This window comes from Phocoena phocoena, chromosome X (genome assembly GCF_963924675.1).
Source record: "Phocoena phocoena chromosome X, mPhoPho1.1, whole genome shotgun sequence".
Classification (NCBI taxonomy): domain Eukaryota; kingdom Metazoa; phylum Chordata; class Mammalia; order Artiodactyla; family Phocoenidae; genus Phocoena; species Phocoena phocoena.
This window is the reverse complement of record NC_089240.1, coordinates 127898644-127959638: the sequence shown is the minus strand read 5'-3', so window position 1 is coordinate 127959638 and position 60995 is coordinate 127898644. Positions and strand designations below refer to the sequence as shown.

General features: G+C 56.2%; 3 protein-coding genes across 3 annotated transcripts; 2 read left to right on the top strand and 1 right to left on the bottom strand.

Annotated features, from left to right (window-relative positions):
- The first annotated feature begins 1264 nt into the window (after positions 1-1264).
- Positions 1265-15759, top strand: HAUS7 (HAUS augmin like complex subunit 7). Its single transcript, XM_065900308.1, has 11 exons — positions 1265-1363; positions 2305-2420; positions 6475-6542; positions 6619-6621; positions 9092-9153; positions 12026-12117; positions 12537-12695; positions 12810-12906; positions 13353-13577; positions 14424-14538; positions 15659-15759. Exons 1-11 carry the CDS (start codon positions 1265-1267, stop codon positions 15757-15759), a joined length of 1137 nt encoding a protein of 378 aa, XP_065756380.1.
- Positions 15760-21450: 5691 nt separating this feature from the next.
- On the top strand, positions 21451-22104 carry TREX2 (three prime repair exonuclease 2). The gene is given in 3 exon segments (XM_065901316.1): positions 21451-21839; positions 21841-21962; positions 21965-22104. Coding segments are annotated over 3 exon segments (651 nt in total).
- Positions 22105-34166: 12062 nt separating this feature from the next.
- Positions 34167-37294, bottom strand: ZFP92 (ZFP92 zinc finger protein). Its single transcript, XM_065900307.1, has 5 exons — positions 37262-37294; positions 36942-37068; positions 35774-35878; positions 35340-35434; positions 34167-35210 (listed from the first exon to the last, which is right to left on the bottom strand). The coding sequence occupies exons 1-5, from the start codon at positions 37292-37294 to the stop codon at positions 34167-34169; spliced, it is 1404 nt and encodes a 467-aa protein (XP_065756379.1).
- Positions 37295-60995: the final 23701 nt, after the last annotated feature.

Below are 60995 nucleotides of genomic sequence, written 5' to 3'. Positions count from 1 at the left end.
GGGCACCCCTGCAGCTCAAGTTCAGAGGCTCTGTGTCCTCAGAATAGCTTGCAATTCCAAACCATTCAGTAGGGAATCAGGCCCTGCCCCGCAAGGCCGGGCTGGGGTCCCTTCCTGTTAGCCCAGACGCCTGCCCATCCCCTTCTCCCAGAACAGGGCTAAGTCCTCTCCTGTCACTCAGAGGACTGCAGTTGCCTCCTGCCAGGTCCCTAGGTCTCCTCGCCTCTAGACCTGCCCCTGATCCCACCCTCCAGGAGATGGCAGGGTGGGGCACAGAGCAGGGACAGACTCTGGAGAGGATCAAGGAGGGCTGGCAGCAGCTGCCTGCTGCTGCTTCCCCACTCCTTGGGCACCAGCCACCCTCCAGCTCCTTCCTACCTCATCTGATCGGCAGGTCTGGGGGATGGGGGCATTCACTGAGCTGGGGGTTTTGGAGGTGTGTGGGGAGGACAGGCTGACAAATGTCATTTCGGACTCATTGAGTTTGAGGGGCATGAGAGATGCAGAGACATTTGTAAGTGGACAGGGCAGGAAGGAGGCACAGAACCTTCCAGAAGGTCGAAGACAGACTGGAGGAAGGGTAGGTGGAAGGAGCAGGGCCCAGCATAATAATAGTGAACATGCACATAGTGTTTTTTGCATGCCAGGTATTGTTCTAGGTATTTTATAGGAATTATTACCTCATTCCATCCTCATAGCAACCCAAGGAGGTAAGTGGTTTCATTATCCACATTAGGTGAGGGTAAGGAGGCACAGAGAGGTTAGGTAACCCGCCCAAAGTCACACAGCTGGGGCCGGATTCGAACCCATGAAACCTCCCTCTGACTACAGTTGTGAGTGTGGGAAAACGGAGACAGAGCCCCGCGCTGGGAGATGGGGCGCTCAAGTCCCAGTTCTGTCCGGTCACCCAGGCCCCGCTTCGTCCTCCCGCGGAGAAACCGACTAGGGTAGGAGCGCCCTCTCCTGGAAGGCGCTCTCCCGGCCGAGTCCTCCGCCCCGGCCGCGGGCGGGAGGGTGGCGGGAGGGCGGCCTACTGAGCGCCAGCCCCAGCTCCGTCCCCTTCCTTGAGGTCAGCCTCCTGGGCGGAGCCGCGGCCCAGGGGAAAGGCGCAGTGGGGGAGGGGTGGGCCGCGTCTCTGGGCCGCTCCCGGCCCCGGTGAAGGCGGGCGGGCGGGCGGGAGGAGCACCGGCTGGCGCTTGATTGGCAGCTGGGCCGGCCAGTCAGCCCGGGGCGTGGGGGCGGGGCGCGGCTCCGAGCGCGAAACATGGCCTTGCTGGGTGCTGGCGGCGGCTGCGGAGGCTACGAGGAGGAGGGGGACGACAGCATGTTCGAGGCGGCCGTGGAGGTCTTCGCGAAGCTGAAGGTGCTGCGGGGCCGAGAAGCCGCCCCGGGGCGGCTGGGGCCGGGCGGCGGGGCGGGCAGGGCCTGCTGCGGAAGTCGGCGGCGCCGGGCGCGCCGCCCCAGTCGCCGCTGCAGGCTGCGCCCTGTGTCCTGCTGCGGGGGAAGGCTTGTGGGGCGTCCTTCTTGGCTCCTTGGGCGGCCCCAGGCCTTCATTCTGGTACTGCCTGGTACTTCAGGCAGGCGCCTTGCGCCTACCGCACCTGAGCTTCTGTCGCTGCAAGACCCGGCCGGGCGCGCGGAGTGAGTGCAGGGGCGGGCGGCGGGGATCGGGGGCCACAGGCCCGGCACTCGAGGAGCTCGCAGGGTCCGGGGGAGACAGGTGGGCGGGGTCCATGCCTCCCCCTCCGAGTCAGCGGCCAGTGCCCGTGACAGCGGTGGTGAGGAGGCCCGCCCCGCGAGGTCAGGCAGCGGTCCCGGGCCGCTACCCGCGCGCCCCTCCCCTCTCCCACCCCGTCCCGGCTCTCCCCTCATCCCCTCTCCTCTCCCCCCCGCCCCGCGACACCTCCCTCCCGTCCGCGATCGGCCCCGTCGGCCCTTTCCCTCCCCTTTCCCTTTGCTCCCACAGCCTGGAGCCGGGATCGGAATCTCTCCGAAGCCCCTAGTTGCCACCACGTCAAACTACCGCTTGCGCTCCGAGGGGGCGTCCGTAAAGGAGGGGGAGTGGCGGGCGGCCGGAGCCGCGGATGAGGGGGACTGAACTCTGGGCGCGATCGACAGCGCTGCCAGTGTGCCGGGCGCTCCCGGCAGGGGTGGTGGGGTGTGTGTGACCCGCCTGGTGGGTGCTGGGCGGCCGGGAACGTGCGTGAACGGAGGTGCGCTGAGAGCCTGACTGCAGATGTGCGTTTCAGCCCTTCGCTGATGTTGGCTTTCTAAAGCTTCCTGGCTTTCCCTTTCCTTGCTTAGGACCTCAGCTGCCCCTTCCTCCAGGGTCTTTATATCACAGAACCAAAGACCATTCAGGAACTGCTGTGTAGCCCCTCGAAGTACCGCTTGGAAATCCTGGAGTGGATGTATGCACGGTAACAGCCTGGTTTCTTCCTCCCCCACCCCTGGGGTACACGGGCACCACTCAACCCGCTGGGGGGAAGATGGGGTTTGTTCTTTATCTGAGGAGCTGTCCTCCATCCCCCGTCACTGTGAGAGCAGCTGCTTAGATAAGAAGTGAAGCCGTGCTCAGATCTGGGAAGAAAGTGCCCCGCGAAGTGCTTCAGCTCCTCTGTTTGCCGCCTCACAGAAGCTGAGCTTGGCTTCTGAGCGTTTTTTTCTTGCTGTAACTACTAGTTTCAGAGCTGGCAGGGACCTGGGAAATGATGTACTTCAGTCCTTTCATTTTCAGACTGGGAAGCTGAGGGTCAGGCTGGAGTGGGGAACTGTCTCAGGTCTTGCCACCGAGGAGTGGCAGGCAGGGCCAAGACCCCATTTCCAAGTCCTTTGGGTCAAGGTGCAGCTGGGTGTGTGTGCCTGGCACCGTGCAAGGGAAGCAAAGCCTGCCCAGGCCTCTGCATGTCACACATACTCCTATACAGCCTTCAAAGACCCAGCTCACACGTCCTGTCTCCTTTTAAGAAGTCTCCAGTTCCCAGGGCAAAACGTATTCCTCCTTCCTCGGGACACCCACAGCCTTTTGAGCGCACCCCTGCCAGAGCCCTCAGCCTGTTGGCTGGGTCTTGGCCTGCTGCCCTGTCTGGCTCTCCAGAGCACTGGGAGCTGCTGGAGGGCAGGCACCAGGTGGGACCCCCACCCCCACCCCCACCATCAGCCTCAGGTCGCAGTGCAGCGTTGAACATATGTAAGACATGCTCCAGGCTGTGGGGTGACGAGTAGGTGCACAGACACATGCTCACCGGGGTTCCATTCCAGGTGCCTCAGACACGGATGGGTGTCCTCAAGGAGCTGGGACTTTAGTGGCCACAGAGGCTCAGGCACTGATCCCAGTGTTGGGCGCACCTCTGCAGTCTTGAGTGCTGTGGACCTTGGCAGGGAGGAGGTGGCATTTGATCTGGGAGGGAACGAGACATGGTGGGCACTCGTTTCCACAAGAGCAGGGAGTCAAGGTGTGGGAGGGAGAGCCGGGCAGCAGTGGCCTGAATGGCAGCCCAGGGCAGCTCATGTGGAGCCTTCCAAGCCACGTGAAGGCCTTTGAACTTTACGCTCTGGGCAGGACAGGCACGGGACCAGGGGAGTGACATACTGAAATTGGCATTTTTGGCAGGGTGACTTGGGAGTCCTGTGGTGGATGGATTTGGAGGGGAGAGGCTGGAGGCAGGGAGACCAGTAACGGAGGCTGCTGCAAAGGAGGCTGGGAAAAGATGGCAGGAGCCTGGCTTGGAATGGCAATGGCTCTCATGACAGGCACTGTTGGCCCTGGAGGTACCAGCGCCTGGTCCAGGGACCTGGGAGGAGAGATAGTAGTGGGGATGGCCTGGGCTAGTTCGGGGGTCTTGAACACGATCCCAGGAGGAGGGAGGCCAGAGTCAGGTCTTAGAGAGGCTGTGGGAGGCAGCCCAGAGTTGCCTGGCCCAGGTGGAAGCTGGGGACTGGGTCCCTCTGCTGGCCGTAGGGGGCATGGGTGAGAGCCTCTGGCTGCAGTCCTCAGGTGCTTTTTTAAATACAAGAAACAGAATCCTTTTAAGAAGCAACCAGGGAATGTCCGGTTGCTTTTTATGATTCCCAAGCCGGCAGAAGTGCCGTAGGCCTTTCGGTGGCCAGAGGATTGCACAGTCCGGTTTCTCCCAGTTTCCTGCTGGCTTCTTTGCACGTGGCTTCACCACTTCAGCCTCCTTTAGGGCCACCTATTCACCCCTGTCTGGGCGGAACCTGGAAACTGCACGCGGCATTGGCTGGGGGGCTGGGCGTGGTGGCTCTTGGGGTCCTCTATGCCAAGCTGGCCCTCAGCACGGGCGGGGCAGAGCCGTGGGGCCCCTAGATTGCTGAGGTTAAGGCTCCCGAAGAGCTGTACTTGCGTTCAAGGCCTTGAGCACCGTTAGTTTCTGCCCTGCTCCCTGCTGCTTCAGGAAAATCAACTCTAATGAAAGCCCTTTCTGAGTGAGGTCACTCAGGCTTTCGGGGATTTATTCTTTAGCGTGTTGAAGTGGTTTGCTGAGGTCCAGCCTGATGGATCACTGAGCGCTCTCTGCTCTCTGGTGCTCTGTGAGTGGGAAGGTTGCCTAGCAACCAGGCCCAGGGCCAGCCTCCTAGCTTTTCACACAGCGGGGGCTCCTCCTCCCGCGCTTACTCGCCCAGCCCTCTTTGGCAGAACGGGTGGCTGCCCCGCCCCCTCTTCCCTGCAGTCCTGCAAGGGAGGGGGGCGGGGCGGCTGGTGCCTCAGGTCGGGTCAGGGTGGCTCCACTCGCTTCCAGGGCCCCAGCGTAGTTGGGGCAGGCGTGACCTGGGATGCAGGCCTTTGGAGGCATGGGAAGGAACAGGGAAGACAGGGAACGAACAGTGAGCCTTTTCCACCGAACACCAACCCTGCCCTCTCCCACCATGACGAGTGAGTCAGCAGGTCCCTGGGGCTGAGGCTTGGTCCCCCGTACTGCCATAGCAGGGCGGGGTCCTGTCCCCAGTCATCCTGGGGCTCCCTGGCAAGCAGCTGGAGCGAAGTTCCCATGGCCTCGGTGTTGTGCCAGGCGTGGAGCTTGGGGCTGGGGACGCGGCTCTCAGACTGCACCCCTCTCGTGGAAGAGACCCAGTGGGAGGCCTGTGCTGTGTGTCACTTGTGACGCCTGCCAGTGTATTGCACCCCTTACTGCCTTTGGATGTGCTCTGTGTCTGGAAATGGTCTTGCTCGTCAGCTTGGCATCTCAAGGCAAGATGCTTACAGGTGGCCACCGTCCCGTTTATCTGTGTGGTATCATCAAGGCTGGGGCTCCACCAAGCCAAGGGGGACAGCTGGGATTGCTGTTTCCCCACCTGGGAGGCTGGGACTGTGACCCCAGAGCCCACGCTAGGAGCCCTCGAATGGCTCAAAGCTGTGACCTGGGGTAGCATCATCTCCTGTTAACTTATGTTAGTTTAGAAACATCCCCTCTGTTGAGAGAGCTAAGCATGGGCATTTACTAATGGCAGATTATTCTGTGACATGGGGCTGTGGTCATCCATTCGTTAATGCCCACTGGCCACCATTTCAGTGCTGGCTGCCACGTTAGGGCCTAGAAACACATAACAGAAAGTCAGCTCCTGGCCTCGGTGAGCCTGAAGTCTGGGTGGTCAGAGCGCAGTGGAAAGACAGCTCCCAGGCCCCACAGTGACGGAAGGATGCCAAGCTGGCTGCAGGCATGTCCAGCCCGCCCCTGGCTTCCCTGGGGCGGTGATGTCAGCCGTGGGCTTCATGGGATGAGTTGGAGCCAACTCGGTGTGCTTGGCTTGGGCGGGAAGAAAGCGCTGCAGGCGGAGAAGGGCAGACACACACGTAGAGGTGCGAGAGGGGGCCCAAGCCAGGCCTGCAAGGACGCCAGAGCAGGGAAGGCCGTTTCGGACATCCTCCAAATAGACCTGCGCCATGATTTCAAGAAAAGCCAGCCCCCGGTTTCCTCCTGATAAAGAGCTCAGTGCTCTGAGGAACTCAGTGTTTTCTCTTGGGCAGTCATTTCATGTCTTTTATTGTGAGATTTTTTTTTTTTTTTTTTTTGCGGTACGTGGGCCTCTCACTGCTGTGGCCTCTCCCGTTGCGGAGCACAGGCTCCGGACGCGCAGGCTCAGCGGCCACGGCTCACGGGCCCAGCCGCTCCGCGGCACGTGGGATCCTCCCGGACCGGGGCACGAACCCGCGTCCCCTTCATCGGCAGGCGGACTCTCAACCACTGCGCCACCAGGGAAGCCTTATTGTGAGAATTTTAATTTCGGTATTCACATTCACATTTCTGAGGTAAGCGTTCAGAAATATTTTGGTTTTCTGTTTCTCTGATAATTTACGGAGTTGAGATCACATAAGATTATCCATTTTAAAGTGAGTGTTCCAGTGGTATTTAGCACCTAGGCACAAAGATTCGCTTTTGAGAGCATGTGTAAGGAGGGGTATGAGGGGCCCCTGCAGCCCACTCAGGCCTGACTGGCTTTGCTCTTTCCCTGCAGAGTCTGTCCCTCCTGGCAAGACAGGTTCAGCTCACCTAAGCGGGCCTCAGCCGAGGTGAAGATCCAAGGTGGGTCTCCGCTGTGGGAGTCTCGTGTTGAATGGCGGATTCGGGGCCATTCCCACCTGGTGCACGGCCTCCTTAGCAGGTCGCGAATTTCCCATTGGACTGGTGGTTTCTCCTGCATGGTGCGCACTCCGTGGATATTACCAGAGCCTGCTAGGACCCACCCTCCCTTGCACACGTGAAGGAGACCCTGCCAGCCCATCCACGGAGGTGCTGGGGGCAGAGACAGCCATTCTTGCCGACGCCACCAGCGGTCCGTCCACGTTGCACTGGTGTGTGTGTCTGCACGCGACACGAGGCATTCCTGGGAGCACGCTGGGCAGCTCTCTGTGGGTCTGTGGGGCCTTATCTTGGAACCGCTTCTTTTTGATCGTTTTTTGGCAGAAACTGTCCTTAACCCAGCAATGAACATTAGGTAAAGGGGAGTGCATTGCAGTCCTCAAGATGGTGGCTGGCTCTTCGCCCACACAACAGTGTTTCCAAAGGTCCATCCTTCCAGGGGCCTGTGTTCCCTCCCCCCACCAGCTCCAGGGTGGGTTAGCTGGACCCCAGATTCCTGACCCGTGCCGCTGCTGGCACTGCCAAGTTAGTTATCTGGGGACAGTTGTCCCCGAGGCTGCAGTGGGCCAGAAGAACAGGGGTTGTGTCTTGGAGCCTGCCCTTCTCCCCAGCACTGTCATGTCCAGCACTTTCCTCCTGATGGGACCGTGTCGAGGCCAGGCGAGCCTGGTCATCAGGCCACACCTGAATCCTCTAACACACATGCACGCACAGGTGCCAACCCTGGCCCTTTCCGTTCCCAGCCTCAGTTTCCTCTTCTGTAAAGTGTGGGTTCTCAGCCTTGCCCACCCCATGGGAGTGCGCTGAGTGGCAGAGCAGGTGGTAGACACGAGTGCTTGTGAAAGAGTATAATTGGGAGAAACCGGGACAGGTAGGGGGATTAGAAGCCACAAATTCACGTGACGGGTGTTTATGGAGCACCCACTGTGCACCCGGCACTGTTTTAGGTGCTGGCGGTGCAGCAGTGAATCGTGCCGCTCTCACGGAGCTCACTTGCTAGCTGGGAGGGACAGCTCGTGCACAGAAGGCGGCCAAATTCTCAGTGCATCAGATGGCGAGAAGCGCCGTAAACACGGAGCTCACTTGCTAGCTGGGAGGGACAGCTCATGCACAGAAGGCGGCCAAATTCTCAGTGCATCAGATGGCGAGAAGCGCCGTAAACAAGCCAGGTGAAGGCAAGGTGGTGCTCGGGTGGGTTGGGAGGAGGGTGGAGCTGTTGACACAAGGTGGCTGGGGAAGGCCTTTGTTTAAAAAAACAGAGCCACGCAGGAAGGGAGGAAGGGAGCCAGGCAGGTATCAGGAAGGTTAGTGTTCAGGGCAGGAGAACAGCAAGTGCAAGGGGCCTGAGGTAGGCTTGTGTGTGGCTGGCAGCTTGGAGGAACAGCCAGGAGGCCGGGGTGGCTGATGTAGAGTGTAGAGTGAGGACAAGGGGTGGGATGAGGTCAGAGGGGCCACGGGGCCAGATCAGGCCAGGCCTTGTGGGCCGCAGAAGGATGTTGGCCTTTATTCTGAGGAGGGCTGCAGCCTGCCTTTGGGTCTAACAGGGCACGAGTCTGGCCACGATGAGGCTCGGATGTGGGCTAAGTGAGAGGGGGCCAGGGCGTACGCAACGATTTGGGGTGAAGGGATGTGGGCTGAGCACATGTGCTGGGGGTATAACTGGCATTTGTACCGTGTCTCCAGGATGACTGATGCTTTCACATGGATGCTCTGCTTGCTTCTAGCACCAAACCTTCCAAAGCAGATGTGTGTCCTGCCACTGAGGCATATGAGGGTGGGAGCTGTGAGGGTAAGGGCATTGCTGCAGGGCTGGGGGGAGGGGGTATGGAGCTAGCATTGACCCCAGGCTTTCTGGCTCCAAGTTCTGGCCTTTCTTCGTATATCAGATGGTTATTCAGAAAATGCCCAGGGCTCCCTGGAAGACGTGGCCGAGCATTCCTTGCACCGTGCAGGGACTCAGTTTCCCAATCTGTGAGACGAAAGGGTTGCCGTCTCCTAGGGTTGCCAGCAAAATGAAGGGACGTGCTGGCATGAAAGGTGTGCAGGAGATTGACAAATGTGAGATGGTTCCTTTTGCTTTGGCTTGGCGAGGTCTCTGAAACGGTGACACACAGCATGTTTGGAAGGTTCCCTGGCCTCTGTGGGCTCCTCAGGCAGCTGGCTGGCTTCTGCTAGAAGCAAGAGTTCCCTATATGGAAGAGCATTGAGTGCGACCTCTTATTTCAGGTGAGGAAACTGGCCCCCCAGGAAAGGGCAGTGACTGGGTATAGGTCACACAGCAAGAGGCAGTCCTGGCACCTGGCGTGTCCTCCACCTGCATCCTTGTATACCTGGGTCTTGCAGGCCCAACCCGGCCTCATGGGCGCTGGGCCTGCTGGCGCTACAGCAGGAGCACCCTTACCAGGGAAGCACTCGGCACCCTGCATGGGTGTGTGGTGTCCTTGCCTGTTTGGGTGGGTGTCTGTGGTAACTGGGTCCTTGTGTTCCAACAGAGATGGTGAAACTGGGCCATGAGCTGATGCTGTGTGGGCTGGATGACCACGAGCTCCTGAAGGTAACAGAAGGCCCTCTGTCCCCATGGGCCGGGGGCCTCGGTGACGCTGGGGTGGGCATGGGAGGGCTTTCTTCCCTCAGGCCCAGGAGCTAGCACCCACAGTCCCCGCTCCTTAGCCCCCTGGGGCAGGAACCCATAGGATTCCTTTGGGTAGACCCCAGCCATCCCTAGGGCCGAGAGGGGAGGGTGGCTGAGGAGGCCGAGAAGGATCTATGGCTTGTGATGACCGAAGGGGCAGAGAGCACATCCTGTCCTTGGTGGATGACTTCATACACACCGACACCGTGGTAAGTACTTTACATGCCAGTAAGTGTCACACCCACACTGGCGGGAGGTACTTGTCTTAGCCCCATCTCATGGGGAAGGTGACAGACAAGTCTCTCAAGGTTACCCAGTGACAGAGCCTGGCCTCAAACCCAGGCTTCTGGCTCCTGAGCCCTTGCACTTTCCCCCATGTGCTGCCCACCCGTGGGCTTCCATGCAGAGACAGGCCTAATCCACCCCCATATCAGTCAAAGAGACCCTGCCACCTACCCTTAAAATTTAAAAAGAACATTTGAAAGAATTATTTTCGCATTTTGGCCATTATAAGCAACGCTGTGACTGTTCTTTATATGTTTTTGACAGAAGACGTGTTTTCAGTTCTCTTGGGTATATAGCTAGGAGTGGAATTGTTTAACTTTTTGAGGAGCCGCCATTTTACAATTGTTTACATCCTCACCAGCAATGTGCGAGGGTTCCAGTTTCTCCGCATCCTCACCAGCACTTGTTCTTGTCCATCTTTTTGACACCAGCCATCCTGGTGGGTGTGAAGGGTTAGCGTTTCCCTGAAGACTAATGATGTTGAACATCTTCTCATGTGCTTTTTAGCCATTTATATATCTTTTGGAGAAAAGTCTCTATTCGCTTCCGTTGCCCACTTTTTAATTGGGTTATTTGTCTTTTTATTATTGAGTTGTAAGAATTCTTTATATATCCTGGATATGAGTCGCATCAAATATTTGACTTACAAATATTTTCTCCCATTCTGTGGATTGTCTTTTCACTTTCTCGATGTGTCCTTTGGAGCACAAAGGTTTTTAGCATTTGCTGAAATCCAGTTTATCTAGTTTTCTTTGTCGCTTGTGCTTTTGGTTTCATATATAAGACTCTATTGCCAAATCCAGCCATTAAGATTGACACCTGTGTTTTCTTCTAAGAGTTTTATAGTTTTAGCTCTTATATTTAGGTCTCTGACCCATTTTGAGTTAGTTTTATGTGTGGTGTAAGGTACGCATCCAACTTCATTCTTCTGCATGTGGCTATCCAGTTTTCCCAGCACCATTGAAAAGACCTTGGCATCCTTGTGGAAAATCAGTTAACGTAAAAGTGAGGGTTTATTTCTGGAGTCTCTATTCTATTCCATTGGTTTATATGTCTGTCCTTACGCCAGTACCACACTGCCTTGATTACTGTAGCTTTGTAGGAAATTGTGACATGTGATAACTTTGGCAAGTATTACCATCCACCATATTAACTCTTCCTATCCTTGAGCATGGGCTGTGTTTCCGCGTGTTTAGGTTTTCTTTAGTTTTTCTTAGAGATGTTTTGCAGCTTTCAGTGTACAGGCTGTGAGGGGCACTTACCCTTTCCTGGGCTTGGGGGGGGTCTCCTGGAGCCGGGTCTGTTGAGGAGGGGACGGCACGCAACCCTGGCCACTGGTCAAGGCTTTGTGAGATCCTGAGTGGCACTTGGTCTCATATTTCGGCCCAGGATTTCCTCTGTCTAGACAGTGTTCCACCTCCCACCTCCTATTCCCAGGCTGCCCCTCAGGTGTATCATTCAGGCTCAGTGCTGTTTGGCCAGGCTGGGAGAATGAGTCAACAAGAGGTAGTGATGAGCAGCCAGTGGCAGGCCGAGGGCAAGGAGGTGGAGATGCCAGAAGCTTCCGGAGGCACTGGTCCTGTCAACGTGGCTACACAGCCGAGAGCCAGGCAGCCGCAGCCGTGAGACTCGTGAACGGGGAACTGAGCTGCAAACATGATAGTAGAATGTGGCCCTGTCCCCAGATCTGCTCCCCACACAGGGCTGCCCGGCCTGAGATGCCACCAGGAGCCTCTCAGCCCTCTCCCTCTCAGCCCACTTTATTTATTTATTTACTTTACACATCTTTATTGGAGTACAATTACTTTACGATGGTGTGTCCGTTTCTGCTGTATAACAAAGTGAATCAGGTATACGTATACAGATATCCCCACGTCTCCTCCCTCTTGCGTCTCCCTCCCACCCTCCCCCTCCCACCCCTCTAGGTGGTCACAGAGCACCGAGCTCTCAGCCCGCTTTAAATGCAGGTGCTTCTTGGAGGGCTTTATACTGAGTCACCGGTGATGCTGGCTGAGCGCATCATTCTGGTGCGTTCCCCAGAATAGCGGTGTGTCAGGGCAGGCCAGCGAGGAGCTCGAGCGGAGAGCCAGGCCCAACTTACTTCCCAGCATCCTTGCTTATGCAGGGCTCTAGGGAGCAGGCTGGGCCCCTCAGGTTGTATTTACACCGTGGGGATCAGCCGTGAGCCTCCTCCCCTTTCTGGAAGGAGGAAGGAGTTGAGCTCCTGGCCGGACAGCTCCCTGCCGGGAGTCCCAGCCGCCTTTGGGGTAGGGGGCTGAGTCAGCTGCCACTTGAGAAGCCTGGCTGTAAGGCCTGGCTGCTTGCCGCCCCTTGGGGACGAGCTCCTGTTCCCCGCAAGGAGTGGGTTCGGCACAGGCCACAGCCATGGCCTGTCTTGCTGTGCCAGGGGCCCCAGGCCAGTCCACGACGCTGCTGGGTAGGGGCCAGCTGCGGGCTGGGGGCACGTGGCATGCCTGGCCAGTGAGTGCATGTGGCCTTTCCTGCCCAGGGCCGGGCCTGTGCCCAGAAGCAGCTGCGCTTCATGGACCAGCTGCTGGACGTGGTCCGGAGCCTGACTGTTGGAGGCTCCAGCTGCCGCAGGTAAAGGCTCGGGACGGGCCCTCCCTGGAACGGCCGGTGGGCGCCCTGGGTCCTCCGTCTGGAGCTGGAGGGGCTAGGGGCCCAGCCCCGGGCACAGCTCCGGCTGGGGCTCCGCTCCCCGCTCCCGTAGAGGCGGCTGCTCCCTGGCCCAGGAGCTGTGGGCCGCAAGCCTAGGCAGGAAGCCCCACCCCCACCCCGGGGTGCCACCCGAGGTGCCAGGCTGTCGGCATGAAGGTGTGGTGCGGGCCTCGGAGAACGTGGGCTGACCCCGGCGGAGGTTGGGCACCCGCAGTGTCTCCGCACGTGCGTGGGCTCTCGGAGACTGGAGGAGATGCCTTCTCCTGGCTTCTCTGCCTGGTCTCATCTGGCCTCTTGGGTCTCTGGCCGATGATGGCGTGGCCCTGGGGCTGCCTTTGCAGTGTGAAAGAGCACTTCGAGGACACCAGGGAGAAGAATGAGGCGCTGCTGGGGGAGTTCTTCTTGAGCCCCCACCTGCAGACGCTCCTGAGCCCCGAGTGTGATGTGTGGCCCCTGGGTGTGCAGCCACTTCTCGACAAGCAGAGCAACGCCTGGCAGAGGTACACGCCCTGCTCGGTCTGTTACCTGGGACAGAGCCTTCTGTGCGTGGCCCACAGGTGCCCCAGTGCCCGTGATGGCACAGGGCAGAAGTGTCCCCCCTTCTCTCCCTGCAGGGCCAGCCCCTCCATCGAGTCAGAGGACGACAAGGTGGCAGAGCTGGCCCGGCAGCTGCAGGAGAGTGCCTCGAAGCTGCAGTCGCTCAGGGTGGAGGTGAGGCGCCGGCCGTAGGGGCGCAGGGGCCCCACTACGTGTCCCAAGGCGAGGCACGTCGCCCACCCCAGCCTCAGACACCCCGTCTTTACGATGAGTGTGTCGGGAGGCCTAAGCGAGGTGGTGGGTGCCCACCAGTTTCTAGAATGTGATGGGTACTCAGGCTCCGTGAAGGCAGGAGTGGGGAGGCTCTTTGAGGAGTGGACAGGACCGTCCTCGGGTGGGCTTTCGGCGTGTGGCCCTCCCCGCAGCCCTGGACCCAGCCTCGTTACTGAGGTCGCGAGGAGGATGTTGAGGCCCATGCAGGCCTCTGGTCTTCTGTCTGTCTCCCAGTTTGGGGAAGCATGGAGTGGGCGGCAGACCCCGCCTCACAAAGTGGGTTAGGGACCTGGTGCCCCGTGACAGGCAGGGCAGCCTCAAGGGACCCTCCGCCTCTGGCTTTGCAGTGCTTTGCGCAGCACAAGCAAGGAGCCGCTGTGGGTGGGGCCGACGCCAGCACCCTAGACCAGAAGTTGCGCCTGGTCATCTCTGACTTCCGGCAGCTCATCGTGGCTTTCCTGCAAGTCTACGACGATGAGCTGGGAGACTGCTGCCAGCGCCCAGGCCCCAACCTCCGCCCGTGCGGCCCCATCATCCAGGCCGTGTACCAGACCCTGACCTCATGCAGCCAAGTAAGCATCACCCTCACCCCTCCCTCTCCCTCCCAGGCGCCACCCTAGCCCCCAGTGAGGGACCTGAGGGCTTGGACAGGCTTGGACTCCCTGCGAGTGGGTGGCGGGTTGGGGCAGGCACTTCTCACGGTGCCATGGAGGGGAGTGCCAACTGAGCCAAGACCCCGGGTTGCACGGCCTGCACTGGGTCCTAGCTAAATGTGGGAGACCCTCGTCCCGCCTCCAGTTTCTGTCCCTGTATTGGCCTCACTCTGTCTTCACGAAACACCCAAATGTATCACAGCCTGTTCGTTCTTGTGTGGCCAAGAACTATGCCAGACAGATAGACAGATGTTTGCCTGTCTGTGCCCTTGACCCGGTTCAGACAGATGAGGAAAAGTGGCCTCGCGCTGCTGCGTGGAACTCTGACACGTGCTCAGGGCTTCCATGATGCTGGCCTTGGTTTTTTTTTTAACAAAAAAGCTCCTAGACTTCCAAACCTCTGACCAGCTTGTCCTTTGCAGTTCTACCAACAGGCTGAGTTAGGGCACAGTCCTCTCCCGTCAGAAATGCCCTTTTACTTTGGGACAGTGTTTTTCCCACCGTGACCCTGGCTTTGCATGGCCTCAGTGTGGGATGGGGTCCGTGATAGTGTGGCGTCCCTGCTGGGCCGGGGGGGAGGGAGTTAGCCTGGGGAGCTCTGATGGGTGACTCTCCAGCTGGGAGACCTGCCCCCACCCTGGGCTGGTGGGTGGACGCACATGTTTGGCGTCAACCTGGGTGGGAAGCAGGAGATACCTTCTGTGGGTCAGACCACCAGCATTCAAACCCACAAGTCCCCTCCCTCCCTCCCTCCCTCCCTCCCAGCTGTTGAAAGCGGTCGTGGAGGTCACTGACACCTCGGTGAAAGCCGTGCGGATGGCGAAGCAGCAGCAGGGCAAGCAGATCTGTTGGGGCAGCAACAATTCTGTGATGAATCTAGGTACGTGGTCACCACTTTTCTGTGGCTGTGGCCACCCGTCTGGTGGGCAGGGACAGGGCCTTCACGGTGCACCTCGGCTTAGTGCCTGCCTCCTTCTGTGCTTGACCCTCATTTGGGGACTGGCCCCTCACTTTTCTTCTTCTTTTTCCAATGCTTAAGGTTTTCCTTCCCTTGAAAACTCTTCTGACGGATTATAGAATAAAAACATTAATTGTAGGAAATTGGGATAACGTAAAGACGTGCAGAGGTAAACTAAAAACATTACGTAATGTGGTGGCCCAGAGATGGTCGGTGTTAATATTTCGGTCTGTTTCCCTCTACTCCGTTTCCTCTCATCATCTTTTGTTTCTTTGTGTAAGGTGAGTAGAATTACAACATGTGTACACTATTATATTCTTTCCCTTGGATCTCATTTTAAGCGTTTTCCCATGTTCTTGAAGTCACATTTTTAATCATGAGACACTTCCTTTCAGGCATTTGCTATAATTTACTTAACATTTTCTACTACTGACCCTGTAGGTCATTTTTAGTTTTATACCGTTCCACACGATGCTGTCGCAGGATTTACAATACTGACATGAGCAAATGTGTATCGTGTAATGCTAAAAGGAAAATGCAGGTTAAAAATGAAATATACAGGGGCTTCCCTGGTGGCGCAGTGGTTGAGAGTCCGCCTGCCGATGCAGGGGACGCGGGTTCGTGCCCCGGTCCGGGAGGATCCCATGTGCCGCGGAGCGGCTGGGCCCGTGAGCCGTGGCCGCTGAGCCTGCGCGTCCGGAGCCTGTGCTCCGCAACGGGAGAGGCCACAGCGGCGAGAGGCCCGCATACCGCAAAAAAAAACCACACGCACAAAAAAGAAATATACAGTATGATTTCACTTATCTAAAGGGAAAAAAATGTAGAAGAATCCCTTCTAGGAGTTCAGCTAGAACATGGACGCTGGTTTGCTCTGTGTTGGAATCAGAGGTGTTTTAGTTCGTTTAGTCTTTCTTTATCCTGCCCTGCAGCCTGCACATATCCCCCAGTGAACATGTATTACACAGGGAATTTCTCCTCTGATCGTCAATATTTAAAAAAGGTCGCAGTGAACACGTTTCGACATTTGCGCTTCCATCCCGAGGCGGGGCTCCCGCTGTCTTGTCGGTGAGGCCAGCGGTCTCCATCTTACTGATCCTCGTCAGCGCTGGCTTTGAACCTTCCAACCTTTCTGCTGTTGGATAGAGGCAAAGTTGTATCTGAATTTAATCTTAAACTTCTTTTTCTGAGTAAGTCTATTTTTCATAGGGAAGAAAACACTCAGAAAAGGTTTCTGTTGTTGTTGCTCTTTTGTGATAAGAAAAATGGCCTTTTCTCTCTCTGAGTCTTAGAGAGAGAGAAGTGAAAAGTTGGATATTTCCCCTTCAATCCAGTTCCAATGACTTTAAAGCCGGTACTTGTGTAACCACAACCCCGGCTAAGAACTGGAACGTGCCTCACCTGCCCGCGGCCAAGCGCTGTCCCCGCCCGCTGAGAATTCTCTCCCTGCGCGCCCACCGCCCACGTGGGGGTGTGTGATCTGCTGACACTCCTCGGTTCGTAGCTGAGCCCCTTGCACAGTCCCCTCTCTCTTCCGTTCTCCGACCTCTCTTGCCCTTTGGCTTTTGGCGGTCTGATAATAGTGTGTCTTGGTGCGGGTCGCTTTGCTTTCCTCTCATTTGGAGGTTGCTGAGCTCCCTGGGTATACGTAGCTTCGTGTTTCTCATCCACGCTCGGCCAGGTGGCTGACGACTCTCCTGGCCTCCGCACTTCTTGTTGCTCCCACCCTCTTAGAGGCCGAGCAGAGGCACCGGCTCAGGGCCGTCTCAGGTCTCTCCCGGGTGCCCGCACAACCCCGGGCGTGCGCGTGGCCTTCTAGATTCCCAGGACTGTCGGAGCTCTGCAGAGCCCTCGTGGGCATCTCCTTTCCCATCCTCTCCTTCTGCGCCTTCTGGTTGGTCTGCTGTTTGCCCCGACTCTCATCCACCGCCTGAGGCAACGGCGACTCCAGCATTTGCCTGTCAATCCCCCCCACCCAGTGCACCCCCAAGGACTGGCTTCAGGCCGCATAGCCCCGAGCCCTCCCTTGGGGGGCTGTCTGCGTGAATTCGCGGGCCTTCTCGCCGCTCTTGGCCTCGTGCACGCACTCACCACACGTATACCTGGGCACCCAGGAGTGTCTCTTTCTGACTGGACTGCAGCAGAAGCCCCCATGTAAACATCCACCCTAACATTTATCCTCATCACCGCTGTTGCTGTGAGTCTCGCCCCTGTGTGTGTAGTTTGTAGCACTGTGCTTGCAGCCCATGCTCTCGTTAGTACATTAGTGACCACGAGTGCTCTCCACGGCGTGCCACCTGCCCTGTGCTCACAGGACAGCGGCAGCCTTCGCCTTTCCCGCCTAAGCTGCGTGAACCCCTCCGCTTCCCCCCTGTGTTGTGCCTGCAGAGAAGTGTCTGCTTGCCATGGAATCCAGAGAGTCTAGAGTGCAAGCACTGCACCAAAGGGGGGAGCGCCCTTTCCCGTTCAGCCCTCCAGCCCAGCCGTGGTCAGTGTCGCTTCCTCGTGTTGTCTGAGACTCGTTCTTGGGCTATAGACACAGCAGAGAAATGACCCCTGGCAACTCCACACCAGGGGCCAGTTGGAAGGGCCTTGGCGTTTCCCTTGTGTCTACCTGAGAGAGTAAGGGCCTTGGTCTGTGCGGCCTCGGGCCCGCCACTGTGGGAGGTCCGTGTGTCTGTGCTACTTCACCTCCCCGTATAAGAAGCTAGGCCACCGATCTGGGTGCCAGTAGCCAGGCTATGTTGGTCGCACGTCCCCACACCTGAAGTCAGGGGCTTGAGTGAGGGGACTGGGTGCGCCTACAGGGCTGGCGCCCGGAGCCGTGGCCTCGAGTGTGTGGGCAGGGCCTTGGCGACGTGGGCGGGCAGCTCGTCCCATCGTCATTCACCCGTCACCGGCTCAACTGGGCGGACCCAAAGCCCCTTCTGCCTCCCAGGCCATCAAGATATCAATGCATTTTGAAAACAAACAGGTTTCTGGAAGCAGCAAAATCCATGGAGACAATTCGATGGATGCAATGGGGGGAAAAGGCTGCAACCAAGAGGACGGCCCCACGGCTGTGTGGCCGGCAGTCCCAGGGAGGGGACAGTGGCAGGTGGGCTGGAAGCAGAGGGCGTAAGCAGAGCAGGTCCGTACAGATTGGCGCTCCCAGGGAGACTAGCCTGCTCTTCTGTGAGGAAAATGATTGACATGCATGGCAAGCTCGGGCTCCTGACACGGCTGGTGGCCAGGTGAAAGCCACCTCCTTCTGGCCTCTGAGGCCCTCCTCTCCCCAGCCTGGACCAACACCACGGAAGGGAGAAGAAAGACCTGGAAGAGTAGGCCTCATGGGTCATTCAGATAACAGAACTTTCCGACCAAGTTGAATTAACATAGTATCTTGTCCAAACATACCTAGGAAACTAGGAAGAACCAACAAGGAGAAGCGCAAGCAGGCAGCCTTAGGAGTTAAGAATGGGGCGGATAAACAAAACGAGGACAAAGAAAAGCAGCACAGAGGCCTGGTGCGGAGAAAGGAAGGAAGGAGGAGGGCGGAGGTCGCAGAGCTGAGGGCTGAGTACAGAGCAGGTGGATCCCGAAGACGCATCCCCAGGCCTAGTCTCCTGCAATCTGGAGTAGCAGGGACACAGCAGCAGGGCCCAGGCTGCCAGAGACAACACGACCCAGCCAAGCCCTGAGCCAAGAGAAGGCAAGGCAGGACGAGGGCCCGGAACAAAGGAGAGACGTGTGAGCTGAGGACGCGCCCGGCGTCGGGGGAGCCCCAGGAGCAGAGCGGGGCTGGGGCGTCTAGAGGTTGGGAAAACCTGAGGATTTAGTAAAGGCAAATGACACCCCCAGATCCTATCTGCGGAGACACGTGACCGTCCCCAGAGGGAGTGTCGATGCTGAGTAGGGAGGGTGGCTGAGGCCCACCGCATGATTCCTGACTTCAGAGTCGCCCTTGGGGTGGGCGCGACCAAATGCCAGTTGGGAGGGCAGAGGACGGGTGTGCCCCGGTTGCTGGTCTGACTAAAATCCACACAGCATCAAAATCGGAACAGGCCCTTGCTCCTGGGCTCCGGGGACAGGGGTGGGCAGGGACGTGGCCAAGCGAGTGGACCCCGGCCTGGGGCTCGGCCTGGCGCCCACGGGGGCTTCCAGCCGTGCTCACCGGGCCCTGGCTCCCTTCACGGCTCCTGGCTCGGGGGTGGGGCCTGGGACCTGAGGAAGGCCAGTGGAGAGACGGGCTGGGAAGTGCTGGACTGACTTTGCTGTTTTCTTTTCTCTGCAGCCATCAGAATGGGAGGGGTAACCTGGAAATACAAGGTCTTCAACGATGGCCTGCCCAATGGCCTGCAGTAGCCTGGGAGCAGGGCGCTCTGCCCTGACGAGCCAGGCAGTGGCCAGCCCCCGTGCTCCCCGGGCTGCCCTCCACGTGCTCCCGGGGCTGCCCTCCACGTGCTCCGTACCTTCAGCGATTGGTGGGGGGCGTGACGAGGGCCCGGAGGTGGGGCGGGGCGGTGTGAGCTGGGGACAAAAGAAAGCTCAGGTTCTAAGAAGTTGCCTCCAGCCTACTTTTTTTTAAAAACATCTTTCTTGAAGTATAATTGCTTTACGGTGGTGTGTTAGTTCTTGTTGTATCACGAAGTGAATCCTGCCCTCATCTGTGCGGCCTGGGCCGCTTAGGTGTCTGCCCCATCCTGCCCGTCCCACGAGCCACCGCCACTGCCTGTTAAGCTTGGTGATGCCTCGTCACGACCTCTGGCTGAATGCCGCCAGAGCTCCCCGCCCGGCCCCCCGCCCTGTTCCGCTGCCTCCCCTGGGGCCGGCCTTGGGGATGCCCCGTGAGGTCTCCTTGCTGCCCCACGGCCTGGCCGCTGGCGCCCGCTGCGTCTGGGTCGCGGCCAGTGGAGCGTGTGCTTCCTCCTCCTTCCTCCCCAGGTCACCCAGCACTGGCCTGGGGGATTCTTGCCGGTGGCCTGATTGGTTGGCCAGGAAGCTGTTCTCTGTATCTCCCGTGAGCAGGGCGCCATTCACAGCCACCTCCCTCCCTTCAAGCGCGGGAGCCGGCACCACTGGTGGGGCCCCGCCTCGCTGAGCCCAGCCTCAGGAGGAAGGCGGTGGGGGAGGGGTATCCCTCGGCGCTTGGTCGCCGCCTCGCTTGCGCCCACGGTGTCCTGCCCCTGCATCTGCGCCTTCGTTTCCCCAAGGCCCCTGTGGCTGCTGCAGACAAGGAGGCTCCAGGGGCTGGGCGCCGGGCCCCCTCCCACCTGGGCTGCCAGAGCCCCCGGGCCTGGTCCCCTGCCTGCCTGGAGCATACCCTAGATGGCTGCCCTGGGAGGTGGGAGGACGGGCAGGCCCCTGGGCACCACAGTCCAGGTTCACTGACAGCTTTACAGACCAGGGGACTCTGGAGGACCTGCGGCAGGAGACTGGGCCTGGGAGCGCCCACTGCCAAGTGCTGGCATGTCTTGCCCTGGGAGGAGGTCCCGGGGATGAGGTCACCCGCTTCCTGGATCACAGAGGGCCGTCTCATTCCCCTCCTGTTCTGACTGTGCCCTTCACCCTTGCCTGAGCCATTGGGGCTGGGAAGGCCCCGGAGCCTGGGGTCTGGGTGGCTCCGGGCTGCCCCCACCCCCGCTCTCACAGGGCTCGGTGGAGGGCTGCTCCCACCTGCCTCGCTTCCCTTGTTCCTTCCCTGGCAGCCTCTGCTAAAGGCTCCTGAGAAGTTCTGGGTCATTATGTCCGAGAAACAGATACCATCTCCCATTCCTGGTGGAAGATGAGCCACAAGGCCTGTCCTTACAGCTCACTTCAGCTTCACGAGGGGCAACTGGCTCACTGGTGACTGGGGGAGCTGTGCCTTGGAGATGCCCCCGTGGGAGATGCCCCAGCCTGGGGCTGGGTGTTGAACCTAAGTCACACTGGGAGGCAGGGCTGAGCGGAGGGCTCGGGCTTCCTCCTCGTGCCTGTGACAACACGTTCCTTCGGCCTGGACTGCGCTGCTCGCTCATCGTTGGGACCCCGCCTGCGGCCCGGGAGCTGGATTTCCGATCTGTAAACACGGGGCATGTGTCCCAGCGGCTGTGGGCGAGCGAGGGGGCTGCAAGCTGGCAGCACAGGTCCTGCAGCCTCAGGCCTCCTGGTTGCCCGACAGGCAGCTGGGGGGAGGGGGGCGCGGCCACAGATTAAAGGCAGCTCGGAGCAGCCTGTGTGGAGACGGGTGCCCAACAGCCCAGGAAGCCAAGCAGTGCCCGCTCCCGGTAAGCCAGCATGGCAGCTGCTGGTGGCCCGGAGACAGGCGGGGGGCCGGGTTGGGGCCAGCACCCGCGTGCCAGGGCACAGGCCAAGCCAGGGAGGCTGGGGATCACCGCGAGGGCTTTCTCAGGTGCCCTCTTGTGTGCGTCCCGGCAGCCGACCCCAGGGGTGTGTGCCTGAGGCTCCTGGCCGCTGTGTGTCAGTGACCATCTTGGGCTGCATCTCCCCAAGTCCCCAGTGACATGGACCTGGCATAGTCTTCCTGTCCGTATACTGGGCCGGGGTCTGGGCACATCAGGCCTTCCTTATGCTGTTTACTGGGTGGTAGAAGTGGGGATGGTCGGGGAGGGACTGAAGGACACAATGGATGGGGTGACAAGCCCCCTAGGACACCTCATCCTGGACAGAAGTAACAGGGCCTGGTCTCTGGGTCCCAGCTTGGGAAGTGGCAGGAAGTGAACCCAGAAGGGTTGGAACCTCGGCCATGGGCACGGCTGTGGGTGGCCAACTCCAGGCATCCCCATCTCTTTGGCCCTCGGGTTTTGTGCCTCTTGTTTGGGCAGCTGTAGGCTTCACTGTCCCTGTGAAAACATCACCATGTCCAAGGGACCCCAGGCTGAGACCTTCGTCTTCTTGGACCTGGAAGCCACCGGGCTCCCCAGTGTGGACCCCAAGATCGCCGAGATCTCCCCGTTTGCCGTCCACCGCTCCTCGCTGGAGAACCCCAAGCGCGATGAGTCTGACGCCCCGGTGCTGCCCCAGGTCCCGGACGAGCTCACGCTCTGCATGAGCCCGAAGCGCCCGTCCACTGCCAAGGCCAGCGAGATCACCGGCCTGAGCAGCGAGGGCCTGGCCAGGTGCCCGAAGGCCGGCTTTGACGGCGCTGTGGTGCAGACACCTCAGGCCTTCCTGAGCTGCCAGGAGGGCCCCTTGTGCCTCGTGGCGCACAACGGCTTCGATTATGACTTCCCCCTGCTGTGCACGGAGCTGCCTGGGTACGCTGCTGGTGCTGCAGGGCCTGGACCATGCCCACAGCCATGGCACCCGGGCCCAGGGCGGCAAGGGTTACAGCCTGGGCAGCCTCTTCCGCCGCTACGTCCAGGCGGAGCCGAGGGCCACGTGCACAGCCGGCTCATGGTTTTTCTGCACCGCGCCGCCGAGCTGCTCGCCTGGGCTGACGAGCATGCCCTTAGCTGGGCCCGTGTCGAGCCCATGTACGTGCCACCCGACGGCCCGAGTCTCAAGGCCTGAGCCAGGGGCTCGGTAACGCTGCTGTCCCGGGTGACGAGGCGTACTCCCTGTGGCAGGGCAGTGCCAGCCTCCGCCGTTCAGCCGGGCCGTGTGGCCTGGAGCTGGACCCGGGCCAGTGCCTTGCTGCCCGTCCTGGCGGGCCTGTGCGCCTGCCAGGCTTTCCCCTGGCCCTGGCCTAACCTGCCCCTCAGCCCTAGAGCCTTCTCCCGGCCCCTCCCCCGGCCCGTGCCCTGGTGGAGGTTGCTGCCGCTGGCGCCCACCCTCCACCTCGTCTTTCAATAAACATTGACAGGGCTTCCCTGGTGGCGCAGTGGTTGAGAGTCCGCCTGCCGATGCAGGGGACGCGGGTTCGTGCCCCGGTCCGGGAAGATCCCACATGCCGCGGAGCGGCTGGGCCCGTGAGCCATGGCCGCTGAGCCTGCGTGTCCGGAGCCTGTGCTCCGCAACGGGAGAGGCCACAACAGAGAGAGGCCCGCGTACCGAAAAAAAAAATAAAATAAATAAACATTGACCACCGCTCACCAGCTGGCTTTCACTTGCTCTCCTCCCTACACCCTGCCCGGAGTGGGCCAAGAGGGAGCCAGGCCAGGGGCACGAGCAGAGCACCCCAGGGCTGCCCCCTTGTGGCCTATCTCTGTGGTGAGCCTGGTCGGGGAGCCGTCGGCGTTCACAGCCTGGTCCGAGGGGCCGACAGGCTGGGGCTGTGGACCTCAAGCCACGGGCCTCTGCCCTGGCTGGTCTCCTACTGTGCCATCGATGATCACCCCTTCCCTGCCTTGTCACCCCAGAGACCTAAGAAATCAGCGAGCAGGACCTAAGGGACATCTGTGTGGCCCGAATCTGTGTCGAGGAGACAGAGGGAAGAGGGAGCTGCAGCCCCGGCCTCCGGGGGCAAAGCCCCACTCCTTCCTTTCCTGGAGACCCTGTCCCAGCTCTGCGAGTGGCAGCAGGGTGAAATGATACGGTAGGTCTGGGGGGAGGGCGGAGGTGCTGGGGAAGGGCCTGAAAGGCACACGTCAAGCATGAGGGGTGGGTACCACGGGGGCTCCAGGCTGCCCCGCGCTCCAGGTGACCCAGAGCGTGTAGGAGAGGTGGCTGGCTGGCGCATTGAGGGCGACAGCTTGGAAGGAGCCCGTTCTGGGCCCCGTGTGCCTTGTGGCACAGCCCAAGGAGGGCCGCGAGGCTGCTCTGTGCGAGGTCAGCTTCTCGGCAGCCGCCTCAGCTGGGGAGCCAGCTAACCTGCCTCTGGGGCCCCACCTGTGTCACCAAAGGATGGGGCAAGGCAGGGGCGGGCTGTCCAGGACGCAGAGAGCAGGTGAGAAGGGGCGGGGGTGGGGTGGGACAGCCATGACCAGGAGTGACTCACACGAGCAAAGCCTTGAGCTTTGAGCCAACCGGGCTGTCTGGGAACACCGAGTGGGTCAGAGTGACTAGAGCCGCTGCAGTGTGGCCAGGACACAGGCTGGCAGGGGTGGGGCGGCTACGCCATAAGGGAAAGAGCCACAGGGAACAGTTTGGGGGTGTGGTTTGTGCACTGCCCCCTGCCCCAGGAGAGCACCCACCGGGAGAGGGCCAGGGCGGGGCCTTGGTCCAGGAGCCTGTGGCAGGTGGAACCAAGAGAGAGGGGCGCCGTGAGGATGCAGGCGGCCAGGGCCCCTCAGATCCCCTGGTGCCCGGGCAGGGCCCGCTTCCTTTATCTGACCGGGCAGGCTCCCGACCACCGACTCAATGAGCGGTTGAGGCCAAGAGGGCCTCTCCAGGCCCGAGTGGGCGGGTCGAAGGCCTGATCTGTGGCCACTGCCGCTGTGGTCTCGGGTTTCGTGCCCTCTCACCTTTTGAGGGCCCAGGTGCTACTCCCTCACCAGTCCCCGCTCTCCTGGCCTCAGGTGCCCTCCCCAAGCCCGTGCTCGGACTGGCCAGGCCAAGCCGTGTGCCTTCTGCGCCGAGAAGACAGGCTGGGACCTGCCCCCCTGCTGTCTGAAAGCTGTGATGTGCTGATACATGGTGACAAGTAAACGTAAGCCTATTTATGTGTGTGTGCATGCGTGCGCACGCGTGTGTGGGGTGTATTTATTTCTCTGTCTCTGTCTCTATACACACGTGCACAGATACATCCAGACATATGTAAGTTTATTATAAACCGTACTGACATAAAGGATGCAAGCACACAGTTTACAAATAAAATCTACAATTTATATAAAATCTGCAATAAAATATGCGCTACACTGTTTCTAAATTCCATATGGCCAGTTGAGTCTCACCGAAGCCCCTTCAGTTGACTTGACAAACTGTTGTATTTGTACCTGACCCACGGTTGCAACTGATGGCTGAGTGCGGTTCCCACATAAACACTGGTTGGTATTTTCACTGATCTAAGACAAAACTGAAACAACAAAGGTGTGTGTCGGAACCTCGCATGTTCCTCGGTGACATGAGCAAAATCTCTGCCGAACTGGATAGTAGTTTTTTTTTTTTTTTTTTTTTTTTTCAGTACGCGGGCCTCTCACGGTTGTGGCCTCTCTCGTTGCGGAGCACAAGCTCTGGACGCACAGGCTCAGCGGCCATGGCTCACCGGCCCAGCCGCTCCGCGGCACGTGGGATCTTCCCGGACCGGGGCACGAACCCACGTCCCCTGCATCGGCAGGCGGACTCTCAACCACTGCGCCACCAGGGAAGCCCTGGATAGTAGTTTTTGATATTGGAAGTTTTTCCTTTTTTCTTTTCTTTCTTTCTTTCTTTTTTCTTTCTTTCTTTTTTTTTTTTGCTATTCACAATGTAGTTACTGCCCTGGTTTGTAGGCTGTGCTGATTCCTGTGGGGTAGATACTCCCACCAGGCCACGTTCAGGCTACTCATGTGACGTCATTGAACATGTGCTTGAGAAGAGATTCTGGGTGGTGCACTGTGACATGGGTACGAGGCGGGAAATAAGACATGATGAATTTTGAGTATCTCCTTGGTTTTTTAATACAATTTAAATGAAAGGTTATACAATTTAATTTTTAATCATGGCGGTGTTCAACAATCAACTCTCAAAATTCCCGAACTTTTAACATCTATTGGAATGGCTAAAATACAAAAGACTGGCCATACTGAGTGCTGGTGGGGATGGGAGACGGGACAGACCCTTAAGATGTTAAACATGCACCTACCATAATGACCCAATGATTCCACTCCTGGGCATTTATTTACCCAAGAGAAATGAATTCATGCGTCCACACAAAGACTCGTACACCTCTGCTCATGGCAGCTCTAGTCAGGGCCAGACCCAAAGAGTCAACTCCGCTGCTCCAGCTCGCCCTGGCCGGCCACCTGCCCCTCGTCAAGAAGCGTCACTGGCTCACAAGCCACATCCGTGTCTGCCAGTGGGGACGAAGCTGTGGTCAGAAGCATACCTGATTGAAAACAGAACTATCCAGGCAGAGGGACGAGGTGACGAGGACAGAATCTGGACCAGGCCGTGCAGAAGCCTGGAGCAGCAGCCTGGAGACGTGTTTCCTCGGGGAGCCGCAGGCCATGAGGCACCGTGCGCGCAGGACTTCAGCTTGTATCTTTATGAATCCCATCTGTGTATCTTCTTTTGGGTCACTTTTGGTTCTTTTTTTCCTAATTTCTTAAGAGAAACACTAACCTCCTTTGTCAGCTTCCATCTTGAATAACTAAGGCACTCAAAGGCTGCGGTTCTGCCCTGAATGAGATTTTCCTGCGTCCCATAGGTTTGCCATTAAATGTTCCTCTTTGCTTTGCATTAGGAGATGCTTTCTAATTTCAGTTTTCATTTCCTCACCCATCTACTGCTTGCATAGTAGAGTTTGTCTTAATTTCCAAGTTGTTGAGACTTTGTGGTCATTTTTATTGTGTATTTCTAATTGTTTTGGATAATGGTCTGAGGGTGTGTTGCTTAAGGTTTTTGGGGGGGGGCTTCATTAGTTTTCTAGGGCAGTTGTAACTAAGTACCACAAATAGGAAAGAAATTTCCCTTTTTTATAAAGGCCCAGTCCTATTGGATTAGGGCCCACCTTACCTCTTCTGTACTTGACCACCTCTGAATCCTGGTCTGCAAAGAAGGTCACATGCTGAGGTCTTGAAAAACAGGGCCAGTAGGACATCTATAGATGTGCGTGTGTGTGTGTGCGTGTGCGTGTGTGTGCGCGCGTGTGTGTGTATGGAATCAGCTTATGCAGTTGTGGTCCGAAGGCCACCTGGAGGCAGAATCCCTTCCTCTTTTGTCATAAGGCCTTCAGCTGACTGCGCGCAGCCCGCCCACATTATGGAGAGCGATCTGCTTTGTTCAAAGTCTACTGATTTCCCTGTTAATCTCACCTAAAAAATCCCTTCACAGTGACATCTAGACGGATGTTTGACTGAACACAGAACCGTAGCCTAGCCAGCTTGACACAGAAACCCTCCAGCACAATGACCTCATCCGTGGAGATGGACCCGCACACTTTGCAAAGTGACCGCCCACCACTGATGCCTTTATCTCCTCTTCTTTCCTGAGGCCTCCGTCCTGTGTGGTGTGCTAGGCAGTTTCTGCGTCCTCACCCTCTTTTCCCTGCTGGGTGAGTGGCTGTGGCTGGGAACAGGACCCACTGGCTGCAGCGCCCCTGACCTGCACATGTCTCCAGATTCCAGCTTCCAGAGTTGCCCCCCTCCCGACGGAGTGTCCTGAGGGGCATTCAGGATGGAGAAAAACAGGATACTGACCCTAGATAGTTAAAGATGCATACCAAGGGAATGATTTCAGTGAGCCCAGACTCTTGCATCTCCCCATACGCAGAAAAGCACGTCGTTAACTTGAGATGGCTGGTTTTTGTGATTAGCAGTAATCTTTTGATGTTAGGCTACATGTTTCTCGTTTGTTTGTTTTTTAAAGCAAAACTTCCTGTATATCGTGGCTCCTCCTTTACCTCTTTGGAACAGTTCCTCAGAGCTCTCTGAAGGCCCGTGTCCCGGGCTACAGTCCTCAGTAATGCCCACAAATAAAACATAATTCTCAACTTTTAGGTTCCTTCTGTTCGGAAGCTTCTAAGAGGTTCTTGTTTTCCTGGGATTTCAGGAATGTTCGCTTGGCAATGCCTGCGCCTCAGGCACCCACTCTGGTTCGGAGCTTGGTGAGCCCACCCACTGTGTAGACGAGGGGTGAGCTGTGACAGTCACCACGGTCCCAGGGAGGCCAGGAGGGGAGGGCGGGGTCCCGCACCTCCGTGGGCCCAGCTCTGCCTGGCGTCGGTCCTTGCCCCAGACCTCAGATCCACGTCCTCCCACTTAGGCCCCCTCCCCGTGGACCCTGCCCACCCAGAGTCCTCTCCACGAAAGCGGAAAAGAAAGCAAACAGCTTCACTACTGAATAAGCGTTAAACTCAACTGCCTGCCACGCCCACCTCAGGCCGCCGCTCCTGAGATCGCAAGGCCAGAAGGAAACCTCAGCCTTTTATCCAGCCAGGCGGTACTTCCTGAGATCGCCCCTCCTAGCTCAGGGCAAGTTCTCCTGGTAATCAGGGTGGCCCTCAGTGCTGGTGAATTGCCCTTTATCCTCAGGACAATGAAAGCTTTCTCTTGGCCTGGAGGGGAGCTAGGGTACCTTCCTGAAGGTTTGCATTTCAAGGGGGTGGTGCCGGGGCTCTGAAGGAGAGCCTTCCTGGGCTGTAAGGCCGGCAGGAGGCTTATTTCGGTTTACAAAGATTTACATACATCTCAAGTGGTCATTTGAGATGCGTGTAAATCATCTCCCTGATTCACAAAGGGGGCGGTGGCTCACCTAAGAGCTCTAAGGAAAGGGAGGTGAGAAAGGTTTCCCTCCAGCAGCTCGGCTGAAGCTTTGCCAGTCTCTCCACTACCAGTCTCGGCCTGCAGGGCTCCTGCAGCCCCGCGCCGGCCCTCAGGCCCTCGGAGGCCTCCAGCCTGTGGACTCGTTGGGCCGGTGACGGGGGAGCTCCGGCAGAAGGCTGCACGACGTCCCCCCTCGGCCGCCCCGTGGACCCTCAGGTGCTGCCCCACCAGACCCGCCTCCCCGGGGGCACTCGGAAGTCTGATGAGTTGCGTGGCCTCTCCCTCACAAGGGCAGCTCCCTGCTCGGTGAAGGGCTCGGCGTCCTGAGCACACTCAGCGCGTGGCCTCTCAAAGGCCCACGGTGGATTGTCGCTTCTCACGGTCACCAAGCTTAGCATAACTGGGGCTCTGGGGAAAGGAAGTGCTCTCGGCAAGCCTGCAGTAAGCCTTCCCGGGACGGGATGGATCGTCTCTAGAAAGGCCTAGCGCGGGGCCGTCACTCAAAGTGGTCAGCGGACCCCATCCGTGTCGGCCGAGGTGTGGGGCGGGGTGGGGGCAGGGCGTGGCTGGTTGTTTTAGCTGCTCCAGGCTGGAAACCACGTGGCGAAGAGCCCGCCTGGAGTGCGGGCACGAGGACCGGGCAGCCCCCGAGGCCCAGACCCGCAGAAGGATGGCTGGTGACGGCGGCTGGGGAGGATGGGCCAGCGGGCCAGGCGGAGGGAGGCAGGAGGAGGCTGGAAAGCTGGAAGCTCTCTGCTCGCTCACTCCTTGACCCTGGCAGCTTGGGTACATGGAGCATCTCACCTGCCCGCCAGGGCACGTCAGGTAGAGAACCTGGAAATCCTGCTCGTGGAGAAAGAGGAGAAAAAGCAAGGAATCAACCTTTTCCCCTCACATGTGCCTACCCTGGCCCGGGCCCCACGGTGGTGATGAGAGGGACCCAGCAGTCGTGGGGGAGCCTCGGCTCTTGGTGATGTGAGCAGATTTTGCCGTGGGAGAGCCTGGGTGCTGGGCCCTGCCCCTACCCACCCTGTTCCCCAACTCTGTGGCCGGAAGAATTACCTCACAGGTCAACCTCAGTTTCCTCCTCTGCAAAATGGAAACAGTACAGTGGTGCCCGGAGGATGGATCGCACCCAGGGCTGGGCACATAGCAGCTGGGCAGTGAGCGTCAGCTATGATACAGCTCCTGCTACTTGGAACCCCGGCCTAGATGCTTGGCATATCCTCTTCTCGTCATGGCCTCTGACCCTACACGCTGCCCCCCTCCCTCCCCAGCTCCCTGGGCTTCGGAATGTTCCTGTCTCTAAATGGGGGCCTCCGTGTCCTAATACCTGGACTCCGTGAATGTGACCTTATTTGGAGAAAGGGTCCCTGCAGACATATGACAAATCTTGAGATGAGGTCCTCCTGGATTAGCTGGGTGGGTCCAAAATCCAATGACAGATATCCTTACGGGAGACGGGAGAGGAGACACAGACACAGAGGAGGAGGCGAAAGATTTGATCGGACGCATCGCCCAGGAAGATATGAGTGTGGCTGACAAGGACGCTAAAAGGTGCTCAACATCATAAGTCATCAGGGAAATGCATGCAAATCAAAACCAACGTGATACCACTTCACGCCCACCAGGAGGCCTAGAATCTAAAAGATGGACAAAAACAAGTGTCGGGGACGACAAAAACTCGCACACAAATGTTCACAGCAGCTTTATTTGTGAAGGCCAAAACCTGGAAACAACCCAAATGTCCATCAACAGGCGTTGTGGTCCATCCACACGATGGAATAGTACTCAGGATGAACTTCAAAATCATTATACTAAGAGGCCAGGCGAGAAGAGTGCATAGTGCACGATTCCATTAACACAGAATTCTAGGAAAGGCAAACGAATGTGTACTGATAGAAAGGGCAGTGGTTGTGGGGACGGGGTGGGGGGAGGAAGGGGCAGGAAGGAGGGCGCACCCGGGGGACAAGGCAACTCTCCAGGGTGATGGGCGTATGTTTCCCGTCTTCATTGCTGTGATGGTTTTATGGGGGGATACCCGTCAAAACTCATCCAATTGTACAATGTAAATATGTGCAGTTTCTTGTCCGCCAATTATACGTCTATAAGGCTGTCAAGAAAGATGAAGAAACCTTCAAATCCCGGAGGGCCCCTGTGTTGTGAAGTCACGCACACACTGAGGCTAGCGTAAGAGAAAACGATCTAAGTTTTCCAGATATTCCTCATAACTCCCAGGGCAAGTGGGAGTTCCCCAAAGTGCCATTTGAGGCTGCTCGTGTCAAAGCATTATGAGTGGTGGGCTGCCGCCATTCATTCCCATGGATGAACACCCAGTGAGCATCAGAGCTGTCTAGGTGACTCTAGCGTGTATACTTGGTGGTCATCCGTGTGTAAATTCACACACTCCAGCAGTTATCGTCCGCGTCAACTTTTTTCCTCCTTGATCTTAGAATAATTCTTTCATATTTAAAAAAGGTTCTAATGACCTTTTACCCTACGACTGCCCTACAGAAAGCCCTCCGCCCCTCTAGGGTTCCTGAAAGCACCACACGCTCCCTGTGCTTTACTCCAACCCACTGGAAGTCCCTCGACCTCTTCCTGTCCTGAGAGTTCACCTACTGCTTAGTCCTACCCTGACCTCCAGAGACGGCGTGTTACCCCTTGCTACCTAACTGGGCGTAGACTTAGCAGCCCCAACTGAAAGCCACTGTGTCCCGCCACTGAGGAAGGGAGTGAAGGGCGGGGGCGGTCCTGGCAGCTTCACAAAGTAGAGCAAGTCTTGCAGGCAATCTAACCAAAGGTCCTAAGACACCATCCATGCTGTTTCAGGGTGGCTGCCCTTGGCCCCCGTGCAGCTCCACTTCAAGGAGTTCCCACCTTCCGTTTGCAGGGGCCAAGGGGTGCCCAGACATGCTCTCTCGTCTTCCCCCCCACGTCTAGGTCAGCGGCCTTTCCTGAGACCTTTCACCCAATTGCTAGCCGTTACTTCAAACCACAATAGATGCCGTCTCCACCAGAGGGTGCCGTTCAAGGCCAACACCCAAAGTAAATGAATTCAGGTGGGACAGTTTAACAGTTACGTGAAGATACCGCCACGGCAATTAAACAGCTCTTGAAAAGTGTCCAAAGTTTCAAAGAGCAAATGATGTGCTATGGGCTGGTCCAGCGTCCTGCAAGTTCATCTCTGGAGCGGAAGCCCAGTCCAGAAGTGTGAAGGGGCTGGCATCCAGGGACGTTGTGGTGGTGGTGGGGGGGGGGGGCCTGGAAAGCAGATAGGACATCCCCCAAGAGTCTCAGCTTTTATACTCCAGTCGTCGTCAGAAAGCAAGTGTGGGCCGCCATCACAGTCCCCCACCCTGCCTGGTGGGAGACCTATTTCAAGGCACTGTAGAGGGAAAAATGCAAGCATCCTCTCCAGACACTCTCTGGCTGATCCCACGCGACACCCGTTCACATCCTGTTGCACACCTGATTGGTGACCACATTTAAAAGAAAATGATACTCAGAATTGCATCAGGGGCTTCCCTGGTGGCGCAGTGGTTGAGAGTCCGCCTGCCGATGAAGGGGACACGGGTTCGTGCCCCGGTCCGGGAAGATCCCACGTGCCGCGGAGCAGCTGGGCCCGTGAGCCATGGCCGCTGAGCCTGCGTGTCCGGAGCCTGTGCTCCGCAACGGGAGAGGCGGCGGCGGTGAGGGGCCCGCGTACCGCAAAAACAAAAACAAAAACAAAACAAACAAGAAACCAAAAAAAAAAAAAACCTGCATCAGAGTAAACATCTAATGATCAGGAGTGAGGTTAGATGCAGAAGGGACAAACCAAAGATGCATTGCTATTAGGAATGTCACGTGTCCGGGTAAGCATTTGGAGACCTTGGAGCCTTTCAGGGCACTCCGAGACCGGAGTGCAGGTGCCTGGCATCTCTCCCGGCAAGTCTACTTTCTGTTGAAAGCACTGGACATCACGACCCCAGCCCCCAGTATCTAGTCATCTCTGGGTGGGTCCAAGGTGAAAAAAAGGCACTCACATTAAAAATCGAGTTAGCTTATCCAGTAGAACCAACGGGATGATGCTATGCTGGGGAGATACAACTCTCGTTTATTAAAAGTTGGTTACTGACTGGCCCATAAGAGCGAAACCGTTCACTTCCTAGAGCGATGGAAATGGGCAGCAGTGCGCACGGATCTATGCTCTTACCGGGGCCTGTCACGTAGCAATTGTTGCCCCTATCCTAAGCAGACCCGGCTGAACAAAAAAGACACCGGAGCCCAAGCACAAGGCCTCAGGCACCGTCCCCCGCCCTGCGTGGGGACTGCTTTACTGAAGCCTGCCGGCTGAGCAAACATTGTGGGCACCTCATATAAACACATGCTTCCCAGCTACCTTACCGTGGATTTCAAAGACACCACTCCTAATACTTCTTTTTCTATCGGAAAACCCAAGGTTGCAGATACTTTCCACTGCCGCAAGGTAAGGCTGGAGCCGACTGTGGTCTGGAACCCGAGTTCAATGTGCTAAGGGGGCAACACTCATTTCACAAGTATTTACTAAGTGCCAAGCTCTGGGCTCAAAGAAAACGTGGCACGCACGGCACAAGGAGGCTATGAGACAAGAGCAAGTTACAACTCTGGAACTTTCCGTAAGTCACAAGTGTGTACAGTCATTTTAATATATCTACATAAAACTCCTCGATCTCTATCCCTGTCTCTCTCACTTCTGGAGTTGTCCTAGCAGTTGGAGCTCCAAGCAGCATGTGCAGAAGGAACCCTGTATTTCCAGGCTTTCCCACACCCTCCTGATGGTGTCTGGCCCTCCCCTGTCTGGCAGGGAAAGTGCGCTCTTCTCAAAGGCCCAGTGGGGGGCCTCCATCACATCCACCTGCCCTCGGGCAGCCTGTGGCGGTGGTGAAGGGGGCTGGAAGGAGGTGGCGAGCCAACTGGGATGCCGGGCTGAGAATGGCAAGTGGCAGAGCTCCTGGTCCCAGCTCTGGGGACAGTGTGAGCAGGACAGGGTGGAACCTGCCAGCAGCTGCCCCCCCCCACCCTCGCCGGCAGCACGAGGTCTCCCTGGAGAGTCTCCCATGGCCTGCAGTAAAGTGCCATTGAAGGGTCCACCGTGTCCCTACGGGGCTAAGGCCGGGGGCGGGGGAGTGAGAAGAGGGGCCTTCTCAGAGAGCTGGGCAGATTCTCATTTAAGGAGTGATTACCTGACACTTCCATATGGCAAAAATCTCTATTTTTGACTTACATTACCCCTGAAGGCAAAAACATTCAAAGCAACCGAACCTCTAATATTTTAAGAAATGTCACATGAAAGAGAGCTGAGGAGAGAGAGCCATCACTGGGCACGCTCTGTGCAAATTCCTAAGTCGGCCGCTTTCCTCCTGATTTGGCACCAGCCACGAGGGACGGCTGCTGCAGGGGGAGCAGCTAACTTTGGAGCTTTAGGCACTGAGGGTGGAGAGAAGGGGCAGAGAGGCCAGTGCGGCCTTTGCAGGCAGGGTCTGAAGGCAGCAGGTGGGGTGAGCTCTGGGGCTCAGGGTGCGGGGAGGAGACCAAAGGCAGCAGGGCAGCTGGTGGCAGCTGGGAGGGACCAGAGCCAAAGGGCTCCTCTCTTGGGGCGGAGAAGCCGAGAGTCTCCAGGCCTCAGCCTCTCCGCAGGGCCCAGGCCAGCCATCTGGCAGAATCCCCTGAGCTCCCAGAAGATGGGGTCTGGGGCCGCTCCTCCCAGAAGCAAGCTGTCCTGTGCCTTCCTGCCGAGGAGATGCCACTCTCCGGGGGCTGCCGACGCGGGCACGTGCAGTTGCCTGAGTCCTTTTTCAGACCATTTCTTGATGAATTTTAGGTGATGTCACAGTCCAGCCACAGCCTCGCTGTGGAGCCCACAAATTTTGAATGCCCTCAGGTCCCTCCCACTATTAAGCTATTAAAGGATTAAAGTGCTTTTCGTGTCTTCTACCTGGAAACGCTAACAAGTCTTTGGGTGAAGTGAAGGCCCCCACTCCTCCCTAATTGAAGGCACCCGCTCCCTCCCACCCACAGCACTCAGGCCCCAGGCACAGGGGGCAAGAGCAGTTCCAGCGGCTCCAGGGTGGAATACAAATGTGCGTGCACCTTGGCGGCACACACACGCCCGTGCGCACCGCACAGGAGCTGGCACGGGCGCAGGGGCCCGTCTGCCTGCGGCGCGCTAGGTGCTTCAATCGCAGCATCATCAACGAGCAAAGGGAAGGTGATGAGGTGGGGAACGTGGGCCTCATTTTAAAGCCAGCCCTCCCACGGTGCACCCCGTCAGAAGGAGCTGGGGGCGGTGGCGTGGGCGGAGTCTGGACGGAGTTTCTCGTCTTCGGGGCGGGGCTCCGCAGGGGCTCTCCAGAGGGCCAGGCAGGCCGGCGCCTTTTCTGAGTTGCTTCCCTCCGAGAGCTTCCTTCTGCGGTGAGTTTTTGGCTTCCGGCCGAGCTGCGGTTTCCCTTTGGAAGCCTGGCCGCAGTGGCCGCAGGCGCTGGGCCGCAGGCTGCCGTGGGTGCGTCGCTGCTCCAGGAGGACGGAGCCGCTGCGGAACGCCCTCCTGCAGTCTTGACACTCGTAGGGTCTCTCCTCGCTGTGCACCACCTGGTGCTTGAAGAGGTTGGATCGCCGGCTGAAGGTCTTCCCGCACTCGCTGCACTCATAGGGCTTCTCGCCGCTGTGCACCCGCCGGTGCTGGCTGAGGCCCGAGCGCCCCCGGAAGGCCTTCCCACACTCCTTGCACTCGAATGGCTTCTCCCCACTGTGGATGCGCTGGTGGTGAATGAGCTGGGAGATGCCCTTGAAGGCTTTCAGGCACTGGCTGCACGTGTAGGGCTTCTCGCCGCTGTGTGTGCGCTGGTGCTCGATGAGGTTGGAGCTCCTGCTGAAGGCCTTGCTGCACACGCTGCACGTGTAGGGCCGCTCGCCGCTGTGGATGCGCTGGTGCTCCAGGAGCGCGAAGCTGCGCCGGAAGAGTTTCCCGCACTCGCCGCACTCGTAGGGCTTCTCACCACTGTGGATGATCTGGTGCTTGATGAGGTTGGAGCTGCGTGTGAAAGTCTTCCCGCACTCGCCGCACACATAGGGCTTCTCGCCGCTGTGGATGCGCTGGTGCTCCAGGAGCGCGAAGCTGCGCCGGAAGAGTTTCCCGCACTCGCCGCACTCGTAGGGCTTCTCGCCACTGTGGATGATCCGGTGCTTGATGAGGTTGGAGCTCCGGCTGAAGGATTTTCCACACTGCTGACACAGGAACTGTTTCTCTGCACCTTTGGAACCCTGCTGCCTTAGAACCAAACCCTGTCTACCTCTGCAGCTACTTCTCTGTATCTCTCTTTCCTCACCTGGGGAGCTGCCTTGGCCTTTCTCCCTGGGAGGGTCACCCCTGCTGAAAGCTGCCTGTGGACAATAAGCATGCTTCCGTCTCTGCTCAAGCGTTTCCTCTGACTGCCCGGCTACCTGGCCCTTGTTGCCACCCTGAAGGTCAGCCCCTGCGAATTCTTCTGAACAATTTTTCTGCTTTGAAATGATCGGTTTGCTCTTCATCCTGTCACCTGTAAAGACAGAGAGCACCAACCAGTGTCACTCCCTCCCTGGGTCTCTATTTAGGTTAGTTCTTCACCCTCACCCTCACTCCAAGGCTGAGAAGAGCTGAACCAGGAGTTGAGGACAAGGGAGAAGAGGCAAGATAACCGTCAGCAGACAGGAGGGCAAGAGGGGAGGAGATGGCAACGAGCTAGAAATACCAGAGCTGGTGTGAGACAGGGGACTCCATGACAGATTTAAATCTGCCACGAAAGAGAATGTCCCACCCAAAGTGGCCACGCCACCCTCCATCAGCTGCTGTTCTTCGCCAATGGCTTAGGCAAGCTGACAAAGTGGCCCTCACTCACCTGCCTGCATCCCTGTGGTGGTCCCCATCCTGTGGACGTCTGCTACCCAGGGCCCCTCTCCTCGCTCTAGCCGGGAGACCAGGTGAGGCTTGGAGGATGAAAACCCTGTCCACGGAAAGGAAGCAGGTTAGTCACTCCTGGACTCAGTCCAGCATTAATATCTTCAGGAACAGAGAATGAAGAACTCTCTAGAAAGTGCCACTGGGAAGGTCCAGAGAAACGGCAGAGTCCCTCTAAGGAAGCAAGGTGCTCTGAGTGTACAGGGGCCAGGCATGCACGGTGAATCTTAAGTAGGTGGTGATTCAGCCCAAGAGGATAATGATGTTATTATCTGGCCTGCAGGACGGGATGGCCTGTGGGAAATGGGGGATCAGTGTGGAGACCCTGAAGGACAAACAGAGGGTTGGAGCAAGGCCCCAGGGAGTATCAAGAAGCAGACAGAGCTGAAGGGCTGCCTGTGTCCCGAAAGCCAAAGCCCCCTGTTTCACCATCAAACACAGCAGATGTCTCTGTTCCTTATGCCAGACTCCACTGAGGAATCCACAACTTCCCTGGGGAACCCCAGGTCTGCCCGATAAGGGTCAAAAACAACCAAGGGGAAGAAGCTAGTCTCCTTCTGTGGGGTTAGATGACTGAGGTGGAATCTGTAGAGTTTAAAAGAAGAAACAGAACAAAAGGATCCCCTGCAACCCCGAAGGCAGGGGCGCAGTGGGGGAGCCTGCCCCAGCTCTTTCCCGATTTCTCCAAGTCCTGGGCCTCTATGTCCTGGGCTCTCTGTGGCTTGATGCAAGGAACAGATGCTTGAAAACCCTAGAACATGAAACGAATGTAAAAGGCAACCTTGGTAAAAATGGAATAAGTATACATTAATGTATATAAATATTCAAGGCTAATTTGCATCTATCTTTTGGGTAGAAGAGATTTAGTTAACTCGTGATTTTATATCAAAAGAAGTTTGACGGGGGCCCACGCATTTACCTAAAACACCTTCAAGCCCAAACCATTTAGCTAAACACTGCTACTGAGGTAAAAGTTGGGCATCGATAGATTACTGACCTGATGGGGAAATGCATGTATTCTTGGACTCACAGTAACCAACTAGCAAAGAAGCTCAGAAATAAACAGTTCAGACACAGGGTGGGAGTCTGGCTGTGTGTGAGGTCCTTACCCAGTGACACCAAGTGGCGGTAGTTCTCCAGCATCACTCGCTTGTAGAGCACCCTTTGTCTGAGATCCAGAAGCTTCCATTCTGTCTTGGTGAAGTACACAGACACGTCTTCAAAAGATACCGGCACCTAAAACAACCCATTGCTGTGGCTTCAGGGGAATTCACCTCCGTGGTCCCCAGGATGAGCTGGTAGCAGCTAAACATGGGGTGGGGGTGGGGCCCTGGGGAGCTCGGCAATAGCTGTGAGGATGGGACAGGAGGAAGCGGCAGAGAGAGGCTGCTGGGGGAGATGCCGCCCACAGTCAGGGAGCCCCACTCACCTTGCGTCTGGCCATCAGGAGCATGGCTGCCATCGCAGGGGCGCAGAGACACTAATGCGGAGCGAGCCAGGTGTGAGCTGAGCCCATGCGCTGAGTGTGACCTTGTCCAGATAGGGTCCCAATCAGAGCTGCTGGGGGATAGGACTTCAGCATATCTTTTGCGGGGGGAGACCACAGTTCAATCCGTAACACTTTCTCAAACTGAGCTTCTGTCCCCTCTCTTCACCAGACAAGGATTCTGTCTCCTCGTGCTGAGCCTGCCTAGCCAGGCTTTCAAGGGAGTGTGTTTCTTCTTTCCTTTTTCTCATTTCCTTCCTCTCTCAGCCCTCCTCCCACGTGACCAGCACCCCAATCCTGACTTTCTAGCCATCCCTGGAAGCCCCACTGCTGCCCCCTTGCCCCCTGAGGTCAAGGTTCTTAAAGAAAAACTCCAGGGGGAGGGTGATGGTGGTGGGATGAATTGGGAGTTTGGGATTGAGATATACACACTACTGTGTATAAAATAGAGAACTAATAAGAACCTGTTGTATAAAAAAATTAAATTAAAAAAACAACAACAAGAAAAACTCCAAACACACGTACCTCCTTCACCTGCAAACAGACTTGCTCTCAAGGAAAGAGAAAGACCAAGCTAGTGGGGTGCAAGAGGGAGCCCCCCCATCGCTGGGGGAGGGGTAGCGTTCAGGCTGAGAGCTGCAGGCTGGGGGTGAATAAAGAGAGTAGCTGGCCAATGGCATGGCCCATACCCGGCCCTGAGAGGGGCCCTAGCTGCGCGGTCATGGTGCTGAAAATTGGAGCGGGCTGAGGGGGTGGGAGGGGCAGAAGGTGAGGCTGCCCGGGGCTCACGCTAAGGCAGGAGGAGCGTGTCACCAACCAAGTGGACAGAACCAGATTTCTCTACACCAGCCCTCAATGCCAGAAGACAGTGGGGCAAAAGAAAGTTTGCTCCAAGGATATGTCCACCCAACTGGCGGCCACAACATGGGAGTCACGGGCGGAGGAGCGGAGGAGACAGGCAGTGGCGGGGGGACGGCGGAGTGGGCGTCACGGCCTGTTTTTGCCCCAGGAGAGAGGGCAAGGGGTCCTCAGAACAAGTTAAATCGCCCCAAATTCCCTTATCACCTGTGATGAGCTGTCAGTTAACACTGGCCCAGAATAAATAAATGAATGCATGTCTGATGGAGAAGTTTATACTAATCAGAGAGAAAGAATCTCTTAAGGTCGAATGGATGCCAAAACCATTAGGTGAGGCCTGAGGGGGAAGGGTCGGCCACACGATGTCTTCCCCGTTTACTGCTGGTCACAAGAGAGGAAGCGAACCTAATGGTGGGACAGAAGTGGGATGTCCCCTTGGTGGGGATGCCCAGGAGGGCTCTTGCCAAAGCTTGACCTGATTCTAATGCAGCCTTGGGACCCAGCATCCAGTTCACAGAGGACCTTGGGGACGGAGAGACCAGTTAAAGGCACCACAAGGGAGGCACCCGATGCAGAAGGTGGGCTGTTCCCTGGTCTCCTCTGCAAATCAGTGTCATGGGGGAAAGAGGAGGCTGGGTAGGGAGATTGTTCTGGATGAAAAGAGAGTTAAGGGGCCAACAGCCAAGTGCAATGGGAGTCTTTGATGAGATGCTGGCGTGAACAAAAGAGGAGTCAAAGGCATTGCGGAGAGTGGAGGGTGAGAGCGGGGCCACTGCTGCCCATGTGTTGGATGGATAGTGGCACCGGGTCGTGGAAGAAAATGTCCTTTTCAAGAGACACATTCGCACCATTTGGGGAGAAAAGGGCATGTGAAGTGACTTTAAAGTGCTTCAGCAAATACAAAAGACAGAAGGAAAGAGAGGGAGGGAGGGAGGAAGAGAGAGAGTGAGAGCGCGAGGTGGGGGGGACCCAAGCAAATAAGGCAAGCTGGAGCTGGAGGCCACTGCTAACCCTGGGAGGTGGGTACGCGGGCTTGGTTAGACTATTCTCTCTACTCGTCTGTTTGCTTGACAGTGTTCAGAATTAAAAGGGAAAATAGTCTAGTGGTCCTTCAGTAAGTAAACCACTCCTGGGTATATGCTCAAAAGAATCGAAAACAGCGTTCTCACAAAAATGTCCACCCATGTGAATGAACTGATCGCCCAAAGGTGGAAACAACCCAACGTCCATCAACAGAAGAGTAGATGACAAACCATGGCCTGGACACACGATGGAATGCTATTCGGCCCCAGAGAGGGATGAAATACTGATCCACGCTACCATGTGGACGAACCTAGTGTCACGACGCTAAGTGAAAAAAGCCGGACACGGGCACACAGGGCCACATACCGCATGATCCTATTTATATGATGTAATATAATATTTCACAAGGGCTTTCTTGACCTAGTTTTGAAGTTATGACTAGAAACTCTTTCTCCTTGGCCTTCGCAAGCAGTTTGCCGAGCCTGTGAAGCTTCCCACACCACCCACCTCCCGTATCAAAGCCCCTCTCTCTGGGGCCACTAAACCCACGCCCCAAACCCTCCTTATCGGGGTCTCACACTCAGTGGCCAGGTACCAGACACCCTGATAAAGGTAGTGGTGGCAGGAATGCCGCTGCCCTCACTGAGTACTCACTAAGGGCCAGGTACCAGACAGGTCCTACACACCGGAGCCTGCGAAACTGTTCAAACGGGCCGCTGCCCAGGGACCCCAAGGACACTAGCTACCCCTACCCAGATGCGCCATCCCTCGTGGCAGCCGTCCCTCCTTCTGCCTGTCATCTCTCCAGAGTGCCACTGTCCTGTGGCTCGCTATAAAAAAAACCCTTTAAATCCTATAAAACATATGACATGTCCAGAGAGTCCTAGGTAAATCCAGAGAGCAGATCTGGGTGCCAGGGCCTGGGATTGGGTGGGGTGGGGGGGGGGGTGACTGCTTCATGAGGACAGGGTTTCTTTTTTGGGGTGATAAAAATATTTTGGAGGTCGAAGGTGGTGATGGCCGCACAAAGTTGCAAATATACTTAACGTCGCTGTCAAGAGTTCATCCTTTTGTCCGCAGGCCGGCCATGTTTCATTGGGACACACCACCAGTCACAGGGGGACCCGCACCAGCTAAAGGTGTGGGGAGGGGAGAATACTGATAATAGCAAGGGGTTTTACACTAGCATCAAATTGTTTTGAAACACATCACAAGCTTGTGTTTTCTCTATCACGACTGTACTGCCAGGTCACCATCCATTTTGAAAAATACAGAAAAGCTGAAAAGAAGAGGTGTTATTCTGTAATCCCCCATCCCAAGACACGCTGCCGTGCAAGCCCCCAAGAGAGAAGAAACTTGAGCTGTGACTGCCGAGAGAAACGCCATGGGCAGGGTTCGCCTGTAGACGGAGACCAACGCTCAAGGTCAGCACCACAAGGCGCATCGGTGGCGCCAGCTAGCGAGGCGCTCACACACAGCAGTGTCTATCCTTGAGACCTAACGCCCCAAAGGCAGCGTAATTTCAAATCCTGGAAAGAGACGCGACAAGCCCTGTCCTCACACACCCTAATGCCCGATCTCCCCCGGGGTGGTAACAGGGAGACACTCCCAAGCAGGAATGGAAGGAAGGAGCTTGTGGAACTGGAGAGTGGCTTCTCCTGAGACCCTTTGACGTCGGTGGGCCTCCAGAGCGGAGGAGAAGCTGAAGGATGATTCTAGGCCCTGACGCTCAGATTTCTCTGAAGTAGGACACCGGGCACGCAGGCTAGGGTCCCTCAGATAGCAGCACTTGGGGCAAGAAGCTGGGAAGGCCCCGGGAGCCAGGGTAACTGGGCGCTCCCCCCACGCCGGTCCGCCCCACGGAGGGGAGCAGACTCCCAGGCCGCTCGCTGAGCCCAGCCCAAGTAAAGCCAAGTATACGCGGAGGTGGCGGCGGGAACGGGGAGAGCCTGAAACGACGTGGCCCCCAAAGGGAGAAGCCAGTGGGCTTCAGCGTTGATGTCTTTGGAAGACCACGAGATGGGGCTATTTCCCCAGAAAAAGAAAACAGAAAACAAACAAACAAACAAACAACATCAAAGGCATCTAGTAATCCCACTGAGGCCGGATCAGGAATTGGGGCCTTCTCGTCTGTGAGGAGGGACAAGCAGGGCCACTAGGGTTGGGCTTCCTCCTTCCTGCTGCAACTTCCTCTGGTGTTTGGTACCTCAAGACCCCAACTGCCTCCTCTCAGCCCCACGCAGCATTCTCTGAGACCTGTGTCACCTGCCACCCACCTGGTGGAAAGGCCGGAGGCCCCAGGCCGTGGGCGGCCCAGCCTCAGCCCAGAGCAGAGATCCAGCCTGGGAGCTGCCCCAGGTCAGCCCAGGGCCATCCCTGCTGCCCGGCCAAGCAAAGCCCTCTGAGGAGCAACTCTGAAACCCGTGTCTCCAGGCCCTGCCCTTCTGGGGGCAGAGGCTGACCCGGACGGAAAGAGGCCACCTGCTACCAGCCCTTCCTGGGGTGTCCATCTCCTGACCTCGCCCTCTTCTGCTCTCCCTGCTCCGGCCACGCACCAGGCCACTCCTGCCTTTGCACTGGCTGTTCCCTCTGCCCAGAATGCTCTCTCACCTCCTTCAAGTTTTTTGGAAATGTTGCCTTCTAACCACACTACTTAAACTCGCAGCCCGACCGCTCACCTCCCTTCCCTTGCTCCATTTTCCCCCCTGGTTAACGTACTCTGTAATTCTTAATTTGAAACGTTGACTCTCTTTTTTTTTTTTTTGAGGTAAGCGGGCCTCTCACTGTTGTGGCCTCTCCCGTTGCGGAGCACAGGCTCCGGACGCGCAGGCTCAGGGGCCACGGCTCACGGGCCCAGCCGCTCCGCGGCATGTGGGATCTTCCCGCACCGGGGCACGAACTGGTGTCCCCTGCATCGGCAGGCGGACCCTCAACCACTGCGCCACCAGGGAAGCCCCGAAACGTTGACTCTTTATTGCCTGTGTCCTGCCACTAGAATTGGACCCCCGAGCAGGGCTTTGCGGTTTTGCTCCCTGAGGAAATACCTGCAGTGCCCACAGCCTGGCCCGCAGGCGTGCTTCGCAGCTGTCTGTTGGACGGGAGGGCTGCCACAGCTGGCCCTGCATGGCAGCCCCGCACACTTTCCCGCTCAGCCAGCTCAGCTCTTGCCCTTGCGGTCCTTCCGTCCGGCCCCTGGCTTCCTCTTCTTGTACCTTCCCCTGGCGTGCTCGTCCCCGCCAACACTCCACACCACCAAGGGGCACAAACCCCCAAACCTGAGAGCCGCAGGCGCACGTCCGGGCACCCTCAGGGCCCATGCCTGCGGACGGTTCGCCAGGTGCCCCTGGGCAGGAGTGCTGCGACCTCACACAGAGGCGCGAAATCCAAACTTACCAGGCAGCCTGGCGTTGGGATGCTCTCCTGCCAGCCCCAGAATCAGCAGCGAACCGCAGTCAGAGGAGAGAAACTGGGAAACGCGGGCTGCCCTTCCCCGGCGGGCGAAGGGGGCGGCCCCGAGGGCCGGCCAGCAGCTCTCCGCGCTCACGCTCGCCACCTCCTAGGTTGTCCCTCGGCCACCTGCCGAGAGCGGCTCGCGGGCCTCTGGGCTGTCCTTCCCTCCTCCCCCTGCCCCAGCCTCCGGGCAGGCTCGAGGTCAAGGCTGCCACCTCCAAGAAGCCCTCCGGGTCAGCGCCCCCGGGAGGCGGCGGGGCTCCTGGCTGCGTCTCGACCTCGCAGCTGGGGCCGCTCGGGAGGCGCGTTCTGAGCGGCAGTCCGTCAGTCCAGCGCTGACGAGCGGGGCCGAGGCATGGGCGGGGCCGGGGCGGCGGCGGCGTGGGAACGGGGCGCGGGGGTGGGGTGGGGTGGGGGCACGGAGCATGCGCGGCGCGGCGGGAGGAAGGGACGGCCCGTGCCGCCCCGGCGCGCCCCGTGGGGTTTCTGGCCTGGCTCACTGCGTACCCCGGGGCACTTCCGCTTTCAGTCTGGGCTGCTTCGAGGGCTCGGGGTCGCAGTGGTCCGTCCACCGCAGTCCCCCAAGGGGACAGGGGAGGGGCAGTGTTGGCTGCGCACCTCCCACGTCTCAGGCTGTGGGGCTTTACTTTACGTCCATCTATCCATCCGTCCCTCCATCTGGGACCCACGGTATCCCTGAGGGGTAGTCAGCACCATGTGGCCCAGCCATGGCACCCCAATAAGGGACCAGCCCACTTGAGTCAGGAAGGCAAAGATAAGAAAGTGAGGGCAGTGAGAGGGGAGTCGGGGAAGAGCGGTGTGCAGACAGATGGAGAAGGAGTAGTGAAGAGCTACTGGGTGCATTGGTCTTTCCCTTGGTCCCCCCATGTGACTGTCAAACCGGGCCACAGGGTAGGCATTGGGGTCCGCATTTTCCCACAGGACTGGGCTTGAAATCCAGGGCTGACTGTGCACATCCCTACCGTTGACAGTGATGAGTTCCTCCCAAAGTTAGGAATGGGAAAAACACTGTGGACGAAAAGCAGCGACGAAAAACAGCCGGATGGCGTGTTCTTGTCCGTCCCCGCCCTGGCTGTTGGGAATTGAGCTCAAGGTGGGTACCTTTCCTTACACAACCAGAGCTCAGGCATCCTCTTTGCTTCAAATGGGCCCTGACCAGGAGAGCGCAGGCCTGCAGTGAGAATCCCCCCCCCCCCCCACGCTGATGCTCCCAGGACAGCAGCTGCCCGCCCCTGGCTTATAGCGGAGAAGCTGGGATCCCCACTCAGGGTGCTTCTGGCCTCAGGGAGCAGGGTTCTCAGGCGGCCAAATGCAGCACAGCTTCAGGGGCCCTCCCCTGGAGCAGAGGCAGGGAGGTCCCCTGTGGCCCTTGGTTGTGGGCTCCGATGCCCAGTCTTGTCCTCCTGCCAGGAGTCTGGCTAGACAGACCAGGTCCTGGGCTCTAGAGGTATAATGGGGTGAACGATAGCCCCTCAAAAGAAATGTGCACGCCCTAACTCCCAGAACCTGTGAATGTGAGTTTTCCGGGAAAAAACTCTTTGTAGATGTGATGAAATTAAGAATCTCAACGTGAGATCATTCTGGACGACCCAGGTGAGCCTTAAATCCAATGACAAGTGTTCTTATAAGAGATAGGAGAGGAGAGACACAGACACAGAGGAGAAGCCACGTGAAGACAAACGCAGAGACTGGAGGGATGTGGCCACAAGCCCAGGGTAAGGCAACTCCTGTGGCTTTGGGCAATTATTAGAGAGCCTTGGCATGCAACCTTCATGGAAGGAGGAAGTGAGGGCCTGAGGCTGGGAGAGGGGGCTCTGGGAGCTCTCCGTGCTACCCTATTTCTGTCCCTAGCCCAAACCTCTCCTCAGAGCCCTTGCCCCTTATATCCAGCTGGCTTCTTGTCATCTCCACTTTGATGTTTCCAACTCATATGTCCAAAATAGAACTCATGATTTTCTATGCTCTCCCTGAGTCCTCAGCCACAGTGACTGGAGCCCCCACACACCCATGTCACAGGCCAGAAATCAGAGACATGTCCCTCACTCACCTTCCACATCTGATCATCCAGTGTTTGCTTAGTTCTCGCATGTTTGAGGTTCGTTATATCTGCCCTATTGGCTCAACTCTGTGACGCTGCCACTAGTGTTGCTCAGGCCACCATCATCTCTCCCAGGACAACCCCAGCTGCCCCTTGATAGGCTTTCTGCATCCACTCTGTGCCCCGCCCCCCATAATTCTTCCACAAGGAAGCAAGAGAAAACACCTGAAAATACGTGCTCATGTCACACACACACACACACACACACACACACACACACGAGTGCACTTGCGTCTCTGACTTCAAACTGTTCAGTGGGTTCCTAACTCTTAGGTAAATACCAACCCCTTCCTGAGGCTCATGAGGCCTACACGGCTTGTTCTCTAGCTTCAGTACGCGGTGTTCTCTCTCTGTGGCGCTCTGTGTGTGGCTCTCGCTCTCGCTCTCCCTCCCTCCCTCTCTCCCTCCCTGCTCCAGCCACACTGGTCTTCTTTCAGTTTGATACTCACTGTGTTCCTTTCAGCCCCAGGACTGAAAATTTACGCTCGCATTTCACTCAGCCGACATCAGTTAGTGTGCCGGCCCCTCTTCTCACTCCCCGCCCCCGGCCTCAGCCCCGCAGGGACACGGTGGACCCTTCAATGGCGCTTTACTCAGGCCATGGGAGACTCTCCAGGGAGACCTCGTCCCAGCTGCCATCCTTCAGCTAATTCCCTTTGCGCTGCCATTGGCCACAGTGAGGTGTGACGGCTAAAGATTCCAAGTGGTACAAGGGCCTCCCAACGACACGCCTCGAAAGGAGCCCCAGCCCCCAAGCTCCTGCTGGGTGGCTGGGGGCTGGAAGGTCACGGCTAATGCCTGCAGGGCAAGTCTGGGGGAAAGCTGGCGGTGGGGGGGCTTAAGGTGCGGGGCCCTAGGAGAATGGGGTCGGGGGCCAGGTCTTTGCCTCCTGTCTCTTGGAACTGAAGTGTGAGGGGGAGCCAGTCCGATGGTGAGAGCAGGGCCTGCGGTCTGTGGTCAGAGGCAGGGCACACACCACTGCCCGAGCAGCCCGTCCAGGCCCAGGTGGAGTCGGTGCCTCCTGCCGGCCGGGTGCGCCTGGTCGGCAGTGGAGAGAGGAGCCTGTGAGGAGGGGCGGGGAGGCCCTGGGACCGGGAGTCTCGAGGCACAGCTTCAGTGAGTGTGCGTGTGTGTGTGTGTGCGCACATGTGGTGTATATGTGGGTGTGTGTGTGTGGTCCACGTTAATGGTTTATGTGAATATGTGTGAATGTGTGTGTGACTCTGTGTGGGGTTTGTGTGAGTGTGTGTGAGTGTGTGTGGTTCTATGAACGTGTGAGTGAGTGTGGGAGCACTCAGGCTGAATTACTTTCTCTGACGGGAGCCTGAGACTTCCAGTGGCTTCCCTCTTCCCCATGAACTGGAGGAAGAACACATCAGCTGACTCCTTCCAACTGAGGGGGCCAAGGAGACTGGTTGGGGGGGGGACCCGGTCCCCAATGTCCTGCCCTGTCTCCATTCCCCAAAGCTTCAGGTGCTGTACTCATGTCCCACATGGAGTGGCCAGAGACGTCTCCACAGGCCCTGACATCCTTTCACATTTCCTTCTCCGTCTCTGGCCCGCAGTCCAAGCCCACGTTGTTCTAGCCCCTCCTGGCCCTGCTGGGACCCGAGGCAGCTGGCGGAGGCCCACAGAGTGGTGCACCCTCCAACCCCTGCCACGCCCTTTCCAGCAGACAGGGCTATGTCCATGGCTCTGCAGCCAAGGGGTGGCAGCTCACTGTGTGGACGGCTCTCCCTGAAGCCCAAGCAGACACTGCTGGTGCCCCCTCCAGGCTCCAGTCCCATCTTGGTGCCAGCCCAGTCCCTGTGTGCAGAGGGGGAGACTGTATTTAGCAAATGGCCGCTGAGATCCCCCCTATGGAGTGGCTGCTTGGGTGGACACCTCGGTGCCTGTCCCTTGGGGGGGCACTGTGGAATTGGCCTTGAACAGCTCCCCACAGGGGCTTGGTGTGGGAGCTTAAGCCTTGCTCTGCAGACACACACTACTGGTGACACTCGGCTTTGGGGGACAAGTTCACCAGAGTGGGGCTCCAGGGACTCTGCCGGCAGCCAGGCCCCCCAAGGAGCCAGCAGCTTCTGGGTGAGCAGGGATCTGGGCTCAGGTTGGCCTTGAGGGAGCTTGTGAGCCTGCACTCCAGTGGCCGTCTTGCAGACCCCAAAGCCTGGTCTTTTTGAAGACTTTGGGCTGGAGAGGCTACTTCAATCATTGCCATGTGAGCTGCCAGTCTCTCCATCTGGTGCGTTCCAGACATCTGGCTCATTCCAAGCTCTTGGGGGAGCCGAGAACCTTGCCATGGGGGCTGCATCAGGAACTCGTGCTGGCTGCCAGCACTGCTAAAGGGCGGTGCTGCCCTGCAGGGTCCCCAAGAGGTCAGGCCCCAGAAATTTCCCCTCAGTGATCCTTTCGCCGAGCCCTGCCCTCTGGAGCCCATGGACAAAGGTGCCCTCAGGGCTGGGGGGCTCAGGGACCCAAGGGCACACGTGTACTTCTAAAGCAGAAGGTGGATGTTTGCAGGTGCACATAGAGGGGCAGCGGGGAGGGGTGGAGGAAGCAGTGAGGCATCCCCAGCTGGGAGACAGCACTTGTCAAGTGTACCGTGTCGCCTGGGGTAGACTGCAACTCATTTTCCCAGAATTCCCTGCTCTTTATGGTCCCAGGTTCGGGTTGACCACAGGCTGCTGGTTCCTTGTTGCCCCTTGCTCCGCTTTGTCCTCCTGGGGTGCCTTGCCGTCCTCATTGCCTTTGCCTTTCAGCAGTAACTTCGGGCCACTTTTTCTTTAACTTCTTCCCAGGGGGCTGGGAAGGTCTGCCATCTAATGCCCTGGGTCACGGTTTAAGGAACCACTCAGCCTTGGGATTGCCCAAGACCCCCAACTTTGTCATCAAAGGGCTGGAGCCCACTCGCCACGTCCAGCCATGTTGGGATATCAGACATCTCCTTCTATGCTAGTCTTCAGCTCCCTTGTGAGGCCCCGAGAGGCAGCCAGCTGAGGGCTGGCTCCCAGCCATGACACATTTCCCAAAGATCTAGTGTGACATGTAACAGACACATTGGATATGACCTCCACAAGTATGATGGCTGGCAGAGGGCTGGGCTGGGTGACAGTTCTCACCCATCTTCTTCCGCATAGAGCAGCTCTCAGCTTGGACGGGCTAGGTCTTTCCAGCCTGGGCCCCTCCCCAGTCGACAGCCTGTGAGCTGGCAGAGCTGGGTGCTCTGTGCTCCTGCCTGAATCTTAGCTGCTTGTGAAACATACCGACTTAAGAAAGGAAATTCCTTCAAAGCCTTGGGCTTTCCCCCCCTCCAGTTTAACAGAAAACTGATGGGCTGGCCTGGCTTCAAAGAGGAAAATGGCTACAACCCCAGACCACAAATTAGGAAGCTCTCCAACCAAACACTGCTATGTCTGGACAGGGATAGGGAGCAAGCTGGGCCAGCAATGCATCCTCAGAACTGGAGCAGGAATCAGACTGCCCCAAAGTCCAAGGTTACAGTCCAGAAGATCTGGTTAGATTAATGAAAATTAAAGACACAGAGCACCGGAGCAGCGGAATGTCACCGCGGAGACCCAGGGAGAAGATGTGGACATGTTGGCAAAATCAAGGGCATTCACAGCCCAATATGGGCCCTATACATAAAAGGGAAACAGCAACAATTACAAAAATAATAAGGGGAGGAAAGGAACGGAAGCAAACAGGAAAAGGAAAGCACATCACAAGGGGAATTACACGAATAATACAGGAAGACTCTAGATAAAAACAAAAGAAAACAAATTAAAAAACCCCAAAACTCCATAGATGCAAAAAAGTTTCAGAAAACATGATTGCTCAGAATAAAATTTGAAGAAGAGATGTAGGGTTCAAAGAAGAGACTATAGGAAGGCAGAAGGAAATGAAAGGAACGTAGCAGAACTCAGAAAAGAACGAGAAGAGAAAAATAGAAATATTACTGAGATGAAAGCCACACTGAGAGCAATAACGATTCAAGTAAATGTGACCAAGGAGACCTTGTACATAATGGCCACCTGGGGACATAGCAGTTAGGCTTGAAGAAATCACAGAATACAAAATGGGAGAGAGTAGAAGATTGCAGAACAGACGACAATCTGAGAGATAGCAAAGGAGATGCAACACATATATAATTGGTTTCCTAAAAAAGAGAACAATCAAGAGAACAATATCTTCCTGGGAAAAGTCATGCTGGCCTTAGACTTCTCTGAATCAGTTCTCTGTGCCAGAAGCCAGTGGGAAAAGTTTTCCAAACTTCTGAGGAAAAGACAGTTTGTTCCGAGAATGTTCCATTTATCCAACTTGTCCTTCAAGTCTAAAAGCGGAAAGTTAAAATTACTGCTGAAAAATAAAGGCTAGCCAAATAAAAGATGAATTGAAGCAAAGAACTTAGAAATGGAAGAACAATCCTGACCACTGAATCCATTTATATGCAGAACTAATATTCCATAACTGTGGAATTATGCATTCATACTTACCCTACTATAGGACAGAACGTAAATCTCAGAAATCTTGACAATGTAAAAGTAATAATCTAACCAAAACCAGAGGTGGAGGACTGAGGGGGCGGCAGGAAGAGTGTGGAATGATTTGTTCATCTGTTAGAGCAGAGAGTCATTGGATACTGTGTTGGAATATATCATTAACATAATACTTCAGGGACTTCCTTGGCGGTCCAGTGGTTAAGACTCTGAGGTCCCAAAGCAGGGGGTATGGGTTTGGTCCCTGGTCAGGGAACTAGGATCCCACATGCCATGTAAGGCATGACCTAAGACATAAAATAAATAAATCAAGATTAAAACATAATATTTCACTCTTTAACTTTTGCGAGATCTTTTAGGAACTAACACTCCTCGTACAGAAACATTTAGTACAAGTTCAGGTTTCTTGCAATTTCTTTTTCTTCGTTCCCAATCAAATTAAATGAGTGTAATACAGGCATACATCAGACACGTCTCGGGTTCGGTTCCAGACTACCTCGATAAAGTGAATATTTCAATAAAGCTAGTCCTGCTCAGTTATTTATTTGAGAAGCGTTTACTGTACCCCTCCTGCGTGCATTTGTCAGTCGAGGGAGGACGGCGCCTGGGCTGGAGTCATCGGCAGGGATAATGGAAAGGGGTGGATGGCTGGACCGGGGATCCACCGAGGGGCTGAGAAAACAAGGGTTCGTGATGGACTGGAGAGGGGCATGGGCTTGTGGTTGAGGAAGAAGGAGGAGTCAAGGATGATGGGGAGGTTTTCAGCCTGGGCAACTGGATGGGAGTTACTGGTCAGCAGGTGTGTCCATCAGGGGGCAGGCGATGTGCTCCTAACCTGGGCTGCTCTCGTGTTGGGAGAGGGAAGGGCACAGGTTGAGGAGGACATCACCCTGCACGCAGCCTCTGCCAGGTCCTCACTCAGTGTGCCCTGCTGGAAACTGCCTCCCCTGCCACGCTGGCATCTGTGCCCACAGGCTGGTAGCATGTATCCTCCAAGGCTTCTTTCTAGGTCAAGGTGGCTTTCATGGCTGGCCTGGGGAGCCAGCTCTGAGTAGCATGCGTGGTTCAGGTGGGGAAAGAAACAGATTCAAGTCCCAACAAGCTACATCTATCGGCCCTTGGCGCAGTGTGTGTGTGTGTGTGTGTGTGTGTGTGTGTGTGTGTGGAGTATGTGGGGGAGCTTCTCATAGATGGAGACAGGCACCCTCTATGGGAAACGGTTGTGTCCCAGAGCCCAGTAGGGGCCTCCCCCAGTGCAACGCCTCCCCAGCTCTGGAGCTGCGTTGGGTGAAAGGGAATGGGCAGGAGGCCAGAAGTATCGAGAAGTATTACCCCCCTCCCCAGCAGCCTCCCAGTAAGAGATGGGAGAGGGTGCTGCAAGCCCCCTTCACTTCCAAACAGCAGCGGCAGAGGCTTGTCTTGGCTTGAAACTTCCCAGGGTACAGAGGGATGCTAGCGCTACCCCCTTTTCCTTCTGCCTCTGTCTCTCTCCCCACCCCTCTCTCTCCCTCTCTCTGTGTCACACACACAAACACGAAGACAAGAGGCCCCTGAGGAAAGCCGAGACCTCACTGGGTACAACGTAACTAGTCAAAGCTAAGAAGGATCTAGCCCTTCCTGTTCTCAGAACTGTGCTGTTTCCCAGACAACCAGTTTTGTCTAATCATGGTCAAGGCAACGTACATTTCTGCTCAGAATCAAGGTCACAGTATAATACCAATTCACCACGGCAACAGCAGAGCGCTCATCTGACACGGGAGATGGGATTTGCAAGGAAAACCGCGTGCAGAGCGCTAGTTCCCTGCCTGCCGAGCGAAGCTTCTTTGTCGCAGGCTCCTGGTTATCCTGCACCGTGAAATAGGCTTCACCCTGGTGGAGTCTGGAACCCATGTCCTTAAGAGGTGCAGAGGCCCCTGTGAGTTTGACATAAGTAATTTGCCAGAGCCAGCCAAGCACAACAGGATCGTTCTACCCGACCTGGCTTCAGGGGCTTAGTTCAGTCTGCAAACCCACACAAGTCACCTTGCCCTTTGTAAACAAGCTCCGCGCTGCCCCAAGTCAAGCTCACTGTGGGACCCGGGCAGCCGCCCGCCATTGCTGGGTCTCAGACGGAACAGCTCTGACGAACAGAGGTTCTAGAACAAAACCTTGTAGCTTAAGATTTGATCCTATTCCTAATTTTTAGGCCCAAGGCCAATTGTCTGTCAGTCACCTCCTAGCTCATGGCTCTCGTCTCTGGCCCCCTGAAATCAGAGCGAGGAGGCATTGCTCCCTCTGTTTGGGTAAGCGTGGGCCTGGGAGCACCATGCAGTCTGTGAGTCTGAGCTCAGGTCCGGAGCCTTGGAGCCCTGCGGCCCCATGGGCTGAGGTCTTCATGAAGGTGAATGTCACCTCGCACGGTCTGCCCTACCCCCAGCCCCATGGAGGGGACTGGCTGTTGGCCTCGGGGAGAAAAGGGTGGAAAGAGAACACAGGCAGGAAGGAGGGCAAGAGGACCGCCTGGGCATGAGCCTGGCCATGATCAAGGAGAGCTTGGGAACTGGGGTGGGTGCGCATATGTGTGGTCCACGTTAGGGGAGCTGGTGCGGGGAGGGGGCGGACTCCACACACTCTTACTGTTGCTGTTGATGTCAGAACTCGGGACAGCAAGTCCGTGTCCCCTCTGCTGTCTATCCCAAGGCGGTGCCAGGTGTTTGAACTGGGGTAATGGGGTCCCACAGCAGTGACATTTTTAAAAAGGGCCACCAGGACAAAAGGAAACATTAGGTGTAACACCAGCTCCCGGGTGGCTTTGCATCCATCCTGGTCAGTGAGAACGCACAGGTAACCATGCTGGGTTAGTGAGTCCTCAAAAATGCACGCTTCTGACAACCCTCGAATGTCATGCGGGCCTCCCCCAACCCTGATTCAAGTTAGGACGCATGGGCGGGGGCAGCCATTTCTCTGGTGCTGAAAGCAGGACATATTTCTCAAGATGACGTGAAACATACAGGGTGGCAGGCCCGAAGCTGCAGCACCAGGAGAGAGAGACCGTAAGAGGGGCCCCCTCAGCGCTCCTGGGGCCCTGGGTCCTGCCTGAGGCCTTGAAGGCCAGTTTCAAGTCCCCCGCCTAGGTGAGGGCGGGTGATGGGGGCTCTGAGGGGCCCTCGGGAGCAGAGATGTAGTGAGAAGTGCCACTGCCTTCTATTTGTGTCTCTGAGCGCCCCAACCAGAAAGAAGGTGGCACAGAGGAGCCCGCAGGTACATTCTGCTCCTGGCATGCTAGCATCCCTCCCTGGCCGTCCGTGCCCTCTCCTCCCCAGGCAGGGTTGTCTCTCCACATTTGGGACCAGACTCTGAAGCCCGCCCTGCCACAGCACCCTCTCCAGGGGTCTCCTGCCTTGCCTCGGTTACTGCCTGTGACCTCATGGGCCACTTCTGTCTCACCTGCTGGCCTGAGAGCCTCCCTTGGGGACCTCTCAGAGCCCAACTGACCCTCTTCCACCCGAAGGCGCCATTTCCAGAAGCCCCGCCTTGGTGACTTCTATTTCAGAGCTCTAAGGCCTCGAGGTCGAGAACTGGCCCTCAGTCAGTGAGCACAGCTCCAAGGGCAGGGTCTGGGAGAGTGGCCAGTGCTGACAAGATCTGTCCTCCATCAGCAGCTCAGCTGATGGAAACATGTGTTCTAACTTAGAGAGCTCCATGACTCAGGCCAGGGTCTCCCAGGAAGGGCTGGAGGCAACCTCTGTAGCCACGTGGTCAAGTGATCAAAGCCCACTGCTTTGGTTACCAACTTTCCGAAACTTACATTCTGTTTGGATCTCACGGTTCAAGGAAATGCCAAAAGCACTTTGTAGCAGATGCTGTGCTGGGCACTTTTCCACAGCTCACCTCATTTCATCTTTACAACCCCTCCCTTCACTTATTCTGCCAGTGGTCGCTGAGACCCGGCCCACGCCATGCTAGGTCTTGGGGCACATGAAAGCCCAGAGGACAGACTCAGGGAGGTGGACATTCATGGAAGATCCCACTCCCACATTAGAAAAGAATGGACTGGGAGAAGTGCCCCGAAGTGAACAGACAGGATAGAGATGAACAGGGGTGGGGTCAGGGAAGGCGATCTGAGCAGGTGACCTCGAATCTGAAACCTGAAGGGCAAGCAGTAGGGGGCAGGAGGCTGTTCCATGGAAGTGAGACACACGTGCCAAGGCCTCGTGTGGCACGTGTGACCCAAAATGTGGAACACGATGGGAAACTGAGGCTTCCTTTGCCAGAACCATTATGTTATGACCCCACTTCTTTCCTGGCGGGATGACTATTTCCCTTTCATGACCACAAGCTCCGTGAGGGCAGGGAACGTGTGGTTCCCCCAGACACCCCAGCTCCCTGCCCTTTGCCTGCGCACAGCAGGTGTCATTCTAGGACACTGAAGTTTGTGGAACACCCGCTCTGGCCCGCCTGGGTCAGGAGTTCTGGGCACAGACATGGAACTCAGAGTTTGGTGGGGGAGTGGGACAGCTCCCTGTGGGCCCCACACCCCCACCTAGAGGCCCGAGAGTGGGCCACCAGGGAGCCCCGAGATCCATTTGGAAACCTTGGCTACAGCTGAGCTCACCAGCCTCACCGCCCACTCTTTTTTTTTTTTTTTTTTTTTTTTTTTTTTTTTTTTTATGCGTTACGCGGGCCTCTCACTGCTGTGGCCTCTCCCGTTGTGGAGGACAGGCTCCGGACGCGCAGGCTCAGCGGCCATGGCTCACGGGCCCAGCCGCTCCGCGGCATGTGGGATCCTCCCAGACCGGGGCACGAACCCGCGTCCCCTGCATCGGCAGGCGGACTCTCAACCACTGCGCCACCAGGGAAGCCCTCACCGCCCACTCTTGCTGGTGGGTGCCACGATGCCAGCTCCCTGAGCCTCCTCTCCACCCCCCCGCTCCCTGCACTTCCCTCCACCGTCTCCTCTGTGCCCCTCCCCAGGCCTTCCAGTGTGCCCTCCTCCAGCCCGAACCCCCTCTCCTCCACCTCCTGCTTCAGCTGACGTGTGTCTCCAGGGGCCACCACCTCACACTCCTCTTGTCTTCCCACCTACAGAGTCACTTCCTGTACCTGCATTCTTCTGCCTGTGTATACACTCTGGCCCTTCTGGTCAGATGCGTGTCGAGTGTCCCTGTTGCTTGTGCCCCCCTTGGTTCCCTGCTCTGTGGACACACCCTGGGCCTGCCCCCTCCCTGACAGCCGAGCACCTCCTCATTCTGTCCTCCCCCCACTTCTCTCCTCCCCCCTCCCGTGACCTTGATGGGAGACAGCACCAGCCCAGCCCCTTCTGGGCTCCCCTTCTTCACTGCCTGGAATTTCGGGGCTGCCCCTGACCACCTCCTCGGCACCCCTGCCTCCCACGTTGATGCTCATTCATCCCATTTCTTGAGCACCAACTGTGTGCCTGGCACTCTGCTAGGCACTGAGACAGAGCCGGGAACCCAAATCAGCCAGTTCCCTGCCCTCATGGATGTCACAGTCCAGACACAGGAAAGTCGCCTCACAGTTAAAAAACCGCTTACAAATGGTGATAAAGTGCTGTGTAGGAAAACGCCAGGCATCCTGAGAGCCCAAAAGGGTCCAAGTGTAGTCTGGGAGGAAAGGGGGCAGAAAAGAGGCCTCGAGGAAGTGACTTTTATTCTATGATCTCCAGGAAGAGGAGAAGCAGAGTCCCTTCTCTTGGGTGTTAGCCTGCTGCAGCCATGTGTTCAGCCAGGGACCAAATCATGATTGGCAAGTGTATTAGTTAGCTACGGCTGCGTAACAGATTATCACAAACTCAGTGGCCTTCACCAACACCTGCTTATTAGCTCATAGCCCTATTGGTCAGAAGTTCCAGGAATGATATGGCTCGGTCCTCTCTCAGGGTCTCACAGGTTTCACTCACGGTGTCACCAGGCTGCCTTCTAGTCTGGAGTCTCATCAAGGTCATTGGCCACGTTCAGCTCCTTGTGGCTATAGGAACAAGATCCCCGTTTCCTTGCTGGCTGTCAGCTGGGAGCTGCTCTCAGCTTGCCGAGACTGCCTGCATTCATGCTACATGGCCCCCTCCATCTTCAAAGACAGTAGGAGAATTTCCTTCTCACTGAATCCCTTTCATGCTTTGAATCTCTGACTTCCTGGTCTCTGGCTACTAGACCCAGATTTAAAGGGCTCCTGGGATTAGGTCAGGTCCAATGGGGATAATTTCTCTTTCTTAAAGTCACCTGTGTCCTAGAATACAACCCAGTCATGGGCGTGGTGGCCCATCAGATTTGCAGGCTGGGGCATCACACGGGAGCTGGGACTTGGGGTATGTCAGAGAAAAATCAAAGCTGAACCCTAGTTAAAGTGGCAAGAACAAATGTTAATCAGTGATATACTATTGCACTGGGGAAAAGAGCCCAGTGTGAACGCAACAAAACTCCAATCCATACAGAGGGGACTGCGAGTTTTAAGTGGGGCTGGTCCACGTGAAACCTGCATGGCTTCGCTAACTGCTGCTTCTCAAAGTTAAGCTCCTGCCATCCCACAGAGGCTGGGAGATCAGGGCCCATCCTTAGGCGTGGGCTAGAACAAACTGCAAGTTCTTTTGGCAGCCTTGAGTTTTCCCAGGCCAGCACTCTAAGGAGGCTAGGGTCATTCTAGGGAGGCAGTCTGGAGCTGTCAGGAACTGTGTTAGTGTTTTTTTTTTTAAATTTAATTTTATTTAATTAATTAATTTTTTATACAGCAGGTTCTTATTAGTCATCAATTTTATACACAGCAGTGTATACATGTCAATCCCAATCTCCCAGTTCATCCCACCACCCCCACCCCCCCGCCGCTTTCCCGGCTTGGTGTCCATACTTTTGTTCTCGACATCTGTGTCTCTATTTCTGCCCTGAAAACCAGTTCATCTGTACCATTTTTCTAGGTTCCACATACATGCGTTAATATACGATATTTGTTTCTCTCTTTCTGACTTCCTTCACTCTGTATGACAGTCTCTAGATCCATCCACATCTCAACAAATGACCCAATTTTGTTCCTTTTTATGGCTGAGTAATATTCCATTGTATATATGTACCACATCTTCTTTATCCATTCGTCTGTCGATGGGCATTTAGGTTGCTTCCATGACCTGGCTATTGTAAATAATGCTGCAATGAACATTGGGGTGCATGTGTCTTTTTTTGTGTGTGTGTGTGTACATGGGCCTCTCACTGTTGTGGCCTCTCCCGCTGCGGAGCACAGGCTCCGGACGCACAGGCTCAGCGGCCATGGCTCACGGGCCCAGCCGCTCCGCGGCATGTGGGATCCTCCCGGACCAAGGCCCGAACCCGTGTCCCCCGCATCGACAGGCGGACTCCCAACCACTGCGCCACCAGGGAAGCCCTCATGTGTCTTTTTGAATTATGGTTTTCTCCGGATATATGCCCAGTAGTGGGATTGCTGGGTCATATGGTAGTTCTATTTTTAGTTTTTTAAGGAATTTCCATACTGTTCTCCATAGTGGCTGTATCAATTTACATCCCCATCATGTGTTAGTGTTTTGTTCAAGTCTTTATCAGCCAAGGTTGAGGCCTTGTGGGGAAGAGTGCTTAGAGGAGGAATTCTGCCAACCACAGTGAGCCACTCATGTGGGTCTCATTCCACGTGCCAGTGGGTGCTTTGGCATGGCCACGAGTGCATCCAGGGTTTGTGGGGCCTAAAGCTTATGCAATTTGGGGGCCCTGTTTAAGAAAAACAACATAAAATTACAAATACAATATTGCTAGTGCCCCTCCCAGGACCTGAGAAGGAGCCTATGCTAAGGAGCTTATACAATCGGGGGAGTCAGAAGTCTGAAATCAGTATCACTGAGTCAAAATCGAGGTGTCAGCAAGCCTGTGCTCCCTCTGGAGGCTCTAGGGGAAAATCCGTTTTCTGGTCTTTTCCAGCTTCTAGAGGCACCTGCAACCTTTGGCTGGAGGCCCCTTCGTCCATCTTTGATGCCAGTGGTGCAGCATCTTCTAACTCTCTCTGCTGCCATCACTTTGCCTTCTCACTTCTGCGGCTCAGATCACCCTCTTATAAGGATTCACATGATCGCTTAGGGCACTCACAGATCATCCAGAGTTGTCTCCCGGTCTCAACATCCTGAACTCGAGCACAACTGCAAGGTGCTTTTTGTCGTATAAAGTCACATTCACAGGTTCCAGGGATTAGGACGTAGACATCTTTTGGGGGCCACCACAAGTCCACTGCCCTTGGCTACAGGGGCTCTCAGCAGTACAGGAGGTGCAGAAGCCTTGGGAGCACAACCAGGGAAGAGTCTGCGCCCTCTGGAAAATTCTGCTTTCTGCTGGGATTTACAGCACAATCCGAATGGAATGTAAGAACTGGGAAGCCAGCCTAAAAGATTCAATCCCTGTAAGGGCTGTACAAGTCCCTCGTACCTAGAATTCCATTATGCTTACTCAGGAACTGAGAAGGACTGTAAAGGTCCTGGCCCAGCTGGGGTCCAATGAGCTCAGAATCACAGCCCATGGAGGGAAGGGCCACTGCAGTCACCTAAAAGGGACGAGTTGATGACCATAATAAAGGAGGCAGGAATGTACAGTGGAGAAAGGACAGCCTCTTCAATAAGTGGTGCTGGGAAAACTGGACAGCTACATGTAAAAGTATGAGATTAGAGCACTCCCTAACAGCATACACAAAAATAAACTCAAAATGGATTAAAGACCTAAATGTAAGGCCAGACACTATGAAACTCTTAGATGAAAACAAAGGCAGAACGCTCTATGACATAAATCACAGCAAGATCCTTTTTGACCCACCTCCTAGAGGAATGGAAATAAAAACAAAAATAAACAAATGGGACCTAATGAAACTTCAAAGCTTTTGCACAGCAAAGGAAACCATAAACAAGATCAAAAGACAACCCTCAGAATGGGAGAAAATATTTGCAAATGAAGCAACTGACAAAGGATTAATCTCCAAAATTTACAAGCAGCTCATGCAGCTCAATATCAAAAACACAATCAACCCCATCCAAAAATGGGCAGAAGACCTAAATAGACGTTTCTCCAAAGAAGATATACAGACTGCCAACAAACACATGAAAGGATGCTCAGCATCACTAATCATTAGAGAAATGCAAATCAAAAGTACAATGAGATATCACCTCACACCAGTCAGAATGGCCATCATCAAAAAATCTACAAACAATAAATGCTGGAGAGGGTGTGGAGAAAAGGGAACCCTCTTGCACTGCTGGTGGGAGTGTGAATTGGTACAGCCACTATGGAGAGAGTACGGAGGTTCCTCAAAAAACTGCAAATAGAACTACCATATGACCCAGCAATCCCACTACTGGGCATATACCCTGAGAAAACCAAAATTCAAAAAGAGTCATGTACCACAATGTTCATTGCAGCTCTATTTACAATAGCCCGGAGATGGAAACAACCTAAGTGCCCATCATCGGATGAATGGATAAAGAAGATGTGGCACATATATACAATGGAATATTACTCAGCCATAAAAAGAAACAAAATTGAGCTATTTGTAATGAGGTGGGTGGACCTAGAGTCTGTCATACAGAGTGAAGTAAGTCAGAAAGAGAAAGACAAATACCGTATGCTAACACACATATATGGAATTTAAGGAAAAAAACGTCATGAAGAACCTAGGGGTAAGACAGGAATAAAGACACAGACCTACTAGAGAATGGACTTGAGGATATGGGGAGGGGGAAGGGTAAGCTCTCACAAAGTGAGAGAGTGGCATGGACATATATACACTACCAAATGTAAGGTAGATAGCTAGTGGGAAGCAGCCACATAGCACAGGGAGATCAGTTCAGTGCTTTGTGACCACCTAGAGGGGTGGGATAGGGAGGGTGGGAGGGAGGGAGACGCGAGAGGGAAGAGATATGGAGCATATGTATATGTATAACTGATTCACTTTGTTATAAAGCGGAAACTAACACACCATTGTAAAGCAATTATACTCCAATAAAGACACAGAAAAAAAAAAGGGACAAGTTGATGGATTGATTGGTCCATTGGGCACCACCTGATGGTTCAAACAGGCGGCGGGCGGGGGGCACTCGCATACTGCCTGGTTTCCTGCTGTGATCGCATTTCCCGCTTCCTCTGGGTTATTGAGCATGAAGCAAAGTCTACTATGTGTGAATCCGAGGCCCCTCTTTGGTCTTGAAAGGGCTCTGTCCTTCCTGTCAGCCTCACATTCTCTCGGTCTAGCAGGCTCCAGGCTGAGCTCGCAGGTGCCCTCTGTCCTCTGGACCATGGGGACTGGCCCCTGTGGTTCTCCCGGCCTCCAGGTCAGTCTCCTCCAAACTCTCTTCCACCCAGCAGTAGAGGGGCCCTTGGCAAGTGCCACTCACATCTTGCCCTCACCTGCTTAAAGCCGCTCAGTGGCCCCTTGCTGCCCCCAGCCGAGAGGCCAAGGCCAGCAGCAGAACTGGCCCTATCTCCTCAACGTCCCCCCACCCTTCTGCACACAAAAGTCACCAGAGTGAACACCGCCTCTCGGATGGACACACCCACCCTGCTGAACTTGCCATTCTCTCACGCTCCTCCTTTGTTCAAAGCCTTCCTTTTCCTCAGGATCAAGCCCAATTCAACTCCCATCCCTACTGGACTCTGGATCTCCATTGCATTCTGCCCCGGGCACTACTGCTTGGTGCACTCACAAGGGTATGGGTTTCATGGGGCTGCCATAACAAAGGGCCATGAACTGGGGGGCTTAAAGTAATGGAAATGCATTCTCTCCCAGTTCTGGAGGCAGAAGTCTGAGGTCAGGTGTGGGCAGGGTTTGCTCCCTCTGGAGGCTCTGAGGGAGAATCTGTCCCAGGCCTCTCTTCCAGCTTCTGGTGGTGGCCAGTAATCCTTGGTGCTCCTTGGCTTGTGGCCACATCGCTTCAATTTCTGTCCCCATCTTCACGTGGGGCTTCTCCTCTGTGTCTGTATCTTGTCTTCTGTCTCTTATATGGACCCTAGTCATAGGGTTTAGGGTTCACCCTCATCCAGAATGATCACATATTGAGATCCTTCACTTAATCACACCTTTTCCCCAAATAAGCTCACATTCACAGGTTCCACGTGGATATGTCTTTTGGGAGGCCACCATTCAACTCTCTACAACAGGTGTGTGTTTTCTATTGCTGCATAACAAATGACCAAAAATTTAACAACTTTAAACAGCACACATTTTAGTCTCCCAGTCCCTGGGTTAGGTATTTGGGCTTGACTGGTCCTCTGCACAAGATCCTGCCAGGCTGTAATCAAGGTGTTGGCTGGCTGCATTCTCATCTGGAGGTGCAAGGGTCAATGCTCCTGGAAGCAGCCTTCAAACAATGACAGATGAGACTTGGAGGATAAATACCTCAGCTCCCTTGCATCTCAGGCTTGAGATTCACTTGTCCACAGTGGTGACTTGCTTGATAACATACCCAGTGCTGACATCCTTCCTTCCCTGCCTCACTTCCCCATTCTCCCACTGGCCTTCATGGGGTCACTTTTAAAATAAACTACTTTCACTTAAATCCTCATTTCAGAGTCTGCTCTGGGGAATATAATCTAAGATATGAGCCCTTTGTCTGTCTGGGAGAAGAGTGTTCCAGGCAGAGGAAACAGTGCAAAGGCCCTGTGGCAAGAACAGGAAGGCGGTTAGTGAGGCCAGAATGGAGTGAACATGGGGGAGAATGGTAGGAAATAGTGCCTAAAGTAAAACTGGGAGGGTGTAGTGTCACAGA

What these genes read in the sequence shown, in the direction of transcription:
- ZFP92 (XM_065900307.1), bottom strand. Translation starts at nt 37,294, where the DNA reads ATGGCAGCCATGCTCCTGATGGCCAGACGCAAG. An exon ending in TCCTGATGGCCAGACGCAAG is followed by an intron (nt 37,069 to 37,261) that starts GTGAGTGGGGCT and finishes GGGTTGTTTTAG; the next exon opens with GTGCCGGTATCTTTTGAAGA. An exon ending in CACCACAGGGATGCAGGCAG is followed by an intron (nt 35,435 to 35,773) that starts GTGAGTGAGGGC and finishes CTGTCTTTACAG; the next exon opens with GTGACAGGATGAAGAGCAAA.
- HAUS7 (XM_065900308.1), top strand. Translation starts at nt 1,265, where the DNA reads ATGGCCTTGCTGGGTGCTGGCGGCGGCTGCGGAGGCTACGAGGAGGAG. An exon ending in AGGTCTTCGCGAAGCTGAAG is followed by an intron (nt 1,364 to 2,304) that starts GTGCTGCGGGGC and finishes TTCCTTGCTTAG; the next exon opens with GACCTCAGCTGCCCCTTCCT. An exon ending in CCCTGACCTCATGCAGCCAA is followed by an intron (nt 13,578 to 14,423) that starts GTAAGCATCACC and finishes CCTCCCTCCCAG; the next exon opens with CTGTTGAAAGCGGTCGTGGA.